Source organism: Oenanthe melanoleuca, chromosome 9 (genome assembly GCF_029582105.1).
Source record: "Oenanthe melanoleuca isolate GR-GAL-2019-014 chromosome 9, OMel1.0, whole genome shotgun sequence".
Lineage (NCBI taxonomy): Eukaryota > Metazoa > Chordata > Aves > Passeriformes > Muscicapidae > Oenanthe > Oenanthe melanoleuca.
The window spans coordinates 23,049,081-23,119,825 of NC_079343.1; the positions used below are offsets into that span (position 1 = coordinate 23,049,081).

Consider the following 70,745-nt stretch of genomic DNA (forward strand, 5'->3'; position numbering starts at 1 on the left):
CAGAAATGTCTCCAGCATATTATGAAGACTGAGTGCTAAACCTGGGAGGTCGTTTCACTTGCAGCCTGTCGAGAACATCTTTACATTGCTGGTTAACGACTTGTGAACTCCATTGTCAGATGCTGCCCTGCGATTCTGCATCTCCCAGCTGATGGCTCCGTGCCATGAGCCAGCAACTGCTGGGCTCGAGGGCGCCTCTCGCCCTTGTGAAATTCGAGTTCATTCTTTTTCTGCTCCCCGCGCTTTCTCCCTGCAAATTTATGACTTGCTAACAAATGCGTTGCTCTTGATTCCCTCCTCTTCAGTGATCTTTAAGATCTCTCATTTCATAAGGAAGAGGCAGGTGGGAGATCTGCTTCCAAAAAAAAAAGAAGTTTCCATAAGCATGTTTTGTGGAGTAAGGCTGCCTGCATATCCATCCAATTTCCATTGACTTAATTCAGTCTTTTTTTGTCTAGTTGGATAGCAGTAATTAACTGCCCTAACCGAAGTGTTTTCCTCAAGATGCCCACATTCCTGTGAGAGCTGGAGGTTTTACCCACACATGCAGGCAGCCTTTCATCATTCTCCATATAAATTGAATACATCCTCTGCCTGCCTTTACAGCTGTTCTCTGAACACCATCCACAAAACTAATGAAATATTCCTGTGGCTCACTCATTCCTTCAAAAACCTTTGTCCAGGCTTGTTTTATCCTGGGAGGTTAACAATATTTTTTGCACCTTTGCAGTGGCACAGGGCTACATGGGGCTGATCTGGCACCTGGGAATCAATAGCAGCCAGGGTGGGAGGAATTACCACATGTTCCTAGTAATTGTGCAAATGCAAATTTATTACTCCAAAATCCTCTCTAATGTAAATCCAATGAGGTCAATAGAGGTAGAGCAAAACTGGCCATTCTGCTTCATCTGTTATCCTCATTTTTATAAGGATGGATAGCAGCTGTTAAGAGAAAGGAACTCTCAAGTGCCTGGAAATACACTGACCTGGGAAAAGAGCTGCAAGGATGCCAGAAATCACTCTCTGTGCAGATGGGTATTCTGCTTAACCAGAGCAATCAGCATTGCCAAAACCCTTCACCAGTGTGAACTGCTGCATCTCCATTAGCAGTGCTGGTTAACAGGAGCAGAGGGTCCTGCCCCCTGGTTAAAACATGCCAGCCTGTTACAAAGGAACTCCTGATTTTGGCAAGCAACAGCATCTCCCTACATCAAGACCTTGCTAACCTGCAGCTGTCCTTTCCAGCCACTGTGGAAGGTTTTCTGCAGTTTCTTTAGGAGTTTGCTTCTAAAATGTTCTGTTGCTTATTTAATCTTCTTACGAGCTACACAAAAGAATTGTTTTCCTTAAGAAATCCTTAACATATGTAGAGATAAACTCAGTGTCTAAAGGTTAATGTTGCTTCATCGCTGCTGAAGTGAAATCAAAGATTTTAAAAGTCAATCTGCAGAATCATCTTGCATTTTTAAGGGAATACAAACTGTTATTGACTATAATAATAATATTTTGGAATATGCTAATGGAATTTTTTTTCATTTACCACATTTGATGCTCTTTTTTTCCATAGCCATTGCAGTTTATTATCAGACAGTTATCCAGAGAAGTTGGGTTTTGTTCAGAAAAAAAGACTCTTGAAAAATTATTAAAGCATCAAAACACCTGTACAAACCTATGTCAAGACAGGAGGAACTCTTCAAATAGGTAGGATAAAAATACACTGTATTAAGGCTTTTCTTGCTTTTATAAAGTATTTTAATTGGCTCAATTTTCCCAGGAAAGACAGTGTGTTAATTCAGTGCCTTTTCCCTTCTGCAATGGTGTCAGCAAACCATCAGCCAGAGAAGTTTGAAATCATCTCCAGAGACCACTCCCTGTAGAAATACCCATCAGTAGGGAATTGCCTCAATGCCAAGGCTGTATTCAGCCTATCTAGCTTTATTAATCTGCTGACAGCCTGCCACTTCTCACTGGCATCACTGAGCAAGCGAGGTAAACTGCAGCCTAATTAATGGCCAGGCTAGAGGCTTTCTTCAAAGCCTGACTGAGACAGATGCTGGTCTTGCCCAACAGAAATGCCAACCCAGCTGAAGTGTTCCTGCAACCACCACAGTCAGCCAATTTGGTGTGTTTGGAAACACTGTGCAAAAGGATGTTCAGGCATCCTAAACACAGTGTCCAATGTGTGTGTACTTTTGGGTCAGGTACCTGCCAGAAGCCAAAGCCTTCAGCAGGATGAGAAGATCTTCCTCTCCATCACTGCTTTGAAGTAGCTTTAGTTTGTATGAAACACAGACTCACGGGACTGGAAATATCTCTGGCCTTAGGCTGCATCAAAACATGTGTGACAGAGATTTAAATGGACTTGGATGCAAGTCATGTAAGGTCAAGTTTCCATTTAAGAACCATTTCCATTAGCAGTCCCACCACCATGGTAACACAGGGGAAGAGACACTAATGATATTTAGCACATTAATGTGGACAAAAGCTATTTGCTACATCCTCAGGAATAAACAGAGACAAACTCATGACAAAGCTGTGCTTCCAATCCCGGCTCATTGTGCAGGGCTCTTACAGAGGTTCACACAAAATGCCTCACTGGCAGTGAGATCCAAGATCTGGTTTGGACATAGTCAGTACAGCAGAGAACACAGTCTCTGTCAGTCAGGCTCACCTGACACACACAGTTGTGACTCCTCATGCATTTTGGTGACCAAGCAGCTCACACCTGTCTGAAAGCCACACCTGCCTGCTCAGCCAGGCACAGGTTCCTCCCTGCAAAACGGGCTCAGCAGAAAATGTTCAGCTCCATGTGTGGGTAACATCAGCTGTCCTGACAGAAGCAGATGGGAGGCCCATGTGCTGCTATGTCAGAAATGTCTGTCATTCTCCTGTTTTCCCTGTGTCCTGTATCTCAGGTTATCAGTGTGCTCCTCTCAATGCCAGTTGAAAGACAGGTGTCAAACACAGAAGGCACGTTCATTTATAACTACACAGACTATAATTATATGTAGTCTAGGGCTTATTTCCTGAACTAGGAAGGAGGAAAAATGGGTTAGGTGGGTGTGAGTAACAAGCAAGAGCATGTCTTTTAGAGGTTATGAAACTACCTTGATCTCCCAGTATCAGAAATGCTGGCTAAGAACAAACAAATAAGAAAATTCTGTGCATGCTGAGAGTTGGGACAAAAACAAAGGAATTGGGAACTGAGAAGGGAATAGTAACAAGTTTCTGATCGAGGCTGGGAACTTAGTATTGCAAGCAAAAATGGAGGAGAAATATGAGGTCACCACTACAGCTTATTTGCAGAAAGATAAGTGCAATCTTGGGATTACCAGGTGAAATATTTCAGTGAGAAATGAGGACTTTAATGTCAATGTATGAAGTATCAGTGAGACCTCCTCCCATTTAATACTCTAACTACTTTTGGTAATCCATATGAACTTTGAGATTAATTGAAACCACAGCAGATGGAGGGAAGAGGTCTGAGGTGAACTGAGAGTCATTTAGGAAAGGAGATTGAAAAGCCAGTCCTGTGCAGCTCAGCGAGAAAGGGAGACAAGGACCATCTCCATAAAAATACCTGAGTAAGGGAAGTGAGCAAAACAGCTGCTGACATGAGAGCCAGAGCTGGTGCCAGAACATGTGGGGAAAGGTGCCTGACCAGCAGGGACATGGACAGCCTGGGAGAATCTCACAGAGAGGTGCAAAAACACAAAATTCTTTAAAGATGGAGCATGGTGCTTTCATGAAAAGGACCATAAACAACATTATTCCTGCAGAGAACTGGGCTCTGTGATCCAGGATCCTCCTGTGCTTGTAACTTTAAATTGCCCAACGGGACTAGAACAGCAGTGAAACAAAGCCTTTGGCCACTTGTTACTGGAGGTCTGTGGAATATTTTCACAGCAGTTGCAATGCCAGAAGCTCCAGTGTCCTGGCTCAACACCAACACATTCCTCTGCTATTTAAGTCCCCCCCGTGGTTTCACTTAGTAATGCTACTCTTTGCTCCCTGTCCAAAAAATTGTGGAACAATGCTGCCTTTTGAGCTTAAAAATGTTTTTTATTTACTGAATTGCTCTTCAAAACGTAGTATAATTCACTCTAGGGTGTAACTGTGTTGCATTTTAACCTGCACAGAAATAGCATGTGCAAGTGTGGAAAGAGGATGGGAGAAAAAAATAGCAATACAAAAATATCCTTATGACAACACTGAGCCCAAGTAAGAAATATTATCCTTATTTTACAGTAGGAAATCTTTGATTCTTTTGATCCATAAACAAAAGGATTTGAAACCTTTCCTGTGAAAACACAATAAGCAGGCGTGGCTTGGAGCTTTGCTATCAGCTGTAGCTTTTAACCAGTCTCTGGAAATTGAATCTTGAATCTTATTTTATGAGCCTTTCAATGAAGTCTAAAGTTGAATTCTGGCTTTTCATCAAGATCAGAGAAAATTAATGACCCTGGCCTAACGACCCTAATTTGCACTGGCAGGCTTGGAGTTTAGAACAGTATGAATTTCCCAGGGTGTGTGTGTTGCTGTTAACCTGCATTACCAGTATTGCAACAGAGCCTGGATCCTCCCAAACAAGAATAATGACATGTCCTATCCCAGATCTGTATCTATGGATGGCAGATATTACACAGAACAAGGAATCACTATTATTATTATTATTATTATTATTATTATTATTATTATTATTATTATTATATTTTTGTAACAATCACCAGACAGCTGAGCTACTCCCAGAGCTGCATTAAGTATCATGACTAAAATATGCAACCTTTTTGTTACTTCATCTTCTACGAGAAAACTGGACTGTCATATTTCAACAGACAATTTTAAGCACATATTTCTCAGTAAGTATGTAAGAAAATACAGCTCATAAAATGTGCCTTGCTATTCCAGTTTTGTCTATATTCAGTATTGCAGCCAAGTTACACAGACATCTAAAGGAGCTCCAGATGAGATTGGGTTCTGGAGCAGTGCAGGTCTCTTGGAGCAAAATATGCACTAATCTGCCCTTAGAGTGGGGTAAATTAGTCTTCACAGAGTTCTGCCTTAACAAGTTGCTTTAATATTTGGATGGAATTGGGTTGGAGATGGCTTGAGTAGAGCTGATTCTAAGCATAAGCCAAGTAGGCATATTTTCAAGGGCAATCACCACCAGGACACAAAAGCTGCTGAGATAAGAAACTTTCTGCCTAATTTTGCTGTGCCAGAACCCTGGGAAGGGAAGGAGAGAGAGGTACAGGAGGAAGAATTTTCCTGCTGGAGCTGCAGGAACAGCACTGGCTTCCCACCACAGCTCCTTCCCAGCCAGGGGCACAGCCTCCTCTTCCTCGGGGTGGAGGGGAGCTTTAGGTGCCCACCCTGGAGAGCTGGTGGGGCTGCTGGGGGCAGGGACCCCCTTTCACAGCCATGTGTGCAGCAGTGCCTCAGGCAGCCTTGCAGAGGCGTGGGGAGATGGGGCTACCAATGGCCATGATGCCGTGGCTGGACCCTGTTCCCCAGAACAGGTTTGTTGCAGAGGGATGGGGTGAAATTTGGTCTCCTTGATATCCTGGAATCACCTTCTGAGGATAACAACTGAGGTGTTGAACTCAGTCCAGGTGTCGTAGCCAACAGTGCTAAGAAGTGCTGCAGCACTTTGAGCAGACAGGAGTTTCCTTAGCACTACAGGCTTTGTGTCCAGCCATTCCACTCTGCTGTCAGCCTGCCAATAGGTGATAAAAGCACCAATAAGGGCAGGTTACTCACTGCCAGGCCAACCTGAGAGGATAATGAGCTTTCCTGGGCAAGGGCACTCCTACACTAGAGGCTGCACTTAAAATCGCTGGCCACATTCTCCAGGAGAAGGTGCTAGCCCAAATCTCTGCAGATTTTTATTCCACTCCTCAGACTCCCTGACACTGCCCTTGCAGTCTGTTTCAGGCGCCCACTCCTCATCCATCAACAATTTCAGCCTCATCAAGGCTGTATCTGTGACAGCGATAGAGCAAAAACGGTGCCACTTCTTTGGGCCGAGGTGGCATCAGAATGTCCAGAGAAAGAATCACTGGAAAAGAATCCCAGCACATCAGAGAGGAGAACGGGAAACTTTACTTTCCCAGGGGCAGGTGGTCCGCAGAGCGCTCAGGGATGTGTCCGCCGGCCCGCTCCACCCAAAGAGTGTCCGGAAACTCTCCGAGGGCTCCGGGCCGGCTCCAGCGGTTCGGGCACCTCCGGCCCGGCAGCGGCGGGCGGCAGGGCGGCTCCGGCCAGGAGAGGGAGCCGTGGCCCCGCGCACCCCGCCCGCACCCCGCCTCCCGCGGGACCCGGCAGTGCGGGCGGACGGAGCCGGGCGAGCCCCGGGCCCCGAGCCCCGGGCCCCGAGCTCCGGGCGAGCCCCGGCTCCACCGCCGCAGCGGGACCGCCCCGAGCGCACCGAGCGCGGCCGCGGGAAGGGGCGGGCGGGGCGGAGCGGAGACCACGGCCAGCAGGCAGAAGACGGGAAGGAGGGGAGGAAGAAGAGGAGGAGGAGGAGGAGGAGGAGGGGGAGGAGAGCGCGGCGCGCCGGGCACAGCTGCGCGCTCCCCGCGTCCGCAGGTGAGCCGCGCTGCGTGGCGGTGCGCGGGGGCCGCCCGCGTTCTGTAGGCGTGGGCAGGGACAAGGGACACGGAGCCTGTCCCGCCCCGCCCCGCCCCGGCCGTGAACTTCCCCGCACGCCAAGGCAAAGTTTGTGCCGGAGGAGGCGGATTGCAGCGCGGGGGGAGCCGGGCGGCGGTGCGCAGCTGGCAGCGCCCCCGCACCCGGCCGGCACGGGGGAGCGAGGAGGGGAGAAGAGGAAGGGGAGAGGAGGGACGGCTCGGGAGAGCCCGAGGAGCAGCGCCCGGTGGCCGCGGGCAGGAGGACGAGTGGGCACGGTGAGAGCGAGTGCGGGGCCGGGATGGGCGAGCGCGGTGCTGCCGGGACCCCCGGCGATGGCGCGGTGTGCGGGGACCGAGCCCAGCTGAGGTTTGTCCCCGCCGCTCCTGCCGCCGGGCTGCCGTGCCCCCGGTGCCCGAGATGCGCAGGGATTTGCTTTAATTCGCTCCCGTGGAGATCTGGGTGTTCCTGGCTGGAGCGCTACGCGCGCTGAGAAATGCAACTTTAATTTTCATCCGGATTGCAAATTCTTGAGCCTGTGATACCCGCTCTGTGCTGTCGAACGGGTCTCTGAAATGGAAGTGGGGAGAGGAAGGGGTCAGGCTTAAGGCGTAGCAGGGAAATAAAGTGGAAGAGACGTGTCCAAGAAAGCAGACTGGAAGCGATTAGATGCTGGCAGCAGTATGGCCTTTGCTGTGCTCGCTGGGGGCAGCTGCCCCCTTATGTGAAGCGGTTGGGGGGGTATCTGGAGAGAAACTGGATGTAGGAATTGTTTCCTGGAAAAGAAGGGGGAAAGGAAACCATCAAGGCATCACTGCTTCAGGTGTCCCTTTTCTGTGCCAATGTCGCTTTCCCCTGTTACAGTGGCAGTGCTTGTTCTTCACTCTGGGCTGATTTCTTGGAGTGTGCCTGTACAGTGCTTGGCACAACCGAATCTCGATCTTGGGGCCTTGGGATGTAACAGTAAACTGGATTATAAGTGCCCTCTCACATGCACACTCTCTCTTTTCATCCTGACCTCTGCTTTGTGAATAGCTGGTTATAATGCTTGGATAAAATTCTGGTTGGCTTTAGAGATCTTTCTTTTCTTGTAAAATGATGGATTTTGTTCCATGTATTCAGTTTTTTGTCCTAGGAAAGGCTCTTCACTTCTGGATTTGTGAGATGGCAGCAAGCTCCTTATATTTTAAAAACATCTATCTCCTTTGTAATTAAAAAGTATTATTTTCCTGACACTCCATTTTTAACGGTGCCCTTCTTGGGCAAGCAGAACTGTCACCCAACATACGCTTCTATACCTAGAAGGACTGTGAGGTGTTATTTATTAACTGTACTGTGGAGAGTCCATATCTCATAACTTAGAGGGTCATTTATAACGGGTTGCTTTTGGCAGCTCTGGAAGATTTACTTGCTGTCTTGTATTCCTTGCAGGAAAGGCATTCCTTTTTTTCATGGAGAGCATCACTCCAGCCCACAGGCTCTCGGGTGGGTAGGCTTGATGCTGGAAAGGGTCCATTGCCTGCCTGTGGTGAGCAGGAGAGGGCAAGCAGAGAGGATTAAACTCTAAAATCCAGATATTCTTCTTCCCTGGAAGTGGGCATGTTGGAAACACCTTGTCTGGAGGAGCAGCTAGGGATGTAGGATAATGAGGGACGTGGAGAGTAAGCCTGTGAGGACCTGGGGTGGTGGAAGCCTGCAGGGCACTGCAGGGACTAGGAAATGTTAAGCTGGGAAGGTGGGAGCTGCTGCATGGAGCTGAAGGAAGGGGCTGTGGGGTGAGAGGTTGTGTTTCTGCCTCTGTGTCTCTGTGCAATGTAGAGGGCAGGGCTGCATCCACACAGCCCTGGGACTGCTTCCCATGTCTCTGCTTCTAGCCTGAGTTCAAAGTGTCTGCATTTGATATGATGCTTGCTGATGTCTGTCCATGCCTGCCTAGAGTCCAGAAGATCCTCAGATCCCTCCAGGGTGTGGAAGGAAAGCTTGTGCATGAACACTTCTCCCCTTCCAGACTCTGTTGGTCTGTGCAGGTATTCTGTATTTGAGCATGAGGGGATGAGCACTGCCCTGTCTGGGCTCCAGCCTCATCCCCAGGGTCAGGTAGTGCTACCCTAAAACACCTGGCACCCCAAAGCACAGGCAGATAAGAGAGGAGAGTGGGGAAGTGATGTAGCAGCCTGGATACTTGGAGGTGTGGGAAATGCCTCCCTGCTGGCCTCAGAGCTGTAATTGTAAGCTCTAAAATAAGCACTTAGGAAGAATGAGGCAGAGGGATTTTTTCCTAGCCTTATTCCTTCAAGACCTGCACGAACCAGATGCCAGCTCTAAGGAGGAAGAATTGCACTCTTTCAGAATAAGAGGCCAAATTTTGAGTCCTTCCTTCTTCTCACCTCTGTTTGGATTTCTCTGTTGGTTATTTTGGCAGGCACATGATTCATATTTCTTTCCCCATCTGTCTTTGGTCTCCTCTCTTGTCAAGTGTCCTCCCATTTCAGCAGGACTCTGACTTGCAAAAACTTGCCACAAAGCCCTTGTGACTGGTGGTGTGGCAGAGGAGGTGCCCCAGCCTGGCTCTCAGGCATTAGCCAGGTGGACAGTTAGGAAGATTATATCAGCATGTGAATGCATTCATGTCTTTTTTCTTTTTTTTTTTTTTATCATACAGTAACGGAGAGTGCTTTGGGAATAAAAATAGAAATAGGGAAAAGCCTATATAAGCTGAAATCTGTGAACAGCGCCACATTATCTGGGAACTAAAACACATTCTACAGTGGAGCTCTGCTCTCCTCCTTCCTCCCTCCCTTTCTCTTGACACAGCTCGTGGATCTCAGTGCCCCCGTGAGCAGAGCCTGTCTCTGTGCTGCCAGGCTGGTGCAGCTCTGTACCTGGCAGGTGGAGCTGGAGCACCTCTGGCTGGGCAGGTGTGGAGGCAGAAGGAGGCAGAGCTGCCTGTCAGGTGTTCTGACAGGAGCTGACCCTTCTCCACACCCTGAGTGAGGCTGGGCAGGGTGCAGGTGGGGCTCTGCCATGCACGGCTTGGAGCTGCTTTGTTCTGCTCCACCATCAGCAAAACGTGTGGCTGAGATTCACTGCTGAACTGGAACAAAGCAGCTTCTTCTTCTGGGAGGTGTTTCAGGATTTCTCCCCCAACAGCAGTGCTTTTGCCAGGCAGAGGGCCAGTCTGACGTTTCTCAGCCACAGTGCTGGTCTGTGTGGGGCTTTTGCACGCCACTGAGCCAGATGAGCTCAGAGTCAGTGCAGGAGGGAACTGATTTGGGGAAATTACTTCAAATGCTGCCTGTGCTTTAGGGAATTTGCATCTTGGCTGGTGTGTTTCCTGTGTTCAGCCTCAGAGGTCCCAATAAGACACATGTACAGAACATGATATCCATAAATTCAGAGTCTGATTTTGCAGAAAATAAAATACAGGAGAATGTGTGTACAAGTGTATGTATTTTGTTATAGGGTTCTCTAAAAATAGTTGCTTGTAAAGTGGTATTTTCACTACAAGTGAAGAATCAAGTCTTTAGTCAATCCTTTGTTAATTTAACAACTCTCAGTTTCATCAAATGGGAATATATCCCCAGGAATTCCTCTGACACTGGTTTCCCCTGAGTCTGGATGATTATCCAATTACAATTTAAAGAAAATTACAGCCAGGATAATTGGCTAAAGATAGAAGTATCTGGGAGCCTTAGGGAAAGAGAAGGAGAGAGTGTGAGAGAGTGAGAGCTTCACTTTCTCATATGAGTAAATGAGAATTATTTCAGTCCTTAACTTTTGCAGTGAGTGGATTCAAGATCCCTGGTGTTTGGATCTCCCTCCCTCTTCTCTCCCTCCTCTTCTCTCCCTCCCTCCACACTGTCTTGTTGACTTGGTATTTAGAGGAAAAAGTTACATTGATTCTTAGAGAGTCCTTTTACATTTACATGTGTTAACACAAAGAGACTGTTAATTTAAACGCTCTGTTTGCAGCAGAGAATGAGAGATTTCCATGGGCTCAGTCAGGGAAGGTGGTAGGTGGCTCCTTCTGGGGACACTTGGAAGGTGCCAGAGCACCGAGGGCTCTGAAAAACAAGTAAGTTTTAATACCTCTCTCTTTATCTGGGAAAGCTGCTAGGTTTGCTTTCTGTTTGTTTGTTTGTTTTCCTTGCAGTTTTGTTTAATCCCTCTCGTTACTGAAATAAAATTGTGCTGGAGTATCTTGCCTCTCTTAGGCCTGATGCTGTTTGTTTAGAGGGATGCAGGATTTTTCCAGCGTTCTCAGGAAGATTCTTAGGTATTTGATCGATTTGTATGTAAAAGCTTACAAATTGTGACTTAAATGTTTATCCTTAGTGCTGACAGGATGTTGTGGAGTTGTTAAACGGTATATTTGTAACAATTATGTTGCTTGGCAAGAAAGTCATGTTTTCTTCTCAGAGGGAATTTTTGTTGGGGTTTATTTTTTGGCCTTTTTCTGCCTGTGAGTTGTGGTTATAGCTGCCTTTCTTTATCATTTTACTTTGTGTTTTAGATGTAAATAAAGAGCTAATTACAGTTAATCTCAGTGCAAAGGAATGAAATTTTAAAGAGTGAAAAATAACTCCCATCTGTTGGATTTGCAGTAACGTTTTGGGGTTTGCCTTCTACTTGGAAGCATGCCAAAACTTATCTTGCTCAATTTAAAGTTTTCTTTGCACTGTTTAAACTGGATTTTTAATAATTTATAAAAACAAACAGAAATGGAAATAGCTTTTCAAATTATGTTTGGTCACGTTCTTTATGTGCTGGTTGCTAAAATGTGAACAGCTCTAACTGAAATGAGTTCAAATCCCACCACCAAATTCTACAGGAACAGGTTGAAGACCTTCTGGAAAAGCATCTATTTTTCATACTAGTGTATTGCATTTCTCTGTTTCCTGCCTGCTGGAGCTCCATGTGCCAAACTAACCAGCCCCAAAAAGACTTGTTCCAAGGGAACTGTTCCTTAAGTAGTTACTATTTAAGATAGGCTCAGAGCCCCTGTTTTTTGTGGTGGGTATGTGTTACTTTTAGCCCCATCAGCTGCACTGGCTGTTGAGCTCAGGGAATTAATCCATACTTCTCACTCATATGTTATCTTTCATCTCAGCATCTCTAAGCACTTTAGAGATATTAAGATGCTGTGGTGTGAGATGGGGAGAGGCTGTTCTAAATGTGGCTGGGGAAACGGAGGCACAGATTTCAGAAGCCTCTACTAATGCACTCACTTCAGGGGACAGCCATTTATAAGTTCTCTAATGCCTGATTATCAGGGAAGGCTCTGCAATTTTTCATACACTGCATTTGGTGATTGATGCCTGCATACAGATTTCATGTATATTAGCCAGAAATTCACATTTCTACCCTAAACTAGAGACTGTTTTAAAATCTTCAGCCTTAGAGACTTAAGGGAGCCTAGTAAATGGCACTGTAAGGAGTTCAAATTCCTACTTATTTTTTTCACAGGTTAGTCCTGTTGCAAAAAGTAAAACCTCACCTCCCTCCCACCACAGTAACATCCAGGGCCCCACCTACATGAATTTATTAGCAATCTGTTGAGTCAAAGCTCTGAGATGTGTAAAAAAATAATTTGGCAGTAAGAGCCATGCAGATTGACTCTAATACAAATAATTGGATTTGTTCTGTTGAGAAACAGCCCCTCTTCCTTCAAGCCCAGATACCTCCCAGCCCTTGTTTTCAAGAAGGGGTCTGGGTGGTGGGAGGAGGCTGTTGCTGCCCAGCTGGCAGGCTGTGGAGGTCTTGAGGGCACCCAGCCTCTCTGGATGAACACAGATGTGCTGCTGGATCCCAAAATGTGTTGCTCTAGCAAATTGTGCGGGTTGCATTCGAGCAGATGTGTTGGGGTGACTGCAGGACAGAACTCAGACTATAATAACATCCTTGTGGGCTGGGATGGGATTCCCCCATATCTCAGTGCATCTACCTTTCTCCTTTTAACTTGTCCTCTCTTGTGTTGCTATGTGGAATTTTGGGAGCCTGTTTAACTCTGCTTGGGAGGTTTCACACACACAGACTCCCTGACCCCAGGCCATGGAGAGATAGAAATGCTTTTCTCCAGGCTCGTTGTGTTTTCCTTTTCTCCCACTGCACAGGGGAGCTGTGCCTTGCATTTCAGCCCTGTTGAATAGTCCAGGAGGGTAATGTTTCCCCTTTATACATTTTTTTGCCCCCTTATCTGACTGGTGTTATGACTCTCTAGTTGCTGACATGAAGCATCAAAGAGCAGGAGGGAAACTCAACCCATCTGTGTTTGTTTTGCCCAGCCTGGTTTTTGGTGGTGATGGGGGGTCACAGAGGTGGCTCCTGTGGGAAGGAAGCTGCTGGAATGTCTGGCAGAGCTGGTCCCTGGTGGCTCTGAAGATGGACATGCTGCTGGCCAAGGCTGGGCCCCTGGGAGAGGCTGGTGGTGCCTGTGTGATAACGTGTTTGGGAGGAGGATCCTGAGAGTGAACCCACACTGGACCCCACGGTCTCACAGGGGAAGGGCTGCTCTCCCTGAGCAGCAGAGGAGAATCTCAGTGATAAACTGACCCAAAAACCCCCATGCCCTGTCTCCCTGTTCTGTTGGTGGAAAGGAAGGAGAGGTTGGGAGAAAAAGGTGTTTTAAGGGCATACTTTTACTTCTTATCTTCTTTTGACTCTGCTAGTAATAAATTCACTTTGTACCTCTAAGCTGATCCTGTTTTGCTCTTGGAGTGTTTTTTCCTGGTCCTTATCTAAACTCATGAACCCTTCATTAATTTTGTCTCTCCTCTGCTGAGCTGTGGCAGGGGAGGGTGGGTGAGTGGCTTTTGTGGGTGCCTGGCATTGGGCCGGTGTCAAACCATGACACCAACTTCCAAAGCTGCTCAGTGATTGCTTCCTCTCAATGCAGAGATGTGAGCCAGCCCAGGGCTGGGGTCAGCACAGATTGGAGAATATGAAGGCATCTACTTCCTGGCACTGAAGGTGCTCAGAAATGAAAATTTCAGAGGCTTTCCAGAGTTCTGGCCCTTTGCAGCAGGGCTCTAGTGCATAGCAGCATTTCCTTGTGTCTCTGCACCTCGTAGCCTTTGGAAATGTCAGCAGCACATGTATTGCCTTTTGTTTGTCATTCAGCTGGAGGAATGAATTCATTGCCCTTGTGAGATCAATCATATTCTCCCCAAATAATTAATATTGATGACAGTCACAGCATACTGCTGCCTGCAGCTCCATCTCTGCCTTCCCACTGTGTAGGTGCTGTGGGTCACAGAGCAGACTTTCTCCAAGGAGGCTCCTGGACTTCAAATTTCAGGGTGCTGTTCATTGAAGGTTGAATTTCAAGCTGCACTCATGGGGCCAGTGCAGGCAGAGCCTGAGCAGGTTCTCTGTGATGGTGCAACCCAATATTTGCAGAGGGAGATGTTAGAGACACAAGGAGTAAAAAGGATACATCGTAGGGGGAAGGATTGTCTCGCTCTTGTTTCTCTTTTCCTCCTTTTGTCTGTGTGTACACTGCTTTTTCTAGTCCTCTTTGCAGAATGCAGCTATACTGTGCTGACCAGAAAGGGACAGGTATGCAAAAGAAAGCTGCTCTGGTAGTCACCTGGAGGACCAGGTGGGTGGGTTGGGAATATGGAGGGCTGGAAGGACCTCCATGGAGCTGCTTCTAAGTGAGGTGCTGTCTTGGGGGAGGCTGGTAGCTCCTGGGCTTTCTATTTTTGTATTGCTTTAAGTTGATTGATGTGTAAAGCACACTTGGAGCAGCCTGTCTGAACTGCAGGACAGGGACTGAAGCATCTTAATGTCTTATTCTTGTTTGCTTTTACTTAGAAGGTTAAATGGGATTAAATTAATATGATTAATATAAGTACAGGTGTGGAAATGCTGTGTGGCCCAAACTTGAAAAACTCATCTGACTTGCTTTTACCCTAGAATATGTTGCTCATCCCAGAATACCCAGAGTCACTTGAGGAAATCATTCTCTTATGCCTCAGGAAGAGGTGGTGCTTCCCCACTGGCAGCAGCATGGGTAAACCTGGTGCTGGAGCCATTGCAGCTGCCTGAGGAATTTGTGGCACCACAGGAAGGCAGATTGTTGGGAAGGGAAGTGTAAGGCAGTGATGATGTGCTCAGGAGTGCGGTGGTGCTTGGAGGATTTTTGCCTGTTGTGTCCCTCTCTGGAGGGACGAGAAGGGAAGGATGTTGTCTGGATATAGAGCAACCCTCCTGGGAATCTGGTCCTCACTTAGTGCTGAGAGGGGAGGAGGTGAAGTGAAGGAGCAGGTATGTAGCTCTCAGCAAGGGCTTGAACTTAAGAAAAGGCACTGCTGGAGTGTTTTTGACACTGAGCTTATTGCAGGTGGTGCTGAGCAGGGCTGGGTGCACAGGGATGTGGAGTGGGGCTGCAGGACACTGGGCTGGGCTTGCAAGGAAACCCTTCCTGGGAAAGCTGCTCCTGGGGTTTGAGAGTCCTGGGCCTGTCCTGAAAAAGGCATTAAGCCCATCTTTAAACCTGCTCAAATCTGCACTGTGCTCTCTGGATTTAGAGACTTGTGCTGCTGCTGTGCAGTCTGCACAGTGTGGATGTGCTGCTGTGTCCACTGGGGCAGTGGAACAACCTCCTAGGGAGGGTTAGTGGAGCTGCTTACATTGTAAAACCATTAGAAAGGTCAGGAGGCAGAATGTATAAATTAAATGCAGTTAATTGGAACTTTTCCAGTGGAGGGGGGATGCCACTTTGGATTCCTTAAGTCTTCTCAGGTCTTTGAGCCTCGCTGATTGCAGATTTCTTTTCTTCTGTGCAAAGGTTAGTTTCTCAGTTTATTTTGTGGTAACACAATATGTGCATGTTTCTCAGAACTCTGCCTTCCCTGTAACATAGCTGTCCAAAATAGCAGCATTGTGTCTGGCTTCGTGGAAGATCTCAGCTCTCTTTGAAGCACGGTTGGAAACTTTTCATTCCCTGCCTATTCACACATGAAAAATAGACTTCCTTAGCTGGGTACCTTTTGCCTGAGCACAGAAGGGCTCTTGCAGCTCAGTGTTTGAACTGCTCGGTGGCAGCGTGGATCCATTTGTAATCTGTGCTGTTTGATTCTATAGCTGTGCCTCTACTTGCCCCTCTCCAGCCCACTCCACAGATCTCCAGGCAATAGTCCCAGCTGCTGATTTGACTTGTCCAGGTGTGCATATTTTGTAGAGGTGACAGAGAGCTCGTTTATTTTTGAGTATGAAATGCAGTGTGCTCTGCCTGCTGAATTGGTGGCAGAGTATAATCAGTGGCACCCTGGACTCCAGCAGAGCAGTGTGCAAGTTCTGTAGCATTTCTGCTTTTCCAAGTCTTGAGAGGACCCCAGGAAAACTACAAAGGGAAGCAGGGGATTCCAAATTTTTTTCAGGTACATTTTCAAGCCCCCTCCTCCACTCTCCATGTGCCTAGATTGCATTTTTTTCCTTCTGAGAGGGAGGAAATAAACTTCTTCCTCAGAATTCTCATTGTTAGTGTTAAATCTGCTGAGCCAAAAGGGTGCCAGGAGATGGTATCTAAATGCCAGCAGCAAATCACAAATTCCCTGCCTGGAAATCTCGCCTCCATGTCCCAAACATTGGCACTGGCACAGGCAAATCTTGCACTACCAAGGAAGCTCCCAGGAATGACTCACTGTGAATGAAAGTCTCCACACTTTTTCCTGAGCTCTGAGCTTGAGGGGAGGCTGCTGCCAGCTCTGCCCTCCCTTGGGAGCTCCTGGTGCTCTTGGGAGGGCAGCCTTGCTTCTGCAATTTGTGCTGCTCTGCTGAAGGAGAAACAGCTTGGGATCACCTCCCATGGTGACTCTGGAGCAGCACACTGCTGAGCTTGTTCATCCCCACATCGGGGATTTTGTAAAATGTCATTATTAAAAAGCCATCCCTGGCCTGATCTGCAGGCAGGAAGCCAGGGATGGGCTGTGGTGGGTGACAGGCAAATAGAGCCACCTTGGATGCCTGGTGTCATGTCCTTGGCTGGCAGTGAAACTAATAATAAATTCACTTTGTACCTCTAAACTGAGGTACTGGTTAAGAAGTCTATTTCCAGATTTTCTTGTTGTGTGCTTGGTTTTGGTTTGGTGTTTTTCCCTTCAGGGTGCTCAGTAGCCCTGGGTGTAAAGCTGTGTGCCAATGGCAGGTCTGGCCAAGCAAGGCAGAAAGTCCTTTGTGCTGACACAAAGGTGACAGGAGACACTTCTCACCAGGGCAACTTTCCATCTGACTCCCACTAGTTCAATTTTTCTTCCCCTTTGCAAAAGCAGGTGTGTAATATCTGCTGTGATTCTAGCTGATGAAAAGCTTTCAAGCTGCTCGAATTTCAGCATTTCCTTTGGTTCTGATGACATAAATTACTTTTGTAACAGAAACATTTCAGAGCAAACGCTCTGCTGTCAGGCAGGCGATGGGCTGGTGAGTGCAGCTCCCCTGGCACTGGTGGGGCTGCAGCCCTGATTCTGCATAGATGTGTCACCAGTAGATGCAGTGATTGGGTCACAGCTATGGCTCTGTCATATTCCTGATTGCAGGCAGGCTCCTGCTCTGCTGGGTTCCTGCTGAAATGGGCCTGGCTGTTGGGAGCTGGCTGCCCTCAGGAGGGATGTGAATGTTTGTTCTGAGGACAGCACTGGGCCTGTGGTCACTGTGCTGTGCTGGAAGTGATGAGAGTGGCGTGGCGTGCCCGAGAGCAGGGGCAGTGCTGCCAGCTGCTCGTGGTGCTCATCATCAGGCTGCTGCTGGTCCCTCCCTGCCTGTTCCTGGGAGAGGCTGGCCATGAGAATTGTGATGAGTGTGGTTATCCCTCCTGGGCAGTCAAGGCTGGGTTCCAAAAGCTGTGTTTCTGCCTGGTGTTCTGTTCCTCTGCAGGGCTGTGCCTGGGGCTGACCGGCTCCCTTTGGGCAGGGCAGGGAGGGACTGTGGGCACACAGCAAAGGCCAGTGCCAGGCAGTGCCCAGGTGGCATCTGGAGGAGATGTGGGCTCAGAGAGACACTGCAAACCCTGGCTGAGTTAAAAACCTAAACCAAGATGGTTTATGCTACAGTAATTCCTCCTTTTGTCTGACTTACTCCTGCACGTACTGAAAAGCAAAAGTGTTTCCTGGAGGGCTGAGGGGCCTTTTCCCTTTTTCCATTAGTGTTTTTGTTTGTTGCTTCTCTGCAGCTGCTTTTTCAGGCTGCCCTTTGTCTGCCTTTTGGATGCTTTGAATTTACTTGAGCTGTGCATCTATTTCTCCCCGTAAGAAAACCCAGCAAACTCACTGAGCAGCCTTCTCCAGTGCTGCTGTGTGGTGATGCAGGGACCCAGGGTTTGGGCATGCTGTGATGGGAGCAGAGAGCTGTGCCCCTTTCCTCAGCAGCCCATCAGTCAGCCTTCATCCTCGGGTCCATGTGGCATAGAACCAAAGCTTTTCCTGAGCTAGCCCACTCTGGATTTTGCCAGCCTTCCTGTTTCTGGATCCCATTTTTTGTGGCTCTCAAATGCTTTTGAATTGGGACAGAATTACAGAAAGAAAATAGTATGTAAAAGCTGCTTCGGCTGAAATTATTTATTTCCTCTTTCAGTAACTGCTTTATTTTATATTCCCTTTCAGCCAGAGCACTTAGTGGCAAGGTTCTGAAGGGTGCTTTTGTTCTGCAGGCCATAGTGTGACTTCTCAGTGAAAAGCAAAAAACCTATCAGCTCTCCCTAGGGACCTGTGGTTAGCAGGGACAAAGGCATTTTTCTTGGAAAATGCAACATTGTTCTGTGGGATTGGTACAGTATCTTTGAGAATAGGTGTGTAGTAGTTACTTTGAGTTAAGTTCTCTTCGTTAATTACTTGACATCTGTCTTTGGTTTTCTAATTGTTTGGAAGGTGTGTGGGCTTTGCAGGTCCATGCTGCTAAAGGCAGGAGGGAATGATGTCGTGCTGAGGTCTCTTTGGCAAGGGTATTTTATTAAAAGGTGTTTAATATAAAAATATTCATGGTTTTTTTTCTGACATAAAGGCTGCTTGTGACCAGTATCAAATGAAAAAAATCAAACCTTTCCACCCCCTTTGATGTTAAGAGCACGAGACACTTCCATGACTGTATTTCCCCCCACCCCATTTTTTCTTTGCTCCTCAGTAGACAGAAGGTGAAAGTTATGAAGAAAAAAGTGCTTGGGAAGGAAAATGGAACAATTTCTGATTTGAAACAAAGTGAACATTTCAAGTTAAGTTCCCTAAAAAAAATTCTAGCAAGGGCTGTGATGGATCATTTTCCCAAACCGCTCTATGAATTATTATTAAAATGTTAATTTATGGAGACATTAAGAACACCTCAGAGTATATTGGTCTCGTGAGAAGTTCCTGGAGTGCTGAGGATGTATCAGAGCTCTCCAGCTGCCTTCTGGCTGCTCTGATTGCCTGCTTTCTACCTGTGATTTCTGAGCTGGTAAGCTCTCCTGCTCACTGATTTTATTCCTGGCTCCCTTTAGCGTTTCCTTTTATTTTTATTTGCACTGAGTGGATGCAGTTGGGTGCAGCTTTCTGCTGCAGCCTGATTTGCACTCCCTGGCCTCTGGCTCCTTTGGTTGCAGCCACAGAAACTGGTGTTTGGGTGCAGTCCTACAGAATTGTGCAAGAAGTTCATCAGACACCGCTGGGATTGCAACACGGGCAGGAAAAAGGGCAACATGGTCTCTCCTGTCATGAAACACAGAAGCAGGCTGCTGGGAAAGGTTGAGAAAACTCTTCTGTTCCTGGCAAGACCAGGGTGGGTTGTAGTCCTGTGGTGTCAGGTTCTTAAGGGCATTGCAAAACCCACCCCTCTCTGCAGTGGGATGCAATGTTCTTCCCCTGTGTCACCTTTTTATTTGGGGATGTCACAGGTTTGGGGCTGTTTGGTTTGTGGGTAATGGTGTGGCACAGGAATGGAGCTGGGCTGGCAAATGCTGGCATGGTCAGGGCATCCAGCCAGTTGTGAAGCCTCCCCTTGAGCAGCCCTTGGCTCTGTGTCCCCTCCATGGCCCCTTGCATTTTGTGTGGAGTGGGAGCAGCCAGGACTGTGGTCAGCTGTGTCCCTTTTCTGTAATGGAGAAATTGCTGTAATCTGACAGGCTCTGTGTCCATCTGTCTCCACTGATGAGATCTCTGGAAAGCCTGGAATGAACCAGAAGTAAATCACTCTGTGTAAGGCTTCTGGTTTTGTAGCTAGGTAGAGCAAGAAAAAAGGATTTTCCTACTAGTAGGCAGAGCATGGAAATCTTGGATACCTTGCTCATGGGAACAGAGACCTGGTGGCTCTGTGAGACAGTTGAAAGGAGCATGTTCCTGTGAGCATAGCTAATGGATGTAAATATTAGCTCACTGCAGAGTTCATGTATCACCCAGTGAAATGTAGTAGTTTATTTTGGCCTCAGGCCACGCAAATGGCCTTGCTCAGTACAAGGGAAACTCATCCAAAGTCTGTAGTTGTTCCTGCTTCCTTCAGGGCTGAATTCAGTCTGATTTGTGTGAAATGCAGGAGAGAGTCACTGGAAAATAAGGGTGAGTTAGGACACGCTGTGCATTTAGCTAATGACAAATGGAGAGGGAACCACGAGAGATCTTTATTATGGGAATGATTCCCTGCCACTGTTTTCACCCCCTCTCTTCAAGCATCTCAGTTACCAAAAGTTTCTAAATTCCTGCCAGAGGTGCAGTGTGTTGGATCTTCCTGTCCAATCTGATGGCATAAAGATGTTTTATCTTTCTTCAGCATTTCCAAGGGGTGGGAGTACTTAATGTTGTTTCTTCCCTATGGAGTCTTAAGTAACATTGGGAGCTGGTTGTAGGTGGCAATAGAGAGGGGTTTGATAAGCAGCTGGCATTTCAATTTGGAGGAAGGCAATAGGGGATGCTCAGCCCTCTCAGCTGGACCCCAGGGAAGAAAAACCCTCCCTTTCTTTCTTCTTGACCATTTTTGAAAGCCTGATGGCTTCAGAGGCAGTGTGCAGCCCTTTCCATGGACTGTGCAGGGAAGAACAGGCATGCTTCAGATTTCCTTTGTCTCTTTGAGATGAGCCCAGCAGAGGGAAGGCATTGCACAAAGGCTTTTCAGATGTAAGCCCTGAAAAGGAGGGATTCAATATCCGCTGCTGGGTTTTGGGCAGTGCAGTTCACGTGTCGCATTCTTGTTAATCTCTGCAATCTGTGCAATCTTAGGTGTTCTCTGCTTCTGCTCAAAGCCCTTCTGTGTACTGCACAAATTCTGGACAGGTTTTTGAGGGACATGTTTAAGGGAGCTCTGTGGCTTCTCCCCCCACACTTTTAATGCACCCTGATGGAGCAGGTTTCTGTCATCTCATGAGCACATTCCTGACAGTATCACCATGCTCATTACTGCATCTGCCTGGCAGAGCTGAGACGCTTTGATGAAGTTCAGCCTTTTAACCATCTCTTCTCCCTTTGTGATCTGACAGCACCCAGGAATATCAAATATGACCTTAACCCCTTTAATGAGAGCATCTAGTAGATGTCAGTTTTCATGACTACCAGCTTATAAATTGCATCCTGAAAAACCTAGAAACAGGGAAATTTAATTCCAGTGAGTGAGCAGCTCTGAGAGCCGAATGCCAGATACTGGAGCGGGCAGCCAGTGAAACTCTGGCAGTGTACATTTATCTCAAATTACAGGAAATTGTGTTCTGTAGCGGGAATGGAAAAGTTTGGGATTGTTTTTTGCTTATCAGTGCTGCTTAGAAAGTATAAGCCTTTGTTTAGACCCTTTCTGTAAAGTGTACAAACCTGGTGCTTGTTTAGTCCTGCGAGTTCCGAGGAGGGTTTGGCTGGGAAGAGCTGGTGAGCTGTCTTGCCTCTGCTGCCTGCAGGAGCAGCTCTGGCCCCTTTGCAGGTTTGCAGCAGACCCTGCCAGTTCAGACTGCTCTGGTGTGGCTGTCCTGTCACTGTCCAGCATGACTTCAGTGCAGATGTGCTGCTCACCGCCACGAGCTCTCGCTGCTCTTCTTCTTAGAGATGAGCAGAGGGGGGTCTTGGCAAAGGACCTTCTTTTGGGACTCAAACCTTGGGATTTGGAGCCTGCAAAGGTCCATTTGACTCCTTGTGCTCCCTGATATAGACTGTTCTGGTGACTTAAGGCCGTGAGCTGGGCTGGGCTCTTCAGAGCCATCCCCTCCCAGGCTTGAGCAGCGCTGCCATGGGGGTGCTGTTCTTAAGGAACCTTAATGAAATAAAAAGGGATGTGCAGAATTAAAGGATCACTGGGTGGATAGAGGGATAAACACATGAAGTTAAAAAATGGCATGCAGTGTTAAAACAGTGTCAGATAACCAGGTCTGTGTGCTTTGTCTCCCAGGATGAAGATGGTCAGTGTCCTGCTGGTTTCACTCTGGCTGTCCATGGTCACCCTCGGCAGAGGCTCAGGTAAGGATATGGCTTGTGATGGACCTGCCCACTTACTGTGCAGAGAAGAAAACTGTCTGCAGCTAGTCTTGAGCATTTACAGTATTTCTGGTTTAAATGGTTGCATGTTGCATTTTAGGCTATAGGAGAGCAGCGAAAAAGATAATGCAACATAGTTCCTCATGCAATGGAGAAGCAAGAGAGAGAGCTTTATTTAAAGAAACACTACACATACATAGGGTAATATGTGCAAAACAGAATAGAAAAGACTCATTGGACCAAGAAGGCAAGACCTCTTTGAAAACATACTTTCTGCAAAATATCAAGAGATACTCACACAGCTCTAATGCAACCTGCAGGTGTATAATCATTGTCAATTTCTTGTCCTTGTGAAGCCTGAGAAGCTCGAGGCTTCAAGGCTGCTTTTTCCCTGGTTCCCAGCAGCATCCAACGACAGTTGTGTGTAAAATACTTCAGTAAAATGCACAAACACAGTGTTAGTTCTGGGGGGTGTTTTACAATGCTCTGTATAGAGACAACCAGCATGGTTAACAAATAGCAACATCACCTTGACCAAAAAGCGTTTTGCAAACTCAAACTGCCCCCTTGGTCAGTATCATTATTGCCCTTCTGTGAGGGGTGAATCCAGGGCCCAGCCCATGGAGCTGTCTTGTCACTGAGTTCAGGAAGGACCTGGGCTTGAACCTGAGCTCTGCTATCCCTGGTTGGATCCGGAGGGGACTGAGATTCAGCTCTCCAGTTCTGACTCATGTCTCAGAAATGCAAGGGGAGAGGGGAACTTGTAGAGTAAGAGGAGCTCTGATACCCGTCTCACTGAGTCACTTTCCTGACAGGAAATATGTTGTCATGCTCTCAGCTCCTCTGGCACTCGTTCAGCCCAGCTCTTGTGAAGAGGCAGATTGTGCATGTCTCGGCTCCGGACTTCCTATTTGGGGGTGGAAGGAGACAGCATGATTTGCAGGAGGCAAGTGGAAAGAGGGAGGGAGGAAAGAACAGGAGCTGGTTTTATGGGGGGAAGTGTTCAGAAATAAGGGCTGTGCAGGGGTTTGACAAGTCCCACCATGAACCCTTGTCCCTCTGCAATGCTGGCAAACAAGCAGTTACAATATTCCCTGAGCAGATGAACAGCTCTTCTGTCATTCTTTCTTGGACCACACTGAATTATTGTGGGCCAGATTCACAACGTGCACTTCAGCAAGGTTCATCTCAGTGCAGTGTTCATCACAGAGGCTGAAGCCTGGGAGGTTTTTCTCCTTGGGCTGCCCAAGAGCTGCAGGCACTCAGAATAGGCTGTGATCTTTGGTGGGGGATGTCCCATCCTGGCTAACAGGGGCTGGGTGGAAGTGGTGAGCAAAGGAGAAAGAATACACAGCCTAGGTCTCCTCCACTAAGCCCTAGGTAGCAGGAGTGCCTGGGGAAGGAGGGGCCCGGTGCCATGGAGCTCAGCTGGGAAAATCCCTGCTTTGCTTGTGCTTCTGGACGAGCTGTTCTGCTCTCCACCAACGCAACATCCTCCTCCTGCTGAGGCAGCATTACAACACCCCACGTGCAGTCATCTTGGGCTTTTGCAGAAATGGGAGGTGGGTGCAATTGAATCAGGATTGCCCAGGAAATGTTACAGCAGCTCTGAAAGCTGACGCAGTCGGCTGGGAAGAGGCTGATTTCAGTCAGGTGAAATGAGCACCCTGGCATTTGGGTCACACAGGCTCGTGCCAATTGATCTGGCAGAACCAGAACCCTCTATGCATTTCTGTAGGGCATTTAGTACTTTTTAAATATTTCTCCTCTAGCAGAGGTTTACTGGACAGGGTGGTCAGAACCCTTGGTGGTACATGAGACACATGATCAGTTAAAATATACTTCTCCTGCAAATCCACTGCAGTGTATGCATTTAATTTCCTGCAGGTCTGTGGGTGTCAGACACACTGTTCAGTTCAAAGCTTCCTTTTTGTGCCATGGACTTCATAAACCGGTTTGGGCTGTCAGAATGTCCTTTGTTATTCATGATGGACTTGGATGGCTGTTTGTACTTGGATGGAGGGGCAGCCGTCTGTGCAGCCCTCTGTTTCTCTGCAGGGTTTCCTGGGACTGGCACCAAAAGGAGACTGGAGCTCATTTCACCCTTGCAAAGTCATAAATACAGAGCAGTATGGGAGGCTGGCCTTGTTCTGGAAATGTTATAGCATTTGGGCTTGCTTTTCCTTCTTGGAGCAGGGTGTGCAGGTGGGGGGAGCAGAGCTGAGCTTATCTGGAGTGAATGCAGAGAAGGGCTGTGCTCACTCTACAGCTGCCCTGGTGGTCACCTACCATCAAGCTGGGCCATGGAGACAGGTGGCTCTCCCTGGGGAACCCAGCTCCTGGGATATTTAACATGTGTGGCTTGGTAGGGATTTGTCATTCCAGCTGAGTCCTTTTCTGTGCTTTCACTATTAAGTCATGTAGTGCTGTATTGTTGGGACCAGCTCTCTCCAGCCCTGCTGGACTGAGGAAGGCTGGAGGCAGGGACAGGAGTCTTCTTGTGGTTTGCTGCCACTTTTCCTGCCTCTGCCATTCTTCCCAGTGGAGCAGTGGGAATCTGGTCAGCAATACTGACCAGGGGCTGCCTAAGCCAGGAGTACCAGATGTGCTGAGTCCCAAGCTCTGTGAGCTTAAGGAGGAGGCGAGGAACCAACACTAGCTAAATTTCAGCTCTAAAATACCAGCAGTGCTCTGGCTGCAAGTGGCCTTTCCATCCAGTTAAGCCACTACGGCTGTCAGTCTCTCTGGCAGTGTCAGAAAGCTTTAGCATTATGCTTCAGCCTGCTTCCTACTGGAGAGACAAACCCACAAGCTTTATTTCCCTTCCAGATTTTGCCTACAGCACTGTGGCTCTAAACATCTGTTCTCTGGGTTCTGCTGTTTCTGCTGCATATGGAGACTGGTGCTGAAACAAAATGAGTTGCTGAAAGGGAGGTACAAGCTGTATGAGGGAAGAAATGTGATCTGAGTAGTGTAGAGTAAAAGATGTAGAGCCTGAGACTGAACTGGTGCCTGAGTCTTCTATTCGCTCCCGCTGGATGCGTGGGCAGATCTTTTCCTAGTCTTGAGAATATACATGATCTGCAGTGCATGGGTTTGAATTCCTCACTTGTGACCTTTGGGTCAGGCTTGCAGTGGTATTCAAGGTCTGCTTTCCTTGCCTAGCTAAGCCATCCTTAAGATGGAGCTCATGTTGTAGGATGCTTAATGAACCCAGAGGTTCTGATAGCCAGGGAAGGATAGCAAAAACTGATGGACCTGGGTCCAGTTGTACAATAGTTTCTTTGGCACTACTGAAGTCATATAAATATACACTGGCTTAGAAGAGATTAAAAACTAGTCAGACAAAGAGCATAACAGCCAGTATGAATACAGCATAATGTTATCTTCCTGTTTCTGAACAAAGCTGGCCAGTGTTAGATACTGACTTATTTATAAGATGTAGCTGTAGTTTTGCTTCTTGTTCCATTTTTTTTCTCTCTGCTAACCAGGCTGCTTTCTCACCCTTCAAGAGTTCTGAGCTTTTGCAGGGTGTGGGCTGGGGAGATGACCATGGTTGGGAGTATTGTCTTAGGGAATTGCAACAGCAGAAGAATATTGCTGCCAGGAGAGGAGGAGCAGCCTCATATCCAATGGACTCATGTAGTGTGAGCAGGTACCTGCTGGGCATAAATAGCCCTTTGGTGGGGCAGTCATCATGTTTGCAGAGAAGCTGCCTCTGTAGCTCCCTTGGGGGCAATCAGACAGGCTGTGTGGTGGGATGAGCCCAGGACTGGGCCAGAATGATTCCCCAGCATGGCAGGCTTTGGCTGGAAGGCAGCCAGGAGCTTCTCTCCTGGGAGCTTTATTTCAGGCTTTGCTGTTACTTGCTGGATTGTGAACGTGTCTATTTACACTCCCCCATATCAGAGGCTTTCAGCTACTTTGGTTTTGTCTGCTCTGAAGTTGGCTCCAAAGTGCTAGGTGTCACCAATGCTTCTGGGTCCAGGTGGTGGCAGGAGCAGTGGAGTTCTGGCTGCAGTGAGAAAGAGGTCAGAGGTCTGGCTCCAGAGGTCAGAGCCACTGTCTGCACTGTCTCTCCCGAGTGCTGAACTGCACTGTGTGTGCCTCTCATGCTTAGCAGAGAGGCAGAACAGTTCCTTTTGGCCAGGGGAAATCTGCAGATTAATAAATTACTGTCTGTAAAACACTTTGAAGATGGAAAACCCTGTGCACCTCCTCAGGATTATTACTATATGGCTCTTATTCTACTGATGGGGTTCCAGTGGCCTTATTTTCTTTATGATTTGTGACAGCCCCAGAAGCTGAGAAGCTTATTTTAGTGTGTAAAGTCAAAAGGAAAATAGATTAAACTGCATTATTGTTTTCTAAAGAGACTAAATCCCTCCCCCACCATCATCTCCTGGGATTTCCTGACTTCCTCCTACTCTTCCAATCTCAGCTTCTTGCTGTCCTAATTTAGGACGTGATTTTATAACCATCCATGCCCATCTGTGAGCTACTGTGGTTGTAGAAGTTTATGGCACTTGGGGGTATGAAGTCATTTGACAGTGAGGGTGTTGGAAGGCGCCCAGCCCTGGAGTGGATGGAGATAAAAGCTGTGGAGCAGAGCTGACCTGGGTGCAGACGTGTCCCTGCAGCTGCCAGCCTCCCTCCACACCAGCAGAGCTGTGCCCACTCAGGAGATAAAACCTCACATCTGCTTCTTGTCAGCTGAGGAAATGGGTTGTGAAGGGTGAGCTCTGTGCAGTGTCACCATGGTGTGACCTATCTGCACTGAAGTGCAGGAGTGAGTGGAGGAAAGCAGCCCCTTTTGGGTGTGTTGCTGATAGGGTATTGAACAGTCACTTCTGCTCCTCTGTGTGTATCCAGCAGGGCAGCAGGAGCTGCCATGTCCCTCTGGCAGCCCCAGAGGTGTGCTCTCACTGCCTGACGTTTTGTGGCACCAAGGTGACTCTGCTGGACTCTTGGACCCTTGTAGAGCATTTCACTGCCTGCTGCATCTGTTCAGTTCCCATCCTTGCCCCAGGACAGCTGTTGCAGCATCTTTGTAATGCACAGAAGAATTGCTGGCTGTATTTTAAAGCAGGCAGCAGAGCACCTGGCTAAGTGCAGTAACTGGCCTGCATGGGTTTAGCTGAGCAAGCCTGTTGGCAGAGCCAGGAGTTTAGCCTGGACCTTGTCAAGTCCTAGTGTGGTGTCCCAGGCACACAGGAGCCCCTGCCAGGTTAAGCACTGTTCAGCAGTGGTGCTGATCAGATAAACCCCCTTTACATCTATGTTGCATTTTGCAATGGGGTGTTCCATTTCCTGTACCTCTCCTCTTCCTATGCTGCTCTGCTTTGCTTCACACAAAAATTTTCTCAATGAAGTCAGATGGAAAGTAGCTGTTTGCTCTTCTTATCCTTCAGGGAAGCAGTTCATGCCCCTACCTTTATCATTTTGATCTCAAATTTAAAGAAAGCCTCCAGAAAAATATGTCAAGCTTGCTAGAGAAATCTGAATATAAATTTTTTTTGGGGTTTCTTTTTGGCCCAGTTGCTGGAGGTAACCAAAATACTCTGCCACATGCAGTAAACAGCTTTATGCACAGATAGAGAGTGAAGTCAGAGAGCTCACTGTGGAGGAGTTCTGAGACACAAATAAAGACTACCCATGTTACAGGCTGTGCTTGATGAGATAAGGCGATTCAGAGTCAGAAGCTCTGGGCTCCATTACAGAATCATCATTTTTTGGATGTCTTGCTTTGGCTGCTTCCCCTGAAGTCAACAGTTTATTCAGTCATCTTACTTGTCATGAATTTGGCAGAGGCAGGTTTTCACACCTGTTCAAATTAGACATTCAGGGTCTAAAGTTAATCCACCACAATGTACAAGTGCTTTTTGAAACTGAGCCATTCTGCAACAGAAAGTCCTTTTCCTTCTTTTCTCAGCTATCCTACTTATTCAAATGATAAAAGCACCTGGGGAGAGAGAGACTCCACCCTAGTGTGCAGCATCCAGAAGAGAGGCTTCTGTGGGGGCACCACAGCTCAGTGGCAGCACAGGATGAATATGATGAGACTTGGAGAAGTGTAAGACCATGTCAGCAATGCCATCACAGCACAGCTACATGGATGGGGTTGGGCTGTGTGGGAGGTTTGTGCCAGGACCACTTCCACCTCGTTGCTCTACTGGAGAGGCTGTGGGAGGAAGGCAGTGAGGTTATGAGAGGCCTCTTTGGATGCATTTCCACTGGAAGTGAGATTATAGATTTCTGCAGAGTTGGCACAGCTTCTAGGCTGAGCCTCCAAGGCAGCATTCAGCTACAACCAGTTTTTAGGTGTTCTGTGGCCACCATCACTGCTGAGAAGTAGTGAGAGCAAATGGTGAGAGCCAGCTGGTCTTGGCTGGGTCTAACCCAACTTCTGTGTCATTCCCACCCATCTCAGCATGTTTTGGTTTGTGCCCCTTCTCCCAGTTAAGGGCAGAGCTTCTCATTTGTTCTGTTCCCTGCTCCTCTCCCTCTGCCCTGTTGTGTGGTCAGGTGGGACAGTACTGAGCAGAGACCACAGCCAGGGAGCAGGGGGTGGTCCCGTGCAGGGTGGGAAAGGGAGAATGCAGACACAGTGGGGAGAGTGGGTGCCCCTGGCACTGGCATCAACGGGAGATGCACCCACAAGTGCTGCTGGCCACAGCTGGTGCCCCCTGTGCTCACAGCACTGCTCCTCCATTCAGCCTGGCTTCCTCTGCTTCCTTCTCACTGACTGAGCTTGAAAGATGGTGGTGAGGAAACTTTTTTAAAGGTAACAGTGATTAATTCTTGCTTAATTGTTTTGTGTGATCAGCTTTTTCTGCCTTGTTGATGCTGATTTGTCCTTCACAATAACGGGCTGGCCTTGCTGTGCCCCTCAGGTAGAGGCTGACTCATACCAGCTTTGCTTTAAGGTGAGGCAGCAGGGGCAGATGGAGAAAGTAGGAAGCTGTTGAGATATGGCTTGGCAGCCCCAAAAAACCAACTGTGTCCTGGGTCAGAGAAAAGAAGTGTGGCAAGGTGGTCAAGGGAGGTGATTCTGCCCCTCTGCTCTGCTCTGGTGAGACCCCACCTGCAGTGGTGTGTTCAGCTCTGGGGTCCCCAGCATACAAGGGACATGAATGAGTGGGAGTGAGTCCAGAGGAGGGCTGGGGGCACCTCTGCTGTGAAAACAGGCTGAGAGAATTGGGGCCATTCAGCCTGGAAAAGAAGAGGTTCTGAGGAGACCATAGAGCCCTTCCAGTACAGAAAGCTGCAGAAGGATTCTCACAGGGTGTGTAGTGATGGGACCAGGGAGGGTGACCTTAAATGTAGGGAGGGTAGGTTTAAATTTGATATTAGGAGGAAATTGTTTGCTGTAAGGGTGGTGAGGCACTGGGACAGGATACCCAGAAAAGCTGTGGGTGACCTATGCCTGGAAGTGTTCCAGGCCAGGTAAAATGGGTCTTTAAGACATGTGGTCTAGAGGGTGATGTCCCTGCACCCACAGCAGGAGTTGGAACTGGGTGGTTTTTAAAGTTCCTTCCAACCCAAGTCATCCTGTGACAGTACAGCCCCATCTGATGCTGCAGCTGAGGTGGTGTGAGGAGCACCATGGTGATGGCTTCGTGTCCTGCTGCCCCTGCACAGTCCCAGTCTGCATGCAAGGCACATGAAATCAAGGTGGGCATCTACATCCTCACCCTTCTGCCCTGCCTGCACTTCATCTTCCAGTTCTGGAGATGGTGTTTCCTTCTACCATGCAGCCTCCCTCTAGCCTGTGTGCTCCTCACCCCCTTTCCTGAGCAGGGCTGTGCAAACAGCACCATTTCTTGCCTTTTTCCTGCCTTGTCTGTCCCAGGTGGGTATTATGGGTCATAGGCTGCCTTGCTGTGTAATTGCAAAGCATGCAGCAGTAAGAGGGGTCAAGGTGTCTGCAGTGCTCTTGATTGGTACTGAGAGCAAGGTGGCTTCTTTCAAAGCCATTTTGCAGAGGCATTTCTAGGAAGATGCATTTATGGGATGGTGTCTTTTTTAGAGAATTTTACTCTGTCCCTCAAGTGTGTGTGCAGTGCTCCATTTGCTGCAGCACAGAAGAGACATGGAGTTTGGTATAGCTCTATTCCTCACTAGTTTCCATTTGTTAGGGAACCTCTGGAGTTACAGCATGAATGCTGATCCCACTTGATTTAATCAGGAGCTGCTTTGAACTCCAGCAGCTGTTTTGTGCAGGAGATATTTCAGGAGAGAAGAAACTCACTTCTGAGGCTTAGCCAGTGAAAAGAAGTGTGAGTTGCTACAAATGGGCACAGCACCATAGAAGTTAGTGCTGTTTCTCACAATTAGAGCTGGATCTTTGCATCTTCTTTCTGCAGTGCTCCCTCAATATTGTTGCTGGAATCAGGATATATCAATGTGTGTATATATATGTTTTTTTTCATAGTGGGACTGTTTTATGCCACTGAAGGGTCAATCATGCCATTTTTTCAGACTATCTCCAGTTCAGGCTGACACACAAGCAGTTGCATGCTGATGTTAGCAGCAAGTAGGCTCTGAATAGCCTATAGAGCTTAAAATAGTGGAAGGAGCACAAAATAGTGTGGGGAGCTGTTGGATGCAAATAAAATTATAGCAATAATAATGTGAGTATCCCCTTTACTTAATGGATGTGTGTGCATATGTTGCCCCATCTGCTGGGCTCTGCTGCAGAAGTGCCACCACAGCAAAGGTTGCTGTTGTCACAGGGAGAAGAGCACTGTCACAGCTGAGGAGAAGGAGTTTCACAAAGGTGTGTGTGTGTGTGAGGGGTGCCCTGCAGTTCTCACACATTCTATCAGGCAGAGCCTGGCTGTCTTGGGAGTAAAACACCCCAAAATGTAGAAACAGCAGTGTATCTGTCAGCATGGCACAGGGAGGAGGGAAGCTGTGCAAAGCACCACAGTTTGTGTCCTTGGTGTTTTATGTGCTAAGGAGAGCAGCCTGGCATCTCAATTTGCTCCTGTGCTCTGGGTGTAGCTGCTCATCACCAGCAGCTCTGTGCTGTGTCTGGGTTCAGCTCAGAGTTTGCAGCACCCCAGGGCAGGGCACACCTGGGGAGCCTTAGCACCACCTGTTTGCTGTGACAGAGTCCCTGAAGCCAGGCCAACTCTGAGACAAAACCTCCAGGTACAGCTCTGACAGTAAAACAGTAACAGTCCCCTCTTCCCAAGGCCTGGGCATTGTTTTAGAGAAATGTAGGGAGAAAAAAAAGAAAATGGTTGTATTTATTTTCAATAACTCATTCAGGTTGAACGGGTAAGTAGTTTTACAGTGCTGATTTATGGGCTGTTGCAAAATGCAAGAGCTGCTCAGGATTGCAAATTTCATTGATCTTGACTCGAAGAATTTCAGTACAGTAATGTTTTATATAGTTTCCTCTCTCCCCAGTCCTGCCATTTGAAGTAATAAGGATGATTTGCCTTTATGCAGCCCAAGAGGAGACACAAGTCAGGTGCTGGGAAGAGAACCTGGGCATCCTGATTTACAGATCCAGATCTGCTCCTTTCACAGGGGAAGCCTTTCTTTACAGGAAAAAATGCCCTGTCTCCATGAGTAACAGGCCATGCTTTATCCTGCAGTTAGCAGGCAGTCTCTGAAGGCTCATTTCCCTCATCACCACTCTAAGGACACCTGACCATGCCTAGTTCATGGCCCCACCAGCATAAAGCAGCCTGCTGGTTCCAGTTTGCCCTAATCATGGTGGTGATGGGCCATTATGCTCCTGCCCATGGTGTGAGGCTTCCAGCATGGTTTGGTCTTTGAAAATGAGTCTTGGCTGTGGTAGCAGCCATAGTGTGTGATGCTGTGCACTTTTGAAAGATCTGTATGTTTTTGATGATGAACGCTCTCAAGACATTTGGGTTTGGTGTTCCTATGAACAAATGCTTGTGTTCTGGGTAGCTTCATTGCCTTTTCCTAGCCCAATTCATTTTCTTCCTCCAGAAGTAGCACTCTGTCATATGGGTGTTTGGCATACTGCAGGAGGAGCAGTGCAGCTTGCATTTACAGTTATGTGTAAACCCGCCAGAAAACATTTCTATTCTTACTGGCCCAGATTCCTCCTGCCCATGACTAACCATTGCTGAGCCATAGGAGTTAACATCACTGCCTTTAAATGCTGCAGGCCTGTCTTCTCAAAGGTTTATCTCTGCTTTTCTTCATTAAGTATGAATTTGGGGGCAAGCTACATCCCACTGTCTATTTAGGGAAGAATAAATGCCAGAAACCCTGCTTTGGGTATGTGAAGTCAGTTCAGAAGAATTCAGAAGGATTTGGCTCAAAGAGCATATTGTATTCTGTTTCTCCTCTCAGTCTGACTTCTAATATCTGCAAATGGGAGAGGCTTTGCAGTGTCGTCTCTGGTGAGCCTGTGTGTGATGTGCTGAGACACTGCTCACAAGGATTGCTGCAGGCAGCACACCCCTCTCCTGTTTGACTCATTTTGGGTTCTCAGACGTCAGGCTGCCCTAGCAAATGCCTCCCAGCAGCTCCAAGAGAGGCACTGGGAAGTGTGCCACGCTGTGCTCTGCCTCCTCAGTGTGGGGAGACAGGAGGTGCAGTGACAGCAGCTCCTGTGCCTCAGTTGGCTCTCACGGGGCAGGTTGCTCTCAGGTTGCTCTCAGGTTTGCTGACACCCTGGTACTGTGCTTTGCTTGCACTGAGTCCCAGCCTGCCTGGGCATCCTCATGGCTAGGAGGAATGGAGTGGAGAAGAGTTCTCGGAAGAGAAATGGGTTTGGACTGTGCTTTTTGTCATGAAGCTGTTTGATAATGACAGGAATATTTTTTTAAAAAGTAATTAAAGAAAAGAAGCTCTGTACAGCTTTTTCTCATGCTGGCTGGTTTCTGTCAGTCCAAATCTGCTGTGAGCCACACTCAGCCATTGCCTGTTGTTGAACTGTGCTTGGGGTTTGCACCTGGGCACTGCCTGGGAATGCAAGAGAACCTACTGCTACCTCCTCCACACTGTCCCTTCTGCCCCCCAGCCTCCAGTTCTAAACTTCACTATCAACAGTCTTTCTGTGTCACTTGTTACTGCTTGTACTCATTGTGTTATCCTGGTGTGCACAGGTGTCACATGAATCCATCACAGGAAGGACAGTCCTCACATCTGGAAGCCCCAGTCCAGCTTCTTCTGGCAGGGAAAGTGACCCACAGCTCTAAGGGAGGGTTGATGTTTGAGGTTTTTTTTTCCTCCTCTTTCAGCACATCTGTTTCCATCTTCCCTATCATTGTGTATGGATGCACACACACCTCTGGCATTACTGTCATCCAAATTTTATCTTCCCACATAAGACTTTTGTGGCAAATTTTCTTGGAGCTCTAGGAAGCCTAGTTTTATGCAGGAATATCCTATTCTGTTGTCCTGATGAGAGATAAATAGCTTGGCAGGAACGTAGGAGGTGTACAAATGAAAACAGAAGTTTCCAGGTTCTCTAGAAATGAACACAATGTTCTTGCTCTGTTTTATGAAAGCCCAGTTTGCTTTCATTGAGAACATTATGGTTTTGCCTCTGATTTTAGTGGGGGCAGGACCAAGGGCCGTGGGGAGCATGGGCAGAACTGTTTTCCTCCTGCAGACTTGCAAGCCTAAGGCACCTTGTTCTTCTGGCTGCAGAACGCTGCGATGACTGGGGTGTGGACACCATGAAGCAGATCCAGATTTATGATGGGGAGCCTGCCAAGATCAAATGCCCACTGTTTGAGACCTTCTTGAAGTACAACTATAGCACAGCCCATTCTGCTGGCCTGACCCTGATCTGGTACAGGATCGCACAGGACCGGGATCTGGAGGAGCCCATTAATTATCGTCTGCCAGACAATCACATCAGTAAGGATAAAGACACCCTTTGGTTCTGGCCTGCTCTTCTCAATGACACTGGGAATTACACCTGCATGCTCAGGTACGTTGTGTGGTGCAGTTTCTGTAGCTTTCAGTGCAATCAAGGGATTTCCATGGAGGTGGGGAAATGATGCTGTTAGCACCAGATCTTTTTGTGGGGAGACGACCATTTACATAAGCATTAATGGGAAAAGAATGTTACAATTATAAGACTGCTCAGTGCTGAGCCAATTTACATGGCAATAATGCTTGGAGCCTTGCAGACACTAATGAGCGTGCCTCTCCTTGCTGCAAGTGTCCGTGAAAATATTATTGCTGAGCCCATGGCAAAATCCACAGGCGCTCACCATTAAGAAGTGATCTGCATTTCCAGAGTAAAAATAGCTTCAGATGCAGGGGTAATGTTTTGACTGCACGCTAATTTGGCAAAGATTCATGAGATTCAGACTTCTAGGAAATTAAAAGTGTGTCTAACTGTGGTGCAAAACGAACATAGCATCTGCTATGCACAAGAGCTCTTTCTGATCTTCCTCATGTTGTCTTTTGTCCATGACTTTGACCTTATGATCTGCTTTAGCACCAGGGGAGTGGATGTTGCTTGTTAGTCATCTTTATAGGCTTTTGTGAGCTTGTGTGGCCACCTCTGGTGGGGTTTTCTTTCCCATTTATAAATGAGTCAACTAAGTCTGTACATACCTCATCAGCGCTATGATGCTCCTTATTGCAGATGTAATTTTTATTTCATTCCACTTCACTGCTGTAGGAGTAAACAAGTTTCAGCTAATCAGCCCTGTTCATGTCCACCCTTAGGAACACAACCTATTGCAGCAAAGTTGCTTTTCCCTTGGAGGTTGTTCCAAAAGACCAGCACTCTTGTGTGAGCCATTCCATAAAACCCACTGAGGAGATGTTCTACTTGGAGCACACCAATCAGAAGATTACATGTCCAGATATTGATGGATTTTACCCTGCCAGTGTGACACCAACTGTCAAGTGGTACCTGGTAAGAAGGACTTGCATGGGCAGCAGGAGGATGCAGTGGTGTGTGTGAAAAAGCAATGGTTGGCATAACAGTCATGTAACTGCATTTCAGAGTCTCCCCAGTGACAATGTTGTTAATGAAGCTCTGTTAATTTTAAGAGCTCTGCTTCCATTGAGTTCAAGGGTAAAACTGCTCTTGGAAAGGAATTGAGAGCTAACACTGAAGCTTTTTTGACCAGCATGCACAAGTGAAAAATCCTCCTAGGAGGGATTTAGGTGGCTCAGTTCTGTTATGGGCAGTGTGCCTGACCTGCTGTGTGTGAGCTTCTCACTTCCCTGTAAAGGAAACTGTCATTCATATTCCCTCTTCTTTAAAAAACCCCACCTGTTAATGAAAATGGCATCCTTTCCAAAATCCTCTGAGGTCAGGAAGTAAAGTTGTACATCAGGCTCTGCGAGGACAATGGATGTCCTTTTTGACACAATTCAGCAAACCTCTTTTCTGAAGACTGAGACATCTCTACCCCACCCTCCATACTTTTCTGTTTATTAGACTGTCTCTAGCCATCCTCAAGCTCTTGCCTACAGAATTACTGCTCAATTTTACTAAATTTGATTTCACTCTTTCTCTCTAGATGGATGCTTCTAGTCAGTAGAGAATAAGAAGTCTCAGGGGATGTAAAGTCTGAGAGTTATGGGAATAAATTTTTTAATAACATCCTATAAAGTGCTTTTGTATTTCTAGATAGAAGATGTTGTATAAGTGAATTTAATAATAAGGAAGTTGTCAACAAATGAATCTGCTGATTTAAAAAAAAAATTAAAAGACCCAGAAGAAAACCCCACCTCTAAAACCCTTCAGGAAAAACTTCCTCTTGTATCAAAAGGAGCTGCTTCACTCCAGTAGTTTAAATGCTTTACTTGTATCGTTCATTGAAATTCACATCTCGGCAATCAATTAGTAGAATGAAACAAAAAGCCCCTTGGAAGTAATTTTTCAGGCAGCAAGTCATCCCATGCCTAATAAAAATCATTAAAAATGGTATATGACCCCTGTCTTAAACTACCCCATTAGGATGTATCTGATTTGGAAATGTACCATTCAAAAATAATCTCTTAGAAAATGTGCACATCTTTGGGTTTTATGACAATCAAGATGTTATCTGCATAACCTCTTTCTGAAAAGGGATCTCCAGCTTGGTATTTTGGCAGTTTTCCTGCCTTGCCTGACAGAAAGAGAGGAGTTATTAAGGTTTACGTACTACAGATTCTCATTTGCTGTTTGCAAATTCTGGGGCCTCATCCTCAGCTGAAGTCAGCCGGGAGAGCTTGATTAGTCCCAAAAGATGGTCATCAATGGGGTACATGTCCTTTAGTCTGAGTAGTCATTTGTGAATACGTCATTGTTTTCTTCTTATCACTTTTTACTTTTATTCTTCACTCTGCTGAGGTGCTCATTTTGATTGCCAAGGTACTTCTGGATCAGAGATCTCTCCTTTATAAAACTGTCTGTGTTTAAAGTGGGATAAAGCTATTAGGGTGACCAGCTTCATCACTTCATTTTCAAGGTGAACATAGCAGTCTATACTCCAACATGCTCAGAGTTCATGGTATTTACTTCTGACCTACATAGTGATCCCAAGTGTCATATTAATAGTTTAAAATCAGATCTTTGTAGTAGTGTAGTAGCATTTAAATCAATATCTGTACTTTTGAATCCAAAACTCGAGCATTTTCCTGCCTGACTCCAGAACTGCATCTCGGTGGATGGCTTCTATGAGCGACACCCCCAAGGGCCCCGGCTTGTCATTGCCATTGTCCGCAGTGCGTATAAAGGGAATTACACCTGCATCGTGACCTTCAAGGACCACGGGAGAACCTATAATCTCACCAGAACTGTAAAGATGAAGGTGGTGGGTAAGAATGGCTTCAAAATGTGTAAAATGCATGTGGGTAGCTGCAGAAGTGGTAAAAACAGCTGGCAGAGTTTGTTGCAGGATTCATTTGTGGTTGTATTCCATCTGCATTACCCAACTGACCTGGCGTGTTTTTCCTTGCTGGGGTCAGACTTGTTTGACTGTCCAGAGCTTATTGCAGTAGAGATATCTTCCACCACCTTGTCAAATGCCCCAAAGACAGAGAGTGTCCAGGCTCAGGCTGGTGAGGTTCAGCCCATGACATGGCCAGGGGTACCCTCTGCTGGCATGTGAATGCATAACCTTGGCACTCCTGCTTGTCTCCTGTGCCCTTTGCTAGTCACTGTCTGTGGGATTGTCACTTCATAGCCAACTTCTCTTAATCTTGGAATCCAAAACCATCTGTGCTGGGGTTGAGACTGCTAATCAGCCAGGCAGAGCTCCAGGTACCCCCTGCTTGGGCACATCCATCCCAGGTACAGAAGTTCAGCCTACCTGCCAGGGAATTGTAGAGTTAAAAAACCTAGTGAGCTGTAGGATACGATCTGAGTTCTATGGAATAAGCTGTCTTAAGGGTTGAAATAAATACTTGTGACACAAAATGATGTTTGTATTTTGTTTTTTAGAAGCAGCAGTAAAAAGAAACTGGTGCAGGTTATGCACCATGTGGGAGATAATAAGGTTAGGGAGCTCTTCTAATGTGAGAGGCCCAAACCAGCTTATCTAAACCTGGGGGAAGCCTCAAAATCTGGATCTGGCCCTGAGTTTGGGGACTAGGATTAGATTTGTGTGTGCAGGAACTCTGCAGCAGGAATACATCACAAGTTAGACTGGGTGTGATGCGAGGGGGTTGGGAGTGAGGCTGCAAGAATTCCAGGTTTTCATGAAGTGTGGGTCCCCATGGGGGCTCTCTCTTGTCTCCTACAGGATCTCCAAACAAGGCCTTGCCACCACAGTTCACCTCTCCAAATGAGAAAGTTGTGTATGAGCTGGAAGCAGGTAAAGTCCAACACTCACAGCCTGCCAGTGGGAGACCCAGCCATGCACAAGGCTCTCCCCTTCCACTGCATCCCCTGTGCTTTTGCCATGGGCTGCCTGGTACACAGTGTGGGATGCCAGTTCTTGATGCTAGAATAGGAGAGCACAGCTTTAAAAGTTGATTTTTTTTGCAAGCACAACTAAAGGCATGGAGATACAGAACTGCAGCTGCAGATGAAATGGGGACACTCAGCTGCTTAGGAGAATTCCTGTAGGATCTTGTCTCCGCCCTGGCCCAGGCTGTGGTTTGTTCCCATCCTCCCTCATTCACCCCTAGAATGGCTTCAGCCTTCTAGCCAATTCTTGCTCATCTTCCTTTTTGTTGGCTAATGACTTCCTAATTAATGACAGCTCTCCTTCTGCTGACCTCACAGCACTGGGTAATGGGGTGCCACACCCTTTCCCTCAACCCTTCCCCCACACCCTCAGTTTTGCCTAATAGCTTTTTGGAGAAATTCCCTTTATCAAATGGATTGTGTCCCATTACATTGCTGTAATAAATGTAGTGGCAATGATGATGATTAGCACCAGAGTCTTCACTTTAAAGAACAGCTCTTTTGGCTCAGAAGGTCAGATTTCATCCACAGTCCTCTGTAAGATAAAATTGCTTACAGGCTGATCACCAAGATATTCACACTCCCAAGTCTGATCTTCAGCAGAAGTAAAATTCCTGAAGAAATGCTTCTAAACCAAAATGCTTTTGTGGAGCTTGATCCTTCACTTTATGGCGTTTGTCCCCTGTGCAGTGGGATCGATTAGCACTGCCCAGCTTTCCATGGAAGTGGTTGGCATGGAGCACATCCCTTTGGGTGGGTCACTTGGTGCAGTCCAGGAATTTGTAACACATTTGAGAAGGCAGGACATTTTTTTCTATTTATCTGTCTGTCAGAAATCATCATGTCCAGGGATGTTAAGCTGTTATTACAGTTTTTGTCAGAAAGTGGATGTTGGCCTCATTCCTTACTGAAGGGAGGCAGAGCTCAGGCTGACAGGATTTTGGAAAGCACTGAAGTGAGGGTGGTGCTGTTCCTGCACTGCAGTACCTTTTCTTCTAGGAGATGTTGGTCCTTTCTTTGCAGGTGAGGACCTTATCCTGCCCTGTGAGGTCTTCTTCACATTCCTGAAGGACTCCCGGACTGAGGTGTGGTGGACCATAGATGGGAGAAACACAGATGACATCACGGACCCCAGGATAAAAGTCACACAAAGGTAACATGTGACATGAACCTTCAGTTGTATCCAATCCCCTGGGTCCTGTGTGGGTACAGGCATGTGACAGTGCTAGTGGAGTGTGTAGTCTCTCTGTTAATCAGAAGCCCCTGTGTCTGACTGCACCATGCTGTGATGAGCACCAGGACCTCCAAGGAAGAGGCCTCCAGACCTGGACAGTGTCATATCTTACAGATAATGGATTTGAGGGGGCTTTGTTAACCCATCATCATTTGTTCAGGTCCTGGTAGTGATGCCAACAGCTGCTGCTCTTGTGGGACTTACAAACAGGGGTAGATAATCCTATTTAGAGGAGTGTTCCCAAATAGCATAAAGGATAAAAGTGCTTCAGAAAAACAGAGGCTGAAAAAAAGAAAAAGCAATATTATACATAGTATTGATTAGGAAGAATAGAGATTCAATCACATAAAGAACCCAAATGAGGATCAAAGTCCCATTTGCTGAATGCTGAATTACAAGTGGAAGGCAGTCACTGCCCCAGCTGATTTGCAAACCAAGTAGAAAAAGGAAAGGCAAAAGGAAATACTGTATCCTCTTTTTGCAGACGGTCAATTCAGGCAGAGAGAGACAAAGTGACTCATCCAGGACTGCATAGGGAATGTGACGTGAGCTCTGAATCTTGAGTTCATAAGATCTTCTTGTTTATAGGCAAGAACTTCCATTTCCTCTAAAAGGCAATGTGGCACAGCTGCAATGAGAAAATTACGAGTGCTAAAATAAATATTAAGGGAAATCAGATAAAGGAATAGCTGCAGCTGTATTACAATCTGAAGTGTATATTGATTTGTAAATATCAAGTTATGTGTTTTCGCCTTTTTAAAGGAAGAGTTTATATCAGGGAAAGGAATACCTGTCACTAAAAACTTGCTGCACTTTCACATGTGTAATGCTCTAATTTTTCTCTTACAGTGAAATTCCTAGAGATTTTGAAGACAAAACTCTGATAAGGACTCTAACAGTTGCAAAAGCCACGGCAGAGGAGCTGAAGAGGAATTACACTTGCTTTGCCAGGAACGCCAGGGGCGAGGAGCGCAGCCAGGCCGTGGTGCGTGTGAAAGGTACGGAGCTGCAGGGCAGGGCTCAGCAGGGAGGGCTGCTGGGGCTCTTGCTGCTGCCTTGAGCCTTGCCCTGCAAAACAGTGAAGGAGCAAAGAGTTCCAGCAGGCCTTTCTGCCTAACACAGTCTGTTCTGTAGGCACTGCTGTCATACTGCACCACTCCTTGGAGACAGGGGGCAAAGGGCCCTTCCTGGGAAGAGAAAGGACAGATCTGCTGTCCTTACCCATCCATGTGCCACAGCTGAAGCAGAGCTGAGGGGACAGGCTGCTCGAAATTATTTCAGGTTATTTGGTTGTGTGAGGGTTTTGCATGACCCAACAGCTACCAGTTGGCATCCTCCAGATGACAGTCTGCACTCGCTGGCATTGCTCAGAGAGTGAGACAGTCACACCACAACGCTCTCTGCTTTTACTCCTTGCTGTCACAATGCTGCAGTCTAGGTACAGCTACCTCAGCATGAATGGTATAGACTGATTCAGCTCTGTTCTGTGTGGGTTTTTCCTACATTGTTTTTTCATCAAAGATTTGTTTCTTGTTTCCCAGACCCACCTATCAGTAATAAAAGCTATGTGAGGCTTCCTAATTAAGGCAGATTTTTCTGCCTCCTTATCAGTTTCATCTAGAGCTTCAACACCTGCTTTTACTGTAAGCCAGACCTCCCCTCTCCCACAGGGAATGCTGCCATGCCTCGTGTAGCTCACACCAGACACCTTCTTCCCTCCACTCTGCATTCTAAGCATGGGAAGCTCATGGAGGTTTTTACTGGAAGATCTGTTTCGTCTTGGTACTTGTCCTCCTTTTTTAGTCTCATTCCATTGAGACAAACCTTTTCTGGATTGTTAGGGAGAAACAATAGACCACACACATAACTGAGAAAGGCTGAAACCATCTGTCAGTGTGTTCATACTCCATATATAATTCTTCTGCGGTGATAATATTTGTACATGTAGCAGAAGTAAACCTGAAATACCCAGATTCTTTATATATCAGTGCCTAAATACTGTTTTCTCGTGGACTGATATGTACCATCCTCCCTTTTCCTCCCCACGTCTGTTCTTGGTTAGTTGACTGGGTTTGCTCTAAGCAGATATGGTTACCCACCACTCCTTCTTCCTGCAAAGTCCAAGAACCATCCCTAGCTGCTGCTGGCAAAGCAACCTTATGCTAAGCTCACTGCAGCCCATCCCACTGCACATCCCATAGGAGCATTAGGCATGCCAGAAAATAACCCCTCAGCATCTGGCTTTTAGCTAGTGGCTCTATATGTTGGCTCCAACTCTTTCATTATGTTAGGTCATATACATTTCTTGCTTTTTCTGGATGATTTCCTTCCTTCTCAAGTACTTCTGCTGCTCATCACCTAATGAAGATTGGTCAATTCCTTCCATTTTCGATTTTGTAATTCAGTTTTATTAGAAACTTATTGGAATTTGGTGGTGTTTCCACTCTCTCTTGTTCTTTTATTGTGCAGTTTGCCAATTTGCACATCAGCTGCCACCAACAGTGTTGCCTAGGGATACAGTTAGAAATTTTCTGTCCTTAGTACAAAGAAGCAGCAGTAGTGTGACAGTGTATGAGTTGGAGGGGGCCTGTGATGTTCTGGCTTGATGCCCACAGGTTGTCCTGTTTTGTTTGCAAGCATTTCAGGTTCTCTGTAGGGAACTCTGACTCTTCTTTCATGGTAGAAAAGAAGCCATGGCTAGAGTTATATCCTGGGTGTCAGTCTGGGACAAGCCACAAGACCTGTGTCTGATAGGGAGGGAGAATGATAACCATTGCTTTTATTTTGCTGCAGATGGTTTATCTGGATCTCTTAGAAGTCAGAGCAATTGTGTTAGCCCAAGAGTTTGCTGATACTGCTGAGAAGGACATGTTCATGGTCTGACTTTGGACTATGCAGGTTTCTTCCACCACCAGCTTCTTCTGTCACCTGGCTACTCCCTGGGCCTCACTCAGAGACAGAATTCCAGCCTGTGCTATGGACTTGTTCTGCAAGCATAACCAGACCTAATAACCCAGAATGGAGCTCCAGGGTGGCCAGCCATCACATATCCTGTCAGAAAAGCCTTGGCTTGGTCACCTTACTCTGAAGGGTCAGCTTGGCTCCTGTCTGTTCCTCTGTGGTGTTTGGCTGCATATGACACAAGCTTGTTCCTGCCCAGCTGAAGGTCCAGCCTGTTCTTTAACCATGACCCTCTGTTTATTTTTGTACCAGTTATAGCACCCAAGTACACTGTGGAGCTGGCCTGTGGCCTGGGGGCCACCATCCTGCTCGTTGTGGTGCTCATAGTCATCTATCACGTGTATTGGCTGGAAATGGTCCTCTTCTATCGGGCTCATTTTGGAACAGATGAAACCATTCTAGGTAAGGAGTTAAAAAGCTTTCATTTATTTATCCTGCTGCAGGCCAGGCCCTTTGTTTTCCATATAGGAATTTTCCTATAAGCTATTTTTAACCCTCATCACAGCATAATCACATTTTGACCTTCCATTTCTCTATCTACATGCAGTTGTGTGGGTCATTGCTTTTTAGAACAAGAGGAGTCAGGCTTTTGGCTCAGGAAAAAGGGGAAAGAAGTCCTCTGTATTCTCTGCAGAGGTGGAGCATGGACATGCCAGGCTCCCCGGGGCCATGCCCTGCTGATCTAGCTGTATCATCCAATCTAGATTGTCAAGATATGTCATCAGGTTTCAGTAAGTCCCTGGTTTCCCTGGTGACTCTGTGTAAAGGATTCATGGTCTGATCCCGAGTGATCTGCTTTAAGATGAGTGAAGGCATCCAAAAGGATGGATGTGGAAATCTCCGTTCTGTCCTCAGTTCTTCCACAGCTTCCCTGTGTTACTGGGAGTTCATTGCTGGGGACTCTGAGGTGAGATATCCTCCTCTGGAGGAGGAGGAGGGTGTTTGGGCCCTTGCAGCTTGTGGTGTGAACCTGCTGTGGGGGTGCAGCAGCTCTGGGAGGGCGTAGGCAGGGTGCAAGTCTCTGTCTGGTGGCTCTGCTCGTGTGGATAGGCAGCAGCAGAGGGAGCAGAGTCAGAGATGTCCAGAGGCAGAAGAAGCCTGGACAGAATGTCTCGGTCCATGGAAATCTGTGTGCCTTAACCTGCAGTGCCTGGGCTCCAAGTGAGCCTTCCTGCCTGCTTCTCTTGCAAGTCAGAGGCCCAGCATGGGCAGTATCACAGTGTCCCTGGTGCCCTTTGTGTCTCCCTGTGGCCCAGATGGGAAGGAGTACGACGTGTACGTGTCCTACGCGCGCAACGCGGAGGAGGAGGAGTTCGTGCTGCTGACGCTGCGGGGAGTCCTGGAGAACGAGTTTGGGTACAAGCTGTGCATCTTCGACAGAGACAGCCTCCCTGGGGGAAGTGAGTATCTCCCAGGGGCTGTGCTCCATGCACCTCCTCTCTCTGTTGTTCTTGGAGGTATTGCTCATCCATTGCAACAAGCTTATCCAGATTATCTTTCGGGTTTTTGGTTAATGAACTCTTCATGGTGTCTTCTAATGTTTTTGCTTCACGTGACAGTGTTGCAGATGCTCCAGGCCACCAGAATGGTTGCTCTGGGGATGGTGGTTGGTTGTTTCAGTTGCTCTCTCCAGGAGTGATGTGCAGGAGTGTCAACCTGGGGAGCCGGAAAACTGACCTTCATGCAAGCCCTCTGAGCTGCCTTAAAAAAATGGGATAAAGTCAAGGCTAGAAGAGGCAGGGAAAGTTATACTGGATCTGCTCACGGAGGGTAATGGTGAATCCTTGTAAAAACTAGGAGTGTCTACTTCAGGAAGGAGTGGAAGGTGCCAGAATCAGTGGGAAGATAATGTACGTCCCATTCATCCTTGTTAATTAGGAGTTTGTGTCTAATATGGCATACAATTAAGCTACTATTATTAAAAGTACTTTGTTGCAGGTAGTGAGACATCTCTTCAGTAAGATGTAGTCCTTTTTTACTGTTTTAAGATAAATCATACAAAATTCTGGACATAGTGTCTGCTGCAGGGAGGCAGGGAATCACCAAGAATGGAAGTTGTGAAGCTACTTTCACACAAGTTCCAGAGCAAGGGCAAAAATCTAGACAACACTCTTGATTTTCAGTTTTTTTTGAGGCTGAGTTGGTTGTATGATACTGATGCCTATTAAAAGTTCAAAGTCTGAATTTGTGCCAGTGCAGACAACCTCACTTTGAATTCATGGACTTTGGCTCATGACCCCACTGGTGACAAAACCTGTGCTGAGAAAGTCCATTTGAGGGGGTCCCTTTTGACTAGGAATACAAAGGACTGCTGGATTCTCAGCCCACCTGCCTGACAAAGGGAGCAAGAATCAGGCTGGCTTCTGTTATCTTTCTCTCCTAGGTTGTTGCCAGGGTCTAGGAGCACCTTGAAGTTTGAGGGTAAATAAATACATGGGTCTCAGTGAGACAGCTGCAATCCTGGTGCTGTTCCTTCTTGAAGAGAGCCTGAATGTCATGGCAGGGCACCCTCCAGGCTCAAATTGCTTGATGCCAGTGTCAGAGAAAACCTGCTCTGAGCCATTTTCACCAGGTGTCCATCTTCCTCCCTCTGCTGCTTCTTGCCCTATTCACTTTGGAGGGTGTCATTTTCCTTCCAGCACAGCTCTCCTGGACTCTCTGTCCTTCACCTTACCCCCAAACATTTCCATCTCTGCCCCCTCAGTCCCTGACAGCCTCAAGCCAGCACCAGCCCTGCAGAGCACTGCTGGAGTAGCTTGTCACTGCACTGCTGTCATGCTGCTCCTGGGGCTTCCCCAGAGCTTCTTAGCCAGGATTTCACTAATCTCCTTCTCAGAAATGCGTGGTGGGCCAGGAAATAGCTTTTGGCAGCTGGTGTCATGCCTCCAGAGTGTGCATCTGTGTCATGGGTAGAGTTATGTTGTCCTTGATGAAGAAACAGTGGGAGATGGATTATCCCGTGAGTTAGCTGACAGGAACTAATCAAACGTGCTTGACAGCTAAATGAAGTTGTCTGTCAGCATTATTTTACTCTCCATTGTAATTTCTGACCAGTCAAGAGTGTTCCCTTATGAAGGAAGTGTGGAATATTCTGCAGCAGAGAGAGTACAAGGAGCTGGACTCGCATTTACAAGGGATTTTCACATTGATTACAGGAAGGTGGCCAAGGACAGTCTACCTGCAGTTGTTAGAAAATGAAAGAGGATCCAGTTACCATGACTTTTCTCCAGCTTAAAGGGTGTCATTTTTGGGACACTTCACTAAAAGTCCTCAGAGTCAGTTCTAAAAATGTTCTAATCTGCTTTAATAAGAGGATGGCAGCAGGAACAGATGTATGAGTAACAGGAGTTAGGATGGTAGCATTACCAAAGCAAATTATCCCATGAGGACACTCAGGGAGGGTGTAAATTCTTACTTTACGTGGGGAAACTGAGGCAAGAGGAGTGAAGGGAGTATCCAGAGTCATTCTGGACATCTGCCAGAGGAGGATGCAAGCTTAGACATTCAGACTTCCTGAGCCTCTTCTGGGTGAGTCTTTCTCTTGAGTTCATGTGCTATGCAGCTGGCAGTTTCCCTGCTTTGCTCCAGAGAGCCTCTTTTTCCCCTGTCACTAGAAGGAAGCTAAATCTCAGCCCAAGATCAGCAGCCCTCTTGGCCAGAGGGCATCCTCACAGCACTGGCTGGTGTCACTGATGTGTAGTACAGTGACTTTCAAGTGTAGATCTCTTGGTTATCTCTGTGTAGCACGGGGAGGAGGAAATGCATCTATAGGTAGTCAGGAGCTAATGGAGAAGATGTCACTGTATGGGTAGTGTGAACTAGCTCTGGTGTAAGAGGTCCCATCTGGAGTCCATTGCAGGGTTGGGAAGCACCAGTGTAGTCTAGGGAGGGCCTCCAAGGGATTTATTGTCCCCTTCAAGAGGCACCTGGTGTCACAGCAGCAGCTCAGCAGCATGTTCTTGGGCATCACTAACCACCTCAATGTTTCTTTCCCCCAGTTGTCACAGACGAAACCCTGAGCTTCATCCAGAAAAGCCGACGTCTGCTTGTTGTCCTGAGCCCCAACTACGTCTTGCAGGGGACACAGGCCCTGCTGGAGCTCAAGGCTGGCCTAGAGAATATGGCCTCCAAGGGCAGCATCAAAGTCATTCTAGTGCAGTACAAAGCCATCAAGAAGAGCAAAGTGAAGGAGCTGAAGCAGGCCAAGGCAGCCTTGAATGTCATTAAATGGAAAGGCGAGAAATCCAAGTTCCCAAAGGGCAGGTTCTGGAAGCAGCTGCAGGTGGAAATGCCAGTGAAAAAAATTAGCAGGAGTTTAAGCCTTGAGGGGTTGATGCACATCCCTGAAAAATGTTTGACACAATCAGAAAACAAACCAAAACACACCACAAAAATCCACAAGTTAGGCCAGGGAGTGGGGAGGAACTCGGGGTTTTTTCCATGAAGGACCATGTCCCAAACATTTCAGAGAATTGTCATGTTTTCCCTGCAGCTTTGATATTGCTCTGTCAGTAGAGAGACCAAAGATGCAAACACCTGCACCTGTATGCCCTTGTTATCAACCACACAAGCCCTGGGCTTAAAGTCTAAATTTGCTGTCCAGGTGGGATGCATCCAGCACCTTGTGACAGCATGGCCAGTACTCCTAGATCGGTTCCTCTGGGACCTTCATTAGCATCCAGGACAGAGCTTCTTTCCACTCATAAGTGACTTCACTCCTTTCTGGTCCTCAGTCCCTGTTGCAGAGGCTGAGGATAATTTGCAAAGTGGCTCCAGTGTAGAGCCTTTCCTTCATGTCCTGTGTCTGTAGTCCCAATCATTGTGGGATCACAGATTCCTGCTGCATGGTGGGGAGCGTAGACTCTTGAAGCTCCTCATCTTTGCTCTCCAAATTTCCTTTGAAGCAGATGCATCCAGGTAGTTTGGCAGTGAGAAATGGCTGTTAGAGAAACATTTTAAAAAAACAAACCCACAGCTCTACTGGGTGTTCGTATTGTAGCACCTCTAGTTAAAAGTTGTCAGTCTCTGGGACTCTGCAGTCTCATGAGTACCCCAGATCCTTCAGAGCTGCTTGTAATCCAGGGAAATCTCTCATGAGTACAGGCCATGGAGCATGTGAGAGATGTTTCTTTGTAGAATAAACTCAGGGACTTCACAAGCACTACAAGGTACCCCAATGTACTACTGAACCTGCCTGCTGTCTGCCACTGGCTGGGGGAAAGCATCCTGCAAGGTGCTTCCAGGGTCTTTGGGATGACACTGGATAGAAGTCCAACTCAGAAGGACACCCCACAAACTTACTTGAACTTCCTAAAAACTACTGGTTCTGTCCATGTAGGTAAGACTATGAGGACAGGCTGAGAAAGCTGGGGATGTTCTCCCTGGAGAAGGCTCCTGGGAGACCTTTTTGTGGCCTTTCACTGCTTAAAGGGGCCTTATAAGAAAAGTGTGTGAAGACTTTTTTGTAGGGCCTTTTGCAATTATCCCTTTGGGGACAAGGGATAATGGTTTTAAACTAAAAGAGGGTAGATTCAGGCTATATTTAAGGAGGACCTATTTTACAATGAGGGTGGTAGACACTGTCACAAGTTGCCCAGAGAGGTGGTGGATGCCCCATCCCTAGAACCATTCAAGGCCAGGTTGGACAAGGCTGTGAGCAGTCTGATCCAGTTGAATCTGTCCCTGATTATTGCAGGGAGGGTGGTCTTTGACTGTTTTCCCAACCCCAATTATTCCATGATTTTATAAAGAGTCTTTCTTCAGTGCCTGATGAACAGCGTCACCATTTCTAATTCAGGGCTTAGGCTTAAACTAGCTTTGGCTTTACAAAGCAAGTCTCTCCCCATCCTGATCCAGCCCAGAGCTGCAGAGCAGAGGATGTATCTCAGCTTCTGCAACGTTTGCACAAAACAGAAGCACAAAAACCCGCTGTGTAGGTGTCCTTGCTGCAGCAGGAGAGGGTGTGGTGAGTTAACCCCCATCACACAGGTCATGCTGAGGAGGGGTTTCCTCTCTCTTGTTGGACAGACCAAAGCACAGTGGGGCCCTGGCATTGACTGGTGCTATGGTTCACAATGTTTTCAAATAAAAGTTCAGGCTCTGGGGGTGTCTCCATACTCCTGCAGCTCCTAGTGCAAGGGCCTGCCCACTTAATTGTGGAGTTCAGTATTACACACACCAAGTGCATGTTTATTTTTATTGGTGATGGTTGCTCCAGAGTGACCTTTGACTCATACATTCATTCTGTTGGTGTCCATGGGTGAAGCATGAGCATTCATAATGCCACTATAAAAGCACTACAATTAGGAGTCTGTACACTATTCACCCAGCTGAGCTGGGAGCTTTGATAGCATCCCAGTAAAAAGCTCAGCTTTAAAGGTACGGGACTAAATCCTGGTGTCACACTTAGCATTTTATGATTAATAATGTTATTCCAGGGCTGCAGGGAGCTACAGCCCCCCATGCCCTTAGTCAGGTACTGTATATTGTGTTTAGGAATGGTACTTCACAATTCAGTGCTCCCTCTGAAACCATATGCCCTTCATTTTCCCCCTCTCCCTGCAGAGGGTAGGAGAGAGAACTGGAGGCACAAAAGGTAGAAATCCCACTGTGAGATAAGAAAAATTTACTGGAAACAGCAATGAGATAAGAAAATGAGCATTAACAACAATACTAGTGATAGAGGGTACAAGAAATTAAAAATTGTCATGAACAAACCCCCTGACAATTGACTATATCCAACCATTCCTTCTGCTGCACTGCACTGGCCCAGCTGCACTGTGCTTGGACCTTTTGTCTCTAGAAGAGATCCCCTTCTCCCCATCCCTTGCAAATGGTATAGAATAACTTCAGTGTCCAGGACACGTCCCCTCCTGACTGCTGCAAAAACTAACCCTGTCCTGGCCGGAACCAGGACACTGTACAAATGTTTAACAAATAAGGCTTCTTTTTTTACTGTCCTCTTCATCTTTCCCACCCCAAGTAAGCTTTGATTTAAGCAGATAAAATTGCAGTCAGCTTCACTGGTGGCAGTGGAGCTCCTCATCTGCTCAGAGGTGCTTAAAAGTTTTGTTATGAGCTTTTCTACTGTGGTTATCTGTGGAGGGACAGAGCTGCTTCCCACACTGGAGAAAACTTCATTTATAAGAGACAGCACCCAAACCTGTGCTCAGCTTTGTGAGCCCATTGCAACCTTGTCATTGTGCCCAGCTTCACTTTTTTGTTTGTGTTTTAAGCATCTCTGTAATCAGCTGCCAAATCTGCAGGCAGAGGGAAGGCCCTGAGGCCAAAGCAGAGCTGTGTTAGATTCCCATATGATTTTTAAAAGATTGACTCCCCATTACTCATAAATTGAATTGACATCCCAGACCTCACTACATCACATCTCAGTTTTGGCTGAGTTACCAAGAGAACTTATGCTGATGTTTTAGCAAGTTGAATAATTTCAGGAAGTTAAATCCACCTCATGTATTTTGCTGATTTTATTGAAAGATTTTTCCAAATAATTAAGAGCCCTGGACTTTCTCAGGCACACACTGCAGTGGCCTTTGGTGTTATTGCAACCCCAAAACAGGGTTACTGAGACATCAGCAGAGCACCCACAAGGTGAAAGGTGCAATGGTTTGGAAGGGGCCTGAGAGGTCAGAGGGAGCAGTGTGGAAGAATAGTCCTGGAGCAGGTTCCACTCACCCAGGAGCATTACCACTGGCTTTGCTGGGGTCTTTCAGGCCAGGGGTAAAGCTCAGTCCCAAGTGTAAAGCAGATCCTCAAGTGCCTCAGACACGCCTGTCATTTCATTCTATGCCACATGCGGTTTCCATTGTGGGATTGTCACAGCATCAGCTGATTCATTTGAGTTTCTGTGCTCTAACCTAACATTTATCAATATGCAGCTCATGCAAAGTTCCTCATTGTTTTTTCATTGGGAAACAGCGTGGCACAAGTTGGAAAAAATATTATTCCTTCCCCGTGCTGTTTGATGTTGTACAGCTGTTCCAGAGTTTTCCCTTTTCTGTATGTTTTTGCCTTTGTGTGATTTGGTCTGTGAAGTGTCAGTATTATTTTATTTTGCTTTTCAATAAAACATTTTCATTTTTGCATTTCAGTCCTTGTGCATTTCTCATAAGTACCATCTTCCCATTATGTCTGCGAAATGCTGTTAAAGAAAGATGATTAAGTATCAAGATTGTTTGGGGCTCCTCCTTGGGAAAGGGACATTTTCCTGGCTGTTTCACTCTGTGCCTGCAGAGGCACCTGAGCTCCCAGGGCCATCCAAGCATTCAGATGTCTCACAGCAGTGGGCATGCACACAGTCTGATCTGATGAGTGCTCACTTGGCAATCACAAGACAGAAAGATGGAAAGGCAACATAATCTCTTTGCTTTAAAGATCAAATCAGAATTTTAGAAATCTGCCCAAACCACAGAAATCAAACTCACTCTCAGGCTACTTTGCCCATGAGCTTCTGGGTTCAGTCAGCTTCATATTTTCTCATCCAAGTCACTTTCTTGCCCACTGCCCATGTTTGCCTACCCACAGGTAAGTTGAGAGACAGCCCAGAACTTCCAGACCACTGGCAAAATTAGTACCTGTGACAATCTATGGATTTGAGGTCTGTGGCTATGGGATCTGTGATTATAATCTTTATAATATGTTACGTCCTTGGGTGCACTGGGGAGACACAAGTAAACCAATAAAAATACGCAGTATCTTTTGCAAACATTTAGTAAAGATGGGTTTTTTAGTAAAAAGCAGATAACCAAGAGTATTGAATCCCCAAGCCCCTGCAGTGTTCTTGCTGCCTGTGCCATCCTGTGCTGTTTCACTGGGAGGGAAGATCCTACCTGCACACTGTGAAGTGTCCCTCAGGATTTTTCCTGAGCTGGATAAACATTGCAAACTGAACATCCCAAGTTGTCCTGGTCAGCCAAGTCTAAATGCATCCCATTCTCAAATACATCTTTGAAAATTTGAACACCTTCCCTGCCAAAAAAAAAAAAGTCTCAAAAAAATGACTCTCAAAAAAATGTCTCAAAAAGTGTTGCAAGTTCAAAATTGATAAAAGAAAACCAGCACTGTTACCTCAATCAAAACATTTCATTTCAGCAGCATCAGAGTCGTTCATGTTAATTGAACCTGGGCTTTTTGAGCAGGCAGGTAGAATAGGTGACCTCCCAGGGGTTGCTTCTGCTTACATTTTGCTGTGATTCTGTGATTCCAGTTTCAAAAAGAAGGACCTTTCAAACCAACAAAAGACACAAACTGTTGAAGCTTGGCTGTTTTCAAAATAGATTTCAATCAGTTGTAGAAAAGTTTGAATGAGGTCTGGACTTAGTAAATTGGAAATTGCTTAGTAAATTTGGAAATTGCTGCCAATTCTTTATGCCTTTGAAATAGGGCGGTAAAAATGTGTCATAGTGGTAAGTGACAATTCTGACAGAACTGACTATCATCTACTTTTGGTTTCAATGAATCAGTGTTTTCCTGTGTGTGTTGGGGGTAACCTCCCCCCCCCCCAACTTTTTATACAAGAAAAAACAAAAGCCCTCAAAATTATTTTATTTTAATTCCAGTATTTTGTTAACCAAACAGTGCTCTACTTTCTCCATTAGGATATTGCTATATGATCATTTTTCCTGTCTTGGTCTCAGATAATCTAGTGACAAAGAGTTTTACAGCCAGTCATACTTCTTTGAAAAGTATTTTTCTGTACAATATTAAAATAAGGTGCACCCAGATGCAACACAGTACACCTTCTGCTGTGAGCTAAGAGACAGCCAAGTGCTGGGGAATTAAAGGCACTGCCATTGCAGTGAAGGAACAGTATTTTTATTCATATAAAAGACCAGTGTTCCAGTGTCAGGGAGAGAGGAGAATCTCCAGCCTGAGGAATGAAGGCCTTAGCAGTGTGAAATGGAAGGGAAGCAGGAGGTAGCTCTTCCCAGAACAGCTCTTTGAAAGACATTCCTAGAGGCAGATTTTTCTCTCTGAATGTGCAAGAGCTCTTACTCTAATGATCCTTGTCCTGCTTGAACACCAACTTGTCCTTGGGTCCCCTCTCATCTCAGGCAGCAGCACTTAGTAAGTGTATGGGTTTTTAAATTTTTTCAGTTTTATTATTCAGCTTTTGTTAAATTGTTGAGTGCCACAGCCATATAATTCCCATCCTTTCAACTGCTCACCATTTAGCTACTATACCTTCAATATGCTTTCTACATCCCAAGCCACAGGTAGAAGTCCAAGGACATCCTTCAGGTTTGCTGCTTTTCAAAATTTGTAATAAAAGATGTTGCTCTTGCCTGGCACCATTCCAGCTGAGCTTCTTGCTGAGCTTTACAACTTGCAATTAATCCCAAGAAATGCTTTGAAGGACAGTATTTCCACCGCCCATGATGCCTAGAGGAACTGGTGGAGGGGTTTAAGGCTGATATTTATGCTTTCTAAATTTGGAGGTTTCTGCTTAAAGATGAGAGAGCAGGACAGGGGGGTGGTGGGTCAGCCCCTGCAGTTTGAGTTGGGGCAGGATAACACAATTGCTTTGATCCCCTGATGCAGAGTTGCTCAAGCTGTGGGCAGGTGGTTCCCAAACAAGACCCACCCTTTATCAAATGCCTGCACTTCCCTGGCCATGACTGATGCTGTGCAGGGCAGAAGTCAGAGTACAGTCATGGCATATCCTGGCTTCTCATTTACCCCCTCAGCCTTCTCAAAAAGCCACTGCACAGCAAACCTGCTGCCAGCAGGAGTGTGGGCAAGTCAAAGGTCACAGCACTCGTGCCAGGTTTCCCTCTGTGGGAAGAGGGATCTGAGCAGGTATGCCTCCAAACAGCTTCCTTAGCTTTTCTCTCCCCACTCCCTTCTCCTTGTGCACCCCTTTTCCTCTGCCCTTTACTCTTAGATACCACTGAAGCCGTGTTCGACTTCATCCAGAGGAGCCGCAGGATGATCGTGGTCCTGAGCCCCGATTACTTGACAGAGAAGAGCATCAGCCTCCTGGAGTTCAAGCTGGGCATCATGTGCCAGAACGCCATAGCCACCAAGCTCATCGTGGTGGAGTACAGGCCGCTGCAGTGCACCCACCCCAGCATCCTGCAGCTGAAGGAATCTGTCTCCTTCGTCACCTGGAAGGGGGAGAAGTCCAAGCGCTCGGGCTCGCAGTTCTGGAAGGCGCTGCGGCTCGCCCTGCCGCTGCGCAGCCTGAGCGCCAGCGCCGGCTGGAACGAGAGCTGCTCCTCGCAGTCCGACATCAGCCTGGACCCCGTCCAGAGGAGAAGGGGCCGCTTGAAAGGGCAGCCCGAGCCGCGGGGAGCCACTCCTGTGACTCTCGCTCACGGAGGGACGGCCTCGGCCTCCGAGTCCAAGGCCAAGCAGCGAGCCAAGCGCTTCCTGACGTGCCGGTGTTGTGGGACCCAGTGCCATGGCAGCAGCAGACACAAGCAGCAGGCCGTGGCGGAGCCCAGGTGGGACAGTCACCTCTGCAACCCGGGCTCGGGCAGGGCCCCAGCACAGGCCCTCCAGGGCAGGGCCCGAGCCGAGCCCCCGCCGGCACAGGGCCCCGCTCTCGCCCTCTGCCATTACAGTGACCTGTCCAACAACAATGACTTCTACGTGCTCTAGCACACAGGCTGCTGCTGCTGGGCCAGTGGAGGAAACTAACTGCGGCCTCAGCATGTGTTCGCCATGTCACAGGCTGGCACGGTGCCACTAAGTGTCAGTGCCATGCCTGCATGGAGGACTGCAGCAATGTCACTGCTGCTGCCCTGAGCCAGGGCCTGCAGCCACGCACAGCAGCGGCTGGGGCCTTCCTGCCCGGTGCTTCTCCTGAATTTAGATTGCAGACGGAGCTGAAAACGTTTCTCTGGCGCTGCTTTTCCCACACCGTGGCTGTGTTTGCGGCAGGGCTGCTGCTGGGGTGGGTGCACAGGGCAGGTCCCAGCTGGGGCAGGGAGGGAGGGAGCAGGGAGAGGCCGTCCTGCTGCCAGCAACCTCGGGAGAAAGGGAAGCAAGCCTGCTTTTTGCAAAGGCTAAAACTTTGCTAATGAGGGTAATGGGAGCCCCTGCCACTGCAGATATCTGCTGTGGTCTAAAAGAATCTGCTCAACCGTTTTAAGACAAGCCCTTTATCTCTAAATAAAATTGATTTCTTTAACCTGCTGTTGTAAAAAGTTCCATAGGAACTGGTAAATGCTGTGGCATTGTTCACCAGGCGGTGCCTGGAGATATGGTTTGCCCAAGCTGGCTGAGATCCCCTCCTGTTCCCAGAGCTTGCAGTGGGCTCCTGGGCTTGGTCCTTATCCCCACTTCACTCTATGAGGAATTTGTTCTGTCAGTTGAGTGGCCTTCCACGCAGCAGGAAAGAAAACCATTGCAGGGAATACAATTTAAAAATTTCTCTGAGTAGTCAATGGGCTCAGGGATAGAAGCAAGACCTCAAACACTCACAGAAAACCTCCGGCTCTGAATCTGAGGGGTTAAAACTCAACCACACTTCATTAAATAACCAAAAGAGCCTTTGAACTGTCTCCCTGGGGCTGCTGTTTCATCAGTCTGTTTAGTTGGCTGTCAGCAGTGTTTCCTGCTCTTCTCCTGCACTGAAAACTTCATTTGTCTAATTCCACATTGTGTAAGGCCTTCTCTCCCCACCAAGGGAGGGTGTTAATCCTGGGAGTCGGTTGCTCACCTTCAGCTGATGCTCTGGCATGACAGACCTGCTAATACACTGCATTTGTTTTCTTTCCCTGAGACCAAAAATGGTCTCCCTTCACCACTCTAGTCAGTCTAGTAATTGCTTATCAGGTTGACAAGTAATTATTTTTTCTTCTGCCTTGAAAATATGATCTGAGCCCTTGGGGTACAGAGTCTGGTGGCCCCAGGACCCTATTTCGTGGCCTCAGGTGAACTTGATGGATCTGTGAGGAAGGGGGGGGCCATGTCTCACCCATTTTAATAGTGCTGAAGTCCAGTTATAATTCATACATCACTTTCCTTCCCTCAGCAGACCCTCTTCCTCAGTATTGCCCTGACTTTTTTTGATCCTTTCCCTCTGAGATCAAGCACAGCTGACAGCTCTCCTGTTACAAGCCTCTGTGAGCTGAATCCTAACAGCCTTTTGCAACAGACTGAAAAATAGAAACCAGAAAACCTGGTGCTGAGTCAATCTAAATAAATCAAGGGCAACAAACAAACCCCTACCAACTCATATGAGTTAAAAATTCAGACTCTGGAGAAGTTTCTAGGTGTGGATTTCTCTCTAATTTCCATCAGAAACACTGTAAATTGCTCAGAAAAGCTTTGTCCATACGTGGCTATTCTCAGTGATCAGAGGAGAAGCAGGAATGAGGTATTTGGAAAGCAAGCTGGTACATTGCAGGATGCATTGTAAGACATAATCAAAATGCCATGAAATGACTCCAGTTGCTTACAATTAAATGTGGGATGGTACTGTCAGTGAGTCTGGTAGTGCTGAAAAGTGCAGCTACAAAATATAAATAATTTGTAATCAATCAGCCTCCAGAGTCAACATATTTGTTATTTGTTGGTATTTAAACAACTTTTATTTACAGACTTTGCCCTTATTTGAGTGTGGTATTGTCTCGGTCAGCTACAACAATGCAAAGATAGAGGAAACAACAGCTGGAGCTCCTCACAGCTGCACAAAATGGCCAATTGCAGCCTTTTGGGGCAAACTGTCATCACTTCATGAAAGAGCAAATGCAAACTACTAATGACCATTGCTTTTCCTCATGCTTTAACAGAGCCAGTCCAATTTTACCACTCCTTTTCTGTCCCCATCGAATAGATCCAGGGTCTTGTTTGCTCTCATACAAAAACTGAAACATGGTGGGTTCCAGTGTGTGCAGGCCTCCCAAGGCCAAGGTCCCAGGGGCCAAAGGCACATCATGTTGGGAGGGATGTCTGAGCAAGGATATGGGAACAAATCCTAGAACCAATTTCCATAGTGTTTGTTTCTCATGCTAAGGAGGTTGTTAGAAATACCCTAAGTCTCAGCTTGATGTCCTACTTTAGGACCAGAACAAACTCATTGCAGAGTTGAATTCTGCCCTCTGGAATTCTGTTAAAATCTGTTAATGTTCCATCTGACACTGACTGGTGCAGATGGACTGTAGTCACTGTTGTCTTCTCTGGTACACCTGCATTTGAATACAAAAATGTAATAATTTCCAAAGTTAACTGGCAGCACAGTATTACAACCTCCTTCACCCCACATAATTCTTTCAAAAGAACAGTTCAGCAGGAGCAGTTAGTATATATGTAGAATTTCTACTATATCTTAATATAAAAACATTAATACAAAGTTGAATGTCCTACCCATGGCATGCAAGGGTAGAAGACTACCAGGACTTGATGTGCAGAGCAATTTGTACAGTATTTCCAGTGCTACCTAGAGGTTTTTAAACTGTGGAAAGGTAGTGCTGTCAGGAAGACACTGAACATGGGTAACTAAACAGTTAGAGGACACAGACAAGTCACGTGGTCAATCTCAACATCAACATGTCTTCACTTCAGTGACTGCAAAGTTCTGGTACCTAGGAGGTCTCTCCCTAGCAAGTGCCACTGGACATGCCAATAATGGGCTGCTCCTCACATCTGAAATGCTGGATGAATCATTAACATGCAAGAACTAAAGAAAACTCTCTTTCTAACATCAAACAGATTTTTATTCTCATATGTTACACTAGATGCTGATCCCAGAGCATCTGATCTAAGTGTATTTATAGCAGACATTTTCCCAAACAATGACAAGATTGTGAAGGAACCAACAGACACCAGAAATAGTGAAAAAAATGCTTCAAACATTTAATCCTTGCTCCACATTTGTATTTTATCTTCCATAGTTGATTTAGCACCAATACCTATGAAGGGCAGCACCACCTCTAGGCTGGGTGTTTGCCCTGTGTGACACACCCAACCTAGAGTAAAACCCAGAGCCATGCCAAGCAGGGGAGGGCAGACCATGTGAGGGTGCATAGGGAAATATAGGTGCTCCCTGCTCACCACCCAGGCATTTGGCCTCACCTGAAAAATCCAGAAAAATCCAGAAAAATGTGGTGCTGTTCTAGAAATGCACAAATTAAAGCACTATGGACTGAGCAGAGAGCAACACGGATGACCCTGCTGCTGCCTGCCCAAACCAATGTGAGCAAGGTGCTGGAGTCTGACTGTTGTCCACATGGATGTTCACACTGGATACCATCACTGGCCATGCTGGGGAAAGGCTGTGGCTCTAACATGGCATCATAAATGTACCATGTTGGCTCCTTTTGTGAGGGTGTTAATGACAAACAGAGATGCTGCAGAATGGTTTACAAAAGAATATGACTTGAATTCTTCATAACACCAGACACAGTAATGGCCAGACATCAGGGGACACAGCATTTACACTGATATGCCTGTAATCAGGCTAATGATTTGTACTTCACTAAAATGTATCTGCCACAAAGTCATTTGGCTTGAAAGCACCAACGAGTTTTCCAACTCATCAATATTTGTTCAAGTGAATAATCAGCCTCATCCTTAATATTGTCCCTGATTGTTGTGTAACCTGGGTTTTGCTTCCAGATGGGATGGTGGTTCTACACCTCTGCTGCAGCAAAGAGACTTTTCAGGTGTTTTTTCTGTCTGTGGGAGTACTTGCACATTATTGCCAAATCATCTGACAATTCATTGCCCACGAAAGGATTGTTTTCCAAAAGGTTTTTGTCCTTTTCTTTGCTATTAATAATTTTCAGACCATAGGTGGCAGAGTGTCTCCCCTGTTGCCTGGTCTGCACAAGGAAGTGAAGTCCTTGACCTGCAGTTACTCATTGCCTCCCACTGACTCTTCTTCATCCCACTGCATCTTAGTGGGAAACTGGACTTGATTGCTTGTCGCCTCCAACACCTTTCCCAAGGTGTTGTCCTAGCATTCCACTGGCGTGATCTGAGATGAATTTTTTGTTGCAGTGCACTGTGCCTGCTTGGGGCCAGTTCATCAGGCAAAGCAGATCACGTTGCATGCTTGGTGAAGCGGGAAATAACGATGACAGGCAATCCTTGTTCCATCTGCCGTGGTTATTAGCAAATTATGTTTTATTTATCAGATCACCAGTGAAGACACTGAGACACTGACTCCCATCAGAAACTTGCCCAAAAACGAGTTCTTACCTTCTGAGATCTGTAGGTTAATGGTTGAAGAACCAAAACCTTACTGTGTGCAGGGTGATGCTTACAAAACATTACCACATCTATGTACCCACATTTACCAGCCAAGCTGGAAGTACTATAGATAGAAAAAGGTCATTTGGGAATATCTGCTCCCATTGAGCCGTTTTCACTGGCTATTACTGATTACAGTGACACCTTGAAATTCCACATGTGGGCAGTTCCATATCGACCAGTCTGGGAATGCAGTGAGCTATACAGATTCACAAAGCACTTGAGTTTTCCATTTACAGCAAATCCCATTTCATTGATTTTTTTTTCTCTTCTCCTGTCCTCCAGCAGAAGAAAATCAGCGCAAGACGACATCAAAATTTTCCATGAAAATGGAAAACGTGTGATTGCCATTTAAAATTGTATTTTATTTAACATAAACATGTTTTGAAAAGTTTTTAAACAAAGCTTAAAATGTGCTATGCCAAGAGTGTCAAAATCAGTCTGGTTTTTCACTTCTGTTTTGCTTACAGCATGCTTTGTTAAGACTAGTGCCTTTTAAAATATTTCAACTTAAATGAAAATAGCATTTTCCTTTGGAAAGCTGATTTCATTATAAACACATCAGATCTGCATTGGTTATCAAAATTGTCCTTTTCTGCATATTGGCCCAGCACTCTCAGTTTTCAGTATTTGCAGTTTCCCAGACTGCTAAGACTTATTAAAGATTTAGGTCAGTGATGCCATGAGCTCCCTAACCAGCCCTCTAGCAATTGAAAAGCCTCAAACTATATTCTTACAGCTTGCTGGAAAAACAATCAACATGTTTGCATATCAGATTGTATCAGCTCCTCAAATCTCACTCATGTTTGTGTATCAGGTCCAAGAACTTGGCTGTGGATAATACCTTACTAGCTCTCTCCTCTGTACACTGCCAACAGAAATGGGGATGTCTCTGCAGACAGCAATCCATGCCTTCTGCTTTGCTCTCACTCTTTTCGTGCACGTGGTTGCCAGCAAAAGAAAATTCTGTTCCATTCATGCTTACATTTTAATTGCATGCTCCTTTCTGGAGGCAAGCAAGAGTAACATCTATCATTTTGTTTCACATCTCTGCTTCAAAAGCATCTGCTCCGTTTGGGGATGCAGGAGAGAGCAGCTGCTGGCTCCCATTCAGAGTCAGCCTCCCTAGCACATGTTCATTTACCTGCATTTAACATCAAAGAACGTTTCAAACTCACTCACTATCCATTTCAGATCTGCATACATGAAGAAAACCCAGCCCAAACCAGCCAACAAATACCTGGCATTTCCCCAATACCCACATCTGTTTTGGCTGGTTTCATCCACTCCAGCAGCACAATACTGTCATAGTCCTATCTGACCCAAACAATAGTTTTGGCTCATTTGGCACCAAGCTGGACCTGAATGAAGAAAAGTGAGGTATTTGGGCTATGTCAACATGTAGCTATTACCCAGCTCCTCAAATAACCATCAGACCCCTGCTAGGCTGCTCTGTTAGTGCTGAGTCCTAGTTTTCTGCTGACTTGGCTTCATGCTCTGTTTTCCCTTGAGGACTTCAAGGCTAAAGTTTAATAAATGCCCACAGTGCCATCAGGATCCATTAATATCACTAATTTTAAGCATTTATTATTTCTTTTTGGGGGGTTAGATAAGAAGACCTAAGTAACTAAGTAACTAAGACCTAAGTGCTAAGTTACCCTTTTCGCTGGGGACACCTTGCACTTCTGTTTCTTTTTGTTATCAGTGAGCCAGACCTCTCCCACACGCTGCCTCTCACTCCTGCCAAGCTCCTACACACAGAAATAATTGGGAAGATGCCCAGAGCTCGCTCCAAACTTAATGCTTTGCTCAGTCCAGCTCAACTGCTTGCAATTCCTCTTACATGAATTTTATGCCAAGGGGGAATCCAAGGTCACCACTTTGCAAAACTAGATCAAGATGATTTACTTTCCCATCTTCTTTTCTAATTTAGCTACCCCTCTGTCTTGCCTGTCTTAATCTGCAGCTTCCTGATAACCATTGCCATGCACACAAGCAGCATCCAAATATTTCCAGCTGCTCTGCACACCGGCCTGACTATTAGAGAGAGACAGACTTAGCAGGTGGCTGGGCTCGCCATCTGGCTGTTCTCCATCCCAACCTGCTTGCTTGCATTCTCTCCCTTATTCTTCCCTGATGTACAGCAGCTTATCTCCTGCCTTTACACCCCTCTGCTCCATCACCAGATAATTCAGGCTCCAGCATATTCTTCCTCTCCATCCTCCATGGCTAAGGAAGTGTGTGCCAAGTGCTATGAGATGTCAGGGGACCCCTTCTCTAAAGGAACTTTACTCTTATTTGTGCAATCCCAGCTGTCTGACAGCAAACTTCCTCAAGGTACACTAAGTTTGTTCAGTTTGGCCCTGCTTTCATTGCAGAGGTCAGCACAACAGATGCTTTGGAGCACTGACTTCATCAGCAAGCCTGGCCCAAGTCTGTGTGCAGATGTCTGTCTGCCAGTTACCAGCAAAATGCTGGAGCAGCCGGATGGGAGCAGCCTGCAGGGTGTCACCTCCTGTCACCGCCCGCTTCAGCTGAGTGAGTCTCTAGTAGGTGATCTTATGAAAGGATATGGGACAAGGAAAGATGTGGCAGAGAAAGTAGATCACATCATTCCAATTAAAAAAAAATGTATTCATCGGCATTTCCAGTTGTACTTTTATACTTTTATTTATGATAGGGTTATTTTCTTCTTTCTTTCTTTTTCCTTTTTTCGGAAATACAGCACTTGGCAGGCAAATAGCAGCTCTCCATTATACTACTACAAAGTGGAACTGTCACCACTCATTTCACAGACTAAAGGCAACTTTTATTATTCTCTGTTTAGTCAATGCTTTTACAGAAACACTGGAATAAGGAGAGAATTGCCCAAAAGCAAACTCTAGGGCTATTGTTGAGAATTCCTGGCTGCCTGGCTGATACCTTACCAGCATTCCCCATTGTCACCTTTATTAATGAATTGGACTTACTACTTCATTATTTGGTTTTTGTTGCTTTCCTCTCAGGTTGGCATTTGGCCTTTCTTTCAAAATACCTTGTGCTGCAACCTCCCTCCTGTTATAACCAGGGAAAGTTTGAAGCCCTTGCTCTCTTTCATTCCTGTCTCTGCAAAAGCAGAGCAGACTGGATTAATATTAGATTAGTTACATTAATATTTTCCTTCATTTTTGAAAGATAGAAGGCACCAAATAATTAAGTAACATTGCTAGCAGGTGGCAGGGAAAATCTTTGCAACAAGTCCCACAGGCAAGAACTCCTTTACTGCCTCAAGCAACTCTCTTCAGGTCACCCCATTAAATAATCAGTCAGCATTTATTAATCACATCAGCTGTGTCTGATGAATCCAGCTAGACAAGCAAACCCTCACAGAGATGTCTGGGAACTGGGACTGGATTGAGATATATTACCAGAAGGTCACCAGAGAGCACTTCTCCTATGGATCACTATGGTAAAACATGACTTATTATCTCCTTGAGAAAAGGTTCTGAAAGGTGGATATCTGAGTGCTTCCAGATACCTTAGTCTAGGTAATTGCTTCTGGTTACATGCAGACTTCATAGCAGAGAGAGAATTTTTTGCAGCCATTAAACTCAGTTTGTTCACTTGAAATACGGCTTCTATGTTGTTTCTGTGGAAAAACTGAAGGAAAGTGTGCTGGTGCTTCCCTGCCAATTTCAGAACAGGCTCCTTTGAGTTTTGGGGATCCAGATTCCCAGGAGCTGCAGAGCGCACCAGACAAGATTGCTCACTCACTATCCTCATGTCCTATTGCATGCCAAGTGTATATTTTAACTAGAGAGCTTAACAGCCTTGCTCCCTCTCCACATTTTTGTGAAGTTAATCTTAGTTTATGAAGCTCCCCTACATTAGCAGTTGAAATGCACTGGCTATGCTGGACAATCCCAGTCTGGATCACTCTCAATCACATTTTTTTTCTTTCTTGACCCCTCCTTCCAGATTTTTACAACTCCTTCTCTCCTGGCCTGTTTAGCTCTGAAGACATATACACAGAATCTGCCTGACATTGTGTTCATGAATTACCCTGCACAGAAGTAGTCAGAAAATCAGTAATTCTAAATAGGTGGAATCCATCCCAGTGAGCACCTTCCCCACTGTGCCATCAGCCATAGCCAGTAGGGGCTGTTTGACACATTGCCAGTGTATCACCCCTCCCTGAAGTGCCTTGGGGTGGGGGGAAAATGTGACTAGGTTACTTTGTCCTGTACTGCATTTTCAGCCATGTTTGGGCTCCTAGTGTAAGGATTAATGTATGAGAGTGAAGGGTTCATTTTTTTCCCCTTGTAGCTGGAGTCTTCTACCAACTGTGCTTCCCTGTTAACCCTTGCTATATTTGCACTGTAGAAATTAGTAGTGTTTTCTACAGCTGGAGTCAGACAGGGCCCTTCAGATGCAGAACAAAAGGCAGGTTATGCCCACAGGGAATACAACCTGCAGTTCCCTCTGCTCTAAGCACATCAGAAAGGTCAGGAGATGCCTTGGAAGGGGCCCCTCAGACAGGCTGGCAGCTCAGAGATCATCCTGCTCAAAGCACTTGTGCTGGCATCTACCTCTTGTGTGCACTGGACTCATTGATATTTCTGCCACAGCACAGCATGACTTGCCACTCTGATAAGGCAGCTCTCTGGAGACACCTGGCTCGCTCTGGACCCTGCTGGGTGGAGGTGGCAGCTCCGGCCGCGTTATCCTGCGCATCGGGAGCGCTGTGATATTTGCTCTGTGCTCCCGATGGGAGCTCTGCTAGCTCCCCCCACCTCCTTCACACACAGATACACACACTTCAAGCTGCCCAGTGTGTTTCAAGAGAGCAGAAAGTATTTGCTAAAAATATTTTTGCAGAAGTTATTTATGGCCTGGCCCGCATCAGCCCTGTGGCAGCCGTTACACAACGCGGCACAAAGGAGCCTTATCTGGAGGAGCACACAGCCAGTTTTGCAGTCCACAAGTCACCAAGAAGCAATTCCAGTGGCTTTTCAATCAAATCAGGAACTTGAGGCCTGGATGTTCAATTTAGATGTCAAGTCTTGTCAAGCAGGCTCTGCCAAGCTGCTTTCTCATGCTTCCCAATTTGAAGTGGACTCTGGTGGAGGGGATCAGAAAATGCTGCACCATTTCAAGGAATGGCAGTTTTTCTCAAAAAGCTGGAGGTAGGCAAGCAGATCTATTTATATGGAATTTGGCTCAAGATTAGAATTATTTTCTCTCTCTGCTTGCTGTAGAAAATATCTCAATAGCCTATGGAAGGGGAAGGAGACTTACCCCTTGGCTGACAAGGGGCACATACCCGAAAGGCTGGGCACAGAATCTAGTTTACAAATGCACTGTACTGCTAGAGCAACAATTTAGCCAAGGTAGCTTTTGGTTAAAACCAAAATAAAGGTATAGAGAGTTTATAAAACCCCTAATTAAAAAAAACAAACTCAAAATCAGTGCAAGGGAAATCCACCCAGCCTTTTGTCCTGGACTACCTTCACCTTCATATAGTTTTTTTTTTACTACTTTTATGATCTGCAATGGCCTCATGGGTGCTGATCTTTAAAGGTCTGTACTAAAACTCTCAGCCTCATCTGTTATGGTGGGGACGTGAGACATGAGTTTATGCAGGTAAGAAAGCAGGAGATGCTCTCAATATAATGAAACTGGTGAGATGCAAATGTACCAGAGGAATGACAGGAATATCAGCACTTCCCTGCCCAGCTGCTCAGTGCCTTGAGAAGTGATTACAGCCCAATTCCTCAGTTAACTTATGAGGAGAAAAATAATTGAAAGCCAGGATCTCAAATTAGGATCATACACACTGGTTCCCTCTTCTCCATCGGGTCACTAATCTTCTCAAGGAATTCAGGTTGATTTGACATGCTTGTTTTCATCAAACCCCTGGTGACAGGTCCTTATTATTGTTTCATTATCCACTGAGTACTAATGATGGGATGCTCTGAACCACTCTAATGTCCTGGATCTTGGAAAGGCTAATCCCAGAGCCTCTCTTTGCCCTCTTCTTAGGATAAGTATTTTGCTTGCCCTTTTCCATTCCTTTGAGACCTCTGATGCTGTCTTTGCCTCCTCAAATGCAATCACTAATGGTTCAGAGGTTTAATTAAGCTAATTCTTTCTATAAGCACTCCAGGGGGAATTTCAGCAGCCCTTGCCAGTTTGAATACATGGAGTTTTTTAAAATCTGGATATTTCTTGAAATCATTCTTTCACTATGTTCCTTCACAGTAACCTATTCCATTATACAATTTGCCCTGCTGGAATTTACTTTTTTGTGAAAAATAGAACAGTATTAATTTTGAGTCCTTCAGTTTTGATATGCTTTTTTTTCAGATGTTTTCTATTTTCCCCCACAAAGTAGTAAGTGGCATCTTTTGTCACAGCTTATCCCTTTTTCCATTTTTGGATGACCAGGTCAAAGTGTTGCCTTCTGAGGACTCTCATTATACAAAAAAAAAAAAAAAAAAAAAAAAAAAGAGACAAACCTTCAGAGTTAGAGACTCAGGTGGGATGTACATGCTGATAACACCTGTCTACTCTTGAGAAAACCTTCATGGGACTGCAAGACTTTATCAGCACTTGGGTACAGGTGGACAACTCTGAAGAGAATTTGTGTCCTCTTATGCATTTACTCATTTCAGTGTAGTGAGATCTGCCTTGAGCAGATTTCAGCAGTGTGACTAAACATGTCTCTGTGGTTTACCCGGGTTCCCCAGGCTGAGGGGAGTGGCATCCTTGGGGCTCCCCACAAGGAACCTCAGTGCTGCCTCAGCTGTGTCCAGGTCTGTCCTGTGGCTCTGCAGAACTGGAACTGCCTGGCAGTACCCATATTTTTTGCCACAAAGGACACATCTCTACATGAAATGGGCATTAAACTGGCTCACTTAGGCAAAAATGTGGGAACTCAGAGAAGAAATACTTCTGATTAACCCATTCTATTTCTTCCTGGCACTCCTGAGCTGGTCTGCAGGATGGCTGACAGCTGTCACTGTCCTGAAAAGAACTACACATTCTTTTCCTAATACTTTTTCTACCTCTTGGAGATACCAAGAAAAGCTAAGAACTCTGATCCACGAAAATCAATTTATTCTATTCTAGTTTTTCAGGTCTAAAGTAGTTATGAGCTACTAAGATCAGTAGCAAACTAACATGCAATGACAAACTGTGCCAAAGACTATCAAACATCTTGTGAATGTTGTGGTTTTCCTTCCTCTGAAGCACTTGGTTATTATCAGAAGCAAAGATCTTGAACTCTTGGTTATGGCGTAGTCACACCTATGTCTCTAAAGGGTCAAACCCCAGGAAGTAGTTTTTAAAGCCTCAAAATCACTGTTTTAACCTATCAGCATTTTCCAGCTGATCTGACTTTGGAAGGACTGTCTGCATTAATGTTTAGTCCTCTGGATTGGTAAAGCCAAGCCTGGATAGACATCTGCATGTGCTGTAGATTCTGTGAATGCAGGTAAGCAATTTGCCCATGTGTTACAGATACCTTTGGGTGTACTGGTTTTAAAACTGGTTTCTAACTAACCTGTAAGAGCAGGATGCTGCAGGAAGGTCCAGCACCTCTCTGCAGGCCATCTGGTGGCTGCTGGGGAAAGAGCTGTCAGACAGGAGCACTGAATTCATACAACTGCCCATCTTTTGGGATGCAGGCATTGCAGGTAATGGTTATTCTTGAGTAATAAAAGCCAGGTAAGACCACTCTTCATCATCAACTGGCATGAATCAAGCCACCAAATTCATGTCAGACCCTGGCACAGACATGGGTCAGCAGAGTTTTGGCAGCTGTAGCCTAGGAAAGTCTGTCAGAAAACCATTTGTGAAAGTGATTTTGGTGTAGAAAAACAAAGAAAAGGAGCATCCTTAAAACACTACAGATGCTAATGTGAAGTTCTGGGTATCCAGTATGGATGTGCAGCTGACAGACAGTGGTTTCAAACATGATTACAGACTTTGTGTGAGTCTTTCCCAGTTTATTCTAAGTCCTGCAATATCTCCAAGTGATTTAACGACCTAAGCCTAACAGTTTTCCTCTGACAACAGTATCCCAGCTGATGACGCAGTTTTGCAAAATATTCTATTTAGGATTGAGGTCTTAGGCACAACTGTAGGTATTGCAATAGTCTAATGAAATATATCTAGAAATAAGTGACTGAGCAAGTTATCTAATGCAGCCTCTCCTCTTTCATTCACAAATTAGTTGGGATGAGCTTTGTCTCTTTTTGTTCTTGTTTTGTTTTGTGTGTTGGGGTTTTTTCCTCACTCTAGTCAGCAGTATGAGAAAATGGTTCCAGCATGAAATATTCCTGTTTATCAACCTTTGCATAAAAGCTCAAGGCTATTTCTGGGCTTAAGTTTTCTGTTAAAATTCACTTATGTTCTTAGGCTCTTTTTGTTGAGTAAGCATTAGAACACAAAATGTCTCTCTTGTCTTAGTATTTGAGAAAACACTAATATCAAAACATCTAGACTGAATCTGAGTTTCTGTAAAATAGTTTATATATAAATACACAGGAAAAGTATTTTTCAATTACATTATAATAATCCTATTTGTGCTCACAAAAACTGACTGAATGAGTGTCTCCAAATGGAAGTTTGATTTCTTTCAATTTCTGTGTTACTAAGGAATTTAACTCCATTTGCATTCTTGGATTATCTTGGGTTGTAGCAAAAGTCTCTCTAATTTAACAAAGACAGAATAGCATCTTCAAAATTAAAATGATAAGAATTTATCCTTAAGTTTAAAGGAAGTTTCATCTACAGTGTTTTCCAAGACTTTGCTTTCCATATATCATAGCAATTGCAAAAATCTAGATATCTATTCTCATCCCTTTCTTCCCTTGTTATCCTTTAAACAAAGATCAGTGTTGTTATTTTTCCAAAATGAGCTCTTTTAATAGTCACACTGACCGTATCTCACAAAGTCTATGGCCCTATAGATCACAAAATATGAGCTCAATGTTCTGATGAATTGTCGATTGTTTGCAAGGAGTTTGTAGGCAACATGGCTTTGGAAAGGAATTTGGAGCAACTATTTTTGTTTCCATTATTCATCCATTCCTTTTCCCCCCAAATAGTCTCTTTTCAGTTCCAAGGCATGTGCAGACTAGAAATAGCATCAGCCCTGGGGGATTTTCCTTTACCAATCCCTTGGACATTCATTTCCCAATTTAGGGTGTCTGTTCTCAACTGTTCAGAATAGCATCTCCTTCCCTTGCTCCATCCTGCATGGACAGCAGGGACAGGCTGCCTCAGGAGGGAAATATTCTCAATTGGGCCAAACAAAGTCAGAACAACCCCACTGCTTTTCTCCCAGCCAGCAGATGTAGCTGGACATGAATTTTATTGATGGGAATAGATGGTACAAGGTTTCCTGGTTTATCCTTAATAGTCACTAGAGGGCAAAGCAGGTCTCCATAAAGCAAACCTGCAACCCAGAAGGGAGGCTCCCTGGCTCTTGCCTTTGTCTCATGAGGCTCTGGTGTGGTTCTGTCTGCAGGGATGGAGCTGGACAGTCCCAGCCTGACTGCTGACTTACCTGGTTTGGGACATACTCAAGTTTGCACAGAGGCTGCAATTCTCAAGTGTTTCTAGTTTTGGGGACAGTGTTGGCATTTATGATAATGTTTTACTCACATAAAAGCATCTTTCAAGGTCCTTGTGGTGCATCATCCACCCAGTCTTGAATCTTGCTACTAGGTGATGCCAAGGGTAAAATACATTGAGCTTTTTTCTCCAGAATGTCCTCCCAGCCAACTGTGTCTTAGACAATTCAGGATGCAGAGCTCAGACTGCTGTAGATAACATGTAGTTCTTTCTTTAACTTCTGATTACTTTTTGCATCCCAGTAACCCTTAGGTGTTTCCAGTGCTCGTGCACTGAAGTCATGAAGTTTTCTTGGCATTGTGAGAATAAACCACCTCCTTTGGTCTCTTGAACATGCTGCCTTATTGCTTCACACCATGTCCCCCCAAGCTGATATCAGAAGCAGAAAGCTGCAGCCACCTTTTCATCCTCAGCAAGCCCATTGTGAATTAAAGTAGCTGTGTCATGTTCTCACCTATTATTTTTCTCTTCTGGGGGGAAAATTCCTAATGTATGCAGTGGTTTGGACATTGATTAAGTCGTTCATCTTGCATGGCAGATCAGAAACCACCCCTGGGAGTCAGTGTGAAGCTAACTGGGGAAAATTTGATTTGTGAAACCATAGGAAGACTCTGGGAGAGCAAAACATAGAGATGGTAACTCCAGGGCAACAAAACAGTTTTCTTGGAATGGCTGCAGCCTCAACATGTGAAAACCCACCTAAGCCAGGATAACAAGAGATGCCAATGAAGCCTGAAGTATCTCATGTGTAGGAGTAAAATCTGTTGACATCATTCCAAAAGTAAGCTGCTTTCATGTTGGTGTGCACTAGAAGGCCTTTGGAGAGTGTTTCTGCAGCAAGAAGTCCTGACTCTTTAAACATGAGACTTGTGCTGCTGAATTTAATGATTCTCGGCATCTTGGTGAATATTGAGTCCTCTGAATTAAAAGCAGATATGTTTTGGTGTTTCAAAAATACATATTGGGCTTCAAGACCTGCTGCCTGGAGCATACTTCAATCAAAAGTGTTCCAAATTTGAGTGAAACACTTAAAAACATCTTCCACTGCTCTCACAAACCTGAATCCCTGTTTTCCAACCAATTTAACTGGAGGTTTTTGAGCACCAAAATTAAAATCCATGTCTGCAGTCACAGTGTCCTTCACACTATGCTCTGCCAATACTAAGTCCTCATGTGGAGAGTGGAGGTTGCTGTGGGCCAGCCCACACAGCAGGGACAGTTTGGCTGATGGCACCTGGTGCCACAGAGGTGGATTGGGCCCCATGTGCCCAATGTCAGCCCTGAGCTGACAAGGAATTCCATATGAGCAGCAGGGTTTCCCTTTCCTGAGTGCCAGCCTGTTTTTTGCTGTGCAGGAAAGGCTTTTCAGTCCATAGATGTGATGGCAAGCTCATAAACAGCACTTCAGGCAAGTCAGTGTTCTCAATTCTGAGCCAAAATCAACAAAGCCTGTGCTCAGGCCTGGCTGTTGGGAAATGATAATTGCTCTTTGAGTTGTGGAGATGTCCTACACTGAGCCATTTAGCTGAGTTCTTCTATTACCCTGAAATGAGCAGAGAGGATGTAATGGTCAGGGAGGTCTATGACAATCCAAAGGAGGTTGGAAAAGCCAGGATTTCCAGTCACCAGGATCCCAGAATTGCCCCAGTGGGTACCCAGCTCCAGGTGGTGCTCTCAGCAGAGACTGGTGAGCAGCACATGGATGCAGAGTGGGGCCAGAGCGTGCAGGAGCTGCTGAGCCACTGGCTGGAGCTGCTGTGCTTTTGGGAAACACCAATTCTCCAGCCTCATGCTGAGAGTCCCATGAAAGTCAGTGGGAGGAAGTCTTTTATTTTGGTGTATTGATGTTTGACATGACTGCAGGAAGGACAAGGATCTGAGACTCGAGGTTTTTTTACTTCTCCCACTTAAAGTGGGGTAGCTGAATGCCTGGTCTGGACTTTTTGTTTGCAAAGCAGCCACAGCTCACACTGAGCACAGGGATAATTGTAAGTTCTCATCACTTCTGGAAAATGGGCCATTAAATAGGTCATTAACTATAGCATTATCTGCCTCATTTCAGCCACCCAGGCTGAAGAAACTTGGCTGTTGCAAGGCAAACAGAGGCTTGGATTAGTGCTGGGTGCAGGCTGGCTGGCCATGCTGCTGTCTCCTGCTGCACCACAACAGCACAGGCAACCTGGGACCCTTCAAACAGGTGCCATCAAATCCACGCTGGCATTTAATAAACTCCTTTCTCAGAAGAAGCTAAACTTTTCCTGAAACCATGTGTCCAGAGCACAGAGAGTTCCACAGCCCCACAGGACCTCTGAAAGTGGCAGAGTTTCACGCTTTTGTATCATGAATTCCTGACTAGCTCATGTTGGAAGGTCATTCCAAGAGTGCCTCTTGGTATCCTGCTGTGGAATGGGCTGACTTTTGTCCCTTCAGGAATCTGTCCCCAGGAGAATGGCCCTGTGAGGTACCTGTGAGCCCAGAGGTGGCTGTACCACCTCACTCCAAAGATCCAGCTCTTCCAGTGTGCTAGTGGATCCATGGAAAAACATGTAAGAGCTCAGCAAGGACATATGAATCTCCCAAATGCAACTATTTGCTGTTTAGGAAGGGTCAGAGCCAGGAGTTTCTCTGTCTTGAGCAACTCTATACATTTCTATTTCAGGAAATTTCTCTGTCCTCCTTCTCACACAGACCTATTGCATCCACACTATCTCTAGACAGGAACAAATCAATCTGAGAATTGAATTGCAGAGAATTGACATGAAGAGCAGTTGGAAGCAGTGGGAGAAAGCAAGCCAGCTTTCCTCTGGCTCGA

At 46.2% G+C, this 70,745-nt stretch overlaps 1 protein-coding gene across 3 annotated transcripts; it reads left to right on the forward strand.

Moving 5' to 3' along the window:
• The first annotated feature begins 6,362 nt into the window (after window positions 1–6,362).
• IL1RAP (interleukin 1 receptor accessory protein) lies at window positions 6,363–54,243 on the forward strand. 3 transcript variants are annotated; one of them, XM_056499149.1, is made up of 11 exons: window positions 6,363–6,588; window positions 21,955–22,022; window positions 33,687–33,972; window positions 34,722–34,914; window positions 36,644–36,809; window positions 37,736–37,807; window positions 38,926–39,055; window positions 39,986–40,134; window positions 42,350–42,499; window positions 43,354–43,497; window positions 52,995–53,713. In XM_056499149.1, the coding sequence occupies exons 2-11, from the start codon at window positions 21,956–21,958 to the stop codon at window positions 53,711–53,713; spliced, it is 2,076 nt and encodes a 691-aa protein (XP_056355124.1). In that variant the 5' UTR covers window positions 6,363–6,588; window position 21,955. The 3 variants fall into 3 exon arrangements, with proteins under 3 accessions (XP_056355124.1, XP_056355123.1, XP_056355125.1); XM_056499148.1 differs by lacking the exon at window positions 6,363–6,588 and adding an exon at window positions 6,821–6,905 and having other exon boundaries at window positions 52,995–54,243; XM_056499150.1 differs by lacking the exons at window positions 6,363–6,588; window positions 52,995–53,713 and adding exons at window positions 6,821–6,905; window positions 46,096–50,194.
• Window positions 54,244–70,745: the final 16,502 nt, after the last annotated feature.

Excerpts from the sequence above, each read along its gene's own strand:
- IL1RAP (XM_056499149.1), top strand. The coding sequence starts at position 21,956 with ATGAAGATGGTCAGTGTCCTGCTGGTTTCACTCTGGCTGTCCATGGTC. Across the intron at positions 40,135-42,349 it reads GGCCGTGGTGCGTGTGAAAG|TTATAGCACCCAAGTACACT; the intron begins GTACGGAGCTGC and ends TTTTTGTACCAG. Across the intron at positions 42,500-43,353 it reads AACAGATGAAACCATTCTAG|ATGGGAAGGAGTACGACGTG; the intron begins GTAAGGAGTTAA and ends CCTGTGGCCCAG.